The sequence below is a fragment of the Chinchilla lanigera genome, unplaced genomic scaffold (genome assembly GCF_000276665.1).
Source record: "Chinchilla lanigera isolate Chin_1 unplaced genomic scaffold, ChiLan1.0 scaffold00011, whole genome shotgun sequence".
Taxonomy (NCBI): Eukaryota; Metazoa; Chordata; class Mammalia; order Rodentia; family Chinchillidae; genus Chinchilla; species Chinchilla lanigera.
The window spans coordinates 29777052-29848825 of record NW_004955412.1 but is presented as its reverse complement, the minus strand read 5'-3'; the positions used below and the strand labels follow the sequence as shown (position 1 = coordinate 29848825).

The 71774-nt window shown below is 44.8% G+C and overlaps 1 protein-coding gene across 9 annotated transcripts; it reads left to right on the top strand.

Annotated features, from left to right (window-relative positions):
- The first annotated feature begins 16672 nt into the window (after window positions 1-16672).
- Kcnj1 (potassium channel, inwardly rectifying subfamily J, member 1) lies at window positions 16673-47804 on the top strand. 9 transcript variants are annotated; one of them, XM_013511264.1, is made up of 6 exons: window positions 19152-19324; window positions 23492-23557; window positions 26198-26340; window positions 29570-29678; window positions 32037-32186; window positions 45421-47804. In XM_013511264.1, the coding sequence occupies exon 6, from the start codon at window positions 45442-45444 to the stop codon at window positions 46558-46560; it is 1119 nt and encodes a 372-aa protein (XP_013366718.1). In that variant the 5' UTR covers window positions 19152-19324; window positions 23492-23557; window positions 26198-26340; window positions 29570-29678; window positions 32037-32186; window positions 45421-45441; the 3' UTR covers window positions 46561-47804. The 9 variants fall into 9 exon arrangements, with proteins under 9 accessions (XP_005378596.1, XP_013366718.1, XP_005378593.1 ...); XM_005378536.2 differs by lacking the exon at window positions 23492-23557; XM_005378539.2 differs by lacking the exons at window positions 19152-19324; window positions 23492-23557; window positions 26198-26340; window positions 29570-29678 and adding exons at window positions 16673-16766; window positions 17903-18219.
- The last annotated feature ends 23970 nt before the right edge of the window (window positions 47805-71774 follow it).

Genomic DNA, 71774 nt, shown 5'->3' with positions numbered 1-71774 from the left:
TGTTGGTTGATCTTATGTTTTAACATTCTGAGAAGGAAGCACTTGATTCTCTAATTTGCTGGTCCTGGAAGAGGCCTTTGTGGTGTAGTTCTGAGGTCCATGGGCTTTGGGTTAAGTGCAGTATCTGTGGTATTTCTTCTCCCCTAATGGGTTGATGTATCAGAGTTCATGAGAGTAACACACTTAACACACAGGCTCGTTTATATGTAGATTTACAAGTTAGGATTACAGTGGGCACCTGCAGTCAGGTGTGGAAGAGCTGGACAATCCAGTCAAAGGTGGAAGACCACTGCTCACTGCAGTCCTGTTGGAGTCTGTGCTGAGAAGCCGAAAGGTCTACACTGGAAGGCTGAGGAATCTGCACTGGAACGCTGAAGAGTGTCTCAGAAGCCCTGTGATGGATGTCCAAAGACGATGGTGAAGACTGGAGCTCCTCTGCAGAAGCAGAAATGAGACTTTCTTCTTCCTTCCCCTTTTATTCCATCCAGGCTGCAAGCCTATTGGTTGGTGCCACTCACACTCAGGGTGGGTCTTCCCTTTTCAGCAAGTCCATCATTCCGTCACACCCAGAACTGTGCTAAGCCAATCAGCTGGGCGTTCTTTCCCAAGTTGACACAACAGTTTCCTATCACGGCTGACTTTGCAACAGAACATAGAGTGGCCTGGGAAATACTGCTTTCAGTGATGGGCCAGGAGACAGAAAATCTGTGTCTAGGTCTCAGTCCACACCTGAAAACTAAGAAACAGGGGTATTCTAGTTCTGACTGATTGTTGGAAATTTAGGGTAATCTCTCTCATATGACCAAGTCTCCCAAAGAGCACAGATGATACTTGAGGTGAGGTGACACAGTTGTAAAGCTACTCAAGTAGCTCTGAAAGGTGCTAAATGTATCTTTTATTCTCTTAAAATTGATGAGGAAGACTAGAAAGCAACAGAGAATTTGTGTGCCTTATCATTGTTAATTAGCGTGCAGACCACCTCCTCTCTTCCCTTTAATCTGCTTCTCTTACCTTCTTTCCTGGAACACGAGATGAATCCACAATCAAAGTTTTCTCTTTAGAATATGATACAGGAAATTATTTTTTCTTCTATTTATAGCAGTTCTATTTGCATTTATGAAGCTGGTAATGTCTCATAAATATTTCCTGCCAGATAAAATATTAATTAAAAGTTTGTTGAACTGTGTCCTAAAACTCTAACTAAATCTCTTGTAAGACAAATATTTTAAGCACCTTTTTCTCATGTCAGAAGAAGAATTTCTCCTATACCACTTGTGTATGTTAGTAAGTTCATCCAGAAAAAGCAGCTATCAATTAATGAATTCTAATTTCTCAGTTTTACAAAAATGACACGGCTGCTATCCAGATAAAAAGCAAAACATTACCTACACTGCTGAATCCATTCTAGATTATATCATTACTCTTCAAAAAAGAGTCAGCAGCCTAAATTTAGTGTTTCTGTCTCCTGTGGTTTTTCTTATACCAAATCTACAAACACTCCTATTCAATCAGTGAATACTGGTTATTTGTACATAATTCCCCCTTAATATCAAATACAAAATTCCAGAAGTAAAGAGGTCAGAAGTTTTAAATTGCATGGCATTTTGAGGAGCCTGGTGAAGTCCCACACCTTCTACTTCCTCTGTCCAGGCATATGAATCACCCCTTTATCAGGTGTATCTACACTGCATATGCTGCCTACCTGCTGATCACTTGGAAGCCACCTAGGCTATCAGATTGGCTGGTGTGTCATGGTGCTAATGTTCAAATAATCCTTATTTTATTTAATAATGTGTCAAAAGCTCAAGAGTAGTGGTGTTGGCTATTCAGATGTGCCACAGAAAAGCTGTAAAGTACTTCTTTTAGGTAACGAGATGAAAGTTCTAAAATTAATTGAGAAATAAAACGTATTGCATACTGAGGTTTCTATGTTGTGCAGTAAAAATGAAACTTCTTCTGGGAATTTATGGAGAAAGAAAGAGTAATTTCTGCTAGTTTTGCTGTCACACCTCAGACTGCGTAAGTTACCCATTGCATGTGGTCAATGCTCAGATAGGATGGAAAAGACACTGAATCTATGTATGTGTGTACTGGGACACAGCAGCATATGTAGGGTTTGATGCTTTGCTGGTTTCCAGCAGCCACTGGGGGTCTTAGGACATACCCTTCATGGGTAACGGGGTACAGTTCAAATATCCTTACCTTCAGAAACTCTTGGTTGATTAAAGCCTGTTAGGTTTGGGACATTTGATAGGTGCTGTGACGGAAGCTAAAAAGCATAATGTTGGACTTTGATCAAAAAATCCTCCTATCTACTTGGGAAGGCCGTCATATGTGCAGGAAGAGTTAGCAGAATAATTAACAGCGTAGGGATTTAATTTGCGGGTGATAATTGAGTGGTGGTGTGGAATTGACAAGGAAGATAACAAAGCTCGGAGAAAGGAGCCGAGGGATGACCTCTGCCTGGCTGCTGGAAGCTGAGCCAGAGCTGGGGACAGGGTATGCATATGAAGAGGAACAGGCAGGGACAGGGCTCAGCAGCTCCCTGAGCTCAGGAACTGGAAGTAAAGGGGCGCTGCTGGGGGGCGTAGGGGAGGCTGAGTGGTGATGGCCGTCTCTATAATTACTTGAGTGCCTACTGTGTGTTGAGCACCGCTAGGTGCTCTCATAAGCTATGGTAATTTTCCCTTGTGCGAGAGAAGTCTCAGACAAGCATAGTGGCTTCTCACTGGTACACCTGTTACTAAGTGAATTTCAGAGTTTTTCTCAGAACCCAGTTTTGTTGTATTTTAAAATCATATTTCCAGTTGTTAGGGACTCAGCTGTGTCCCTCTCAAATTCATATGTGGAATCATAACCCCAGGACCTCCTATGGGGCTGTATTCAGAGACAGGGCTTCTAGAGAGGTGATTAATTCAAAGGAGGCCATGAAGGTGGACCCAAATCCAATTTGACTGAGGCTCTTGAAAGAAAGGACATTTGGACAGAGACACCAGGGATGCTGAGGCGCAAAGGAAGGCCATGCGAGGACACAGGAGAAGATGGTCACTTAGAAGCCGGAGAGAGAGGCCTCAGGAGAAGCCAGGCCCATCAACACCTTGATCTTGGGCTCACAGCCTCTAGGATGGTGAGAAAGGAATTTCTGCTGTTTAAATTCCCAGGCTGCAGCATTAGTCCCGGCCGTCCTAACAAGCAGAGAACTAACCTTGAAGCCTCTCCACCTCTCAGAAAGACCTTGAACCCCAGCTCCAGAGCGCAGTCTTTGTTCTGCAGGTGGAAAATAATGAAGTCACTGTGGAAACTTCCCTGGGGGAGGTTTGTGTACTTTTCATTCATTTCTTCAGTGCAGTGAGTAATTACAGACCCCCTATTTCGTGACCGCTGTGATTGCAGGAACCATAGTCTTCAGCCCTGAGCTTCACGCCGCTCCCCATGCTGCTCCGGGAATCGGGTACAGAGTAGATGATCAACAAATAATGTGGGCTAAGTTCTAGGGATGGGGAAAGTGACGAGACCACACAGAGGTCTCCTCCAGGGAGCTTACAGTCTGGTGAGCTTGGTGGTCAGTGTGCACCGAGTTCTACAAGGCGCTCCTGCCGTGAGCCAGAGATTAGCACACCGGGCTGTCTTGGGGAACTTTGATAAAGAAAGTTGTCTGTATCCATTCCGTATAATGTGGCACACTTGGCTCTGGACCATGGGAAAGGTGGCCACTTTAAAAAGCAGAATTTAAAATTTTAAAATGTTACCCTGATTTTCATTTGAATCTGAGCAGTGGATGGTGGCAACCACACTGCACAGGGTAGGGTTAGGGGCCAGGAGATTACTGGGGGCTGGGCCCTGGTGCCTGCCTGAGGGGACAGGGCTGCCGCAGAGCAGTGGAGGGAAGTCAAGCCCAGGGCTCCTCCCCGCCCCACGTCACACACACAGTGCTGCACAGTCTGGCAGCAACAGTGCTGCCCCTGGCAACACAGAAGAAAGGAAGCTCAAGGAGAATCTTCATTCAGAAAGATCCCCAGGGGATACATTTGCATGCTGGGGGTTGGGAGAGCAGGGAGTGCACCCTCTGAAGGCACAGCCAGGAAAGAACCTGCAGAAACGAGTGCCTGCGGCATCTGGCAGGAGTAAGGCCGGATGGCATGGAGCTGGCCTGGGCAGAGCTTCCTGAGTCTGCTGGAAACCAGGTTCCCTTGCAGACACCCTGACCCTGGCCCACATTACAGCTCTGATAGCATGAGCTGTGCCTCCCATGACCGGGGTCTCTCCTCTACCTGTCACTTGCCAGTTTCTTGATGAGGATCATGTTTTTTAACCAGAATTTCTAGTGTCCGGCATCCTGCCCTACGCTCTGGGAGTGTTTCCTGAGTGCATACCTTGCTGGCGAGAGCACGGGAATTGGGAGAAGGTGGCTGGAAAGGAGAGCTACAAGTTTGGTTTTGGATGCATTTCACGCTAGCTGAAGGCTGGGTGAGTCCCTAACTGGACTTGTCTGAAAAAAGACAGGGATAGATGTCTGGCCCGGGATGGTGGTACACTCCTATAATCCCAGTGCTTGGGAGGCTGAAGCAGGAGGATTGTTGCAAGTTCAAGGCTAGCCTGGGCTACAAAGTGAACTCAAGGCAAGCCTGACTGCATAGCCAGACCCTGTCTCAAAAAGGAATAGATGGCTGGGCTGAGGAGGGCTGTGGGGGTAGAGGTAGATTTTGGGTGTCATCTACAGAGGGAAGATTGAAATTCAGAAATAGATACTTGGAAAAAGTGGGCAGAATGGGGAAGAGCTGCAGCCGAGGACCTCGCTCACATCCAGGGCAAAGAGGGAGGAGGAGGATATGGAATGGGAGAGAGAGGACTGGCCAGGTCAGCAGGAAGGTCGCCCAGCCAGGGTGGCAGCTCTGTTAAGAAAGGATCAATGTCAGGGATCGCAGCAGTCAGGCTCCAGAGTCAGGAATCAGCGTAGCAGGAGTCCAGGACTATGTAAGCACAGCTCCAGGACAGCCAAGCAAAATAGCGGTTGGGTGGGAGGACTCCACCAGTGATTGGGCGAGCGAGATGTAATTCGTTGCTCTGCAGGCGTGTTAAGTGCATCTCATGTTCATCTCTGGAAAACAAGTATGCAGTCGGGGAAGACAGCTGATTATTTGGGTCTGAGATCCCCACCTGCCCCTTGAAGATCTCAAATTCGCTTGCCACGGCATTTCACCAAGTTCGCACCAAAACACCAACGTAGCTTCAGCTTCTCTACAAGCTTCTCTTCTTCCTGAGTGTCCTCCCCCGCGAGTGCAGGGATGTGTCAGAGGGACAGGCCACGAGTGTCACCACGGATGACAGGCCACTCGCAGCATTGGGGTTGGGGGGTGGGGTCACTGCGTGGACAGCGCCCTCTAGAGACGGAGCCCTGCGCAGTATCGGACTGGGGTTTGGTCCGCGCTGAATTTTATTACTGCCCTGCGGGGGCAAGTGACACTTTCCTCCCCGTTCTGTGAAGCGGATACTTGGAGAGAAAAGAAAATGGATAATCTTAATTCCTTCCTAACCTTATTAATAAAACTTTAATTCTGTTTTGTGGAAAACTGTTGAAATGCTCATGAACAAGCGTTGTTTCCACAAGGGGCCAATTGCTCCACCTAGTGGTTGAAGGAGATTCTACACCAAGTAGAAAGGTTCATTTTGATGGTTAGTTTTTGCTTTATTAAATTCATCTATGTACACATTAATTTGAAATATAAACATTACAGCATCTTCTTCCCTGTCCCTATCTCCAGAGGTCATCGCTTTCATTTCCTTTGGCTACTTGTTCCCCTTGGTTTTGCCGCACGTCTCTGTATGACAGGCTTATCATACTTGTAGTTGATTTATTTTAGAGATTACCTGTTCACTCTCCACCACTGAAGATGGAAACTTAGCTCTCCTGCTTCCTCCATCGTCCCAACCTCACCCTGGTGCCCTTCCCATTCCCATAGTGTTGGTTGTATATACTCAGTTTGAATATTATGTGTATAAAATCTATTCCTAGCAGATTTGTGCAGCAAATCTCCCACATCCTTATCTTTTATTTGTTATTTTAAAGTCTTTGTAGTTTTGCTCTTTGTCCCAATTCTTTCTTCCAACTCTTCTGGTGAGTGTTTTGTTTTTGCTCTCACATTTTAATTTTTGAGAACCTTTTGTCTTTTTTCTTTAAAGCCCATTTTGATAGCTTCCTTTCTATTAAAGTTTGTGTCTCCTGACAGAGCTTTCATTCACCCAAGATGCTGCTCCATGACGGTGTGTTCTGCTCCATTTTCCCTCTGGAAGCTGGAAGTCTGGGCTGCTGATGGAACTTGTCTCCCCCCGCCCCCTCCTCAAGGATGCTCTGGCCCAGCCATCTCACGGCAGGCCGCAATACTGCATTTTTCTTCTTAAATAGGATTCCTCAGGAAGGACTCTTTCAAACTCTTCCAGGGACGTTGGAGTTCTGACCACTACTAACATTCTGGAATCAAGTTAGAGAAACCTGGGCATCTTGAAGTCTGGCACGGATGTGTCTGCTTTGTCTTCCTTTTTTAAGGGTATGGTAAGCCCCTCTTTATTGGTGCTGTGTATTTCTCATGCCAAGGTCTTTTGCTTTCTTCTTTCCAGAGAACAAACTCCCTGCCTTCTGCCAGGAAGGGCTGGACAAAGCTTCCTGCCTGGGCTAAGTCAGGAAAGGGCTCTAGAGCCTTAATTAAGGTACTTCCTAAGTGGACTCTCAACCCACCTGCTTTGTTCATCCCCTCTACCCCATGTGGACAGGCTACTGACATCTGGCTCTCTGGGGATTTAGAAACATCAGTTGTGGTGACTTTTCCTAGCATGCTAAGTTTGGGTTTGGAATACCCCTCAGAGCCCTGTATTAAAGGCTGGATGTGCAGCTTGATGCTATGGGAGGTGAGGGAATCTTTGGGGTGGGGAGTGTTTAGGTCACTGGAGATATGCTCTCGATGAGAATTGTGGAGCCCAGCTCCTTCCTTGTCCTCTGTCCTTTGTGTCCCAGCTATGAAGTACATGGTTTTGCTTCGGCATATACTTCACCATGTTGTGCTGCCTCACCACAAGCCCTGAAGCCCAGACCTGAGCAAACATGGACTAGACCCACCGGAACCATGAGCCCCTTTCTCTTCGTGTTTGTCACCTCATGTAACTGTTGCAGTAGTGAGAAACTAACACACAGAACAGGTTTCGAAAATATTATTGTCTTCTCTCCAGATCTTCTTACCCTCTGCCTTTTCAAAAGTTGCCACTTGCTCCCATTTTCATTTTACACCAGGCCCCACAAAAATCCATGAATCCAGCCTCACTGCAAACCCTGGACTCTCCTATTTCCAGAGCTCTTGGTAATAGGCGAGGGTGTATCCAAGGCTGTTTTTATGAGTATTCAGTTTACTCGGAAGTCTTTTAATCATTTTAAAATCATCCATTCTGCAAACATTTTTTGACCCCTTACTGTACAGCAGGACCTACCGTGATGGATAAGGCCATGCTCCCTGCCTTCGTAAAGACGCTTGCCATGTGTGATAGCAGACAAATAAGTAGCTTTATAAGCTTCTGTAAAGCAGGGACACAGCTAAGAGTGGGGTGTCTCTGCAGGGGTCAAGTTGGCTGCTTTCCAAGAGATTCCAGCAGGTGACAGGCTTGTGTACTCAGGTAGCCTCGAAAGTTCAGGCACCTGATTTGTAGCACAACCACCCTGAGAACAGCAAACTCCAGTAATTATGGTCTAGCTTCCTGATGTCTGGATGAAAATGCTAATTCATGAATTAATACCCAGTGAGCTCTGTAACCATGCTGGAAACTGACACACACATGATGGCTCAATCAGCACATCTCTTCCTGCAGGGAGTGAGCTGGATGGAGCCAAATCACGATGGGGACATCGCTAGGTGAAGCTGGAATCCATCCGCCAAGGGTGTGAATTTCACATGACTGCCTGTTTATTGGTCTTGGCCATTGAGTTAGGTGGAAGGTGGTGCTCAGTGGGCCGGAATGGGGGTAGTGCTCAGTGGAGTCTGTGGAATGAGGCTTGCCCTGTCCTGGAAAGTACTTAGTTCTCAGGGTATCCAAGGCTGTTTTCTCTCTCTTTTTTTTCAGATATATCAGTTTACTGTTTGCATGAGGACACAAAGAGGGTGAGCTTATTCTAAAAAGGTTCACACTCCTCGCTGCTCAAGTCTCCAGACCCTTGGCAAAGAGAGATTTGACTGGCTGGCACTGTCACTGCCTAGAGTGAGGTGTCTCCCACCTGTCTGAAAGTAAACATAACTGCAGGAGGTGGAAGAATCACACCAGGGGTCGGGGGATCTCTAGAGGGTTGAAGAAAGACACCACTTTGCATCCCTCTTTAGTGACATCTCAAAACACCCACTGGGCCATTCTTCCTGAGAATCACCTTCCCTGGAGAGCCAGTGTCCTTTTAAAGGGAGAAACCAGGTCCCAAAGCTGTTGGTGAAAGAAGTTAAGAGGGGATTTTCCTCCTCTACTAGGGAGCGAGGGTCGGTGTTCATGCTTTCTGCTCAGCAAGCCAGGGAGATGGGGCGAGGGCAAGGTGTGGGATGTACACACGTGTGTAGGGGGGTCATAGAGACCGGACAAGCTCTCTACTACTTCTGTTTCAAGACACCAGAGTAGCAGAGGAAAAGGACAAGGTTATTAACCTGACAGAGAGCCACAGGGCCAAGGGCAACCCCCCAGCTGTTTTTCTTGATTGTCTGATCACATAATAACCTACACTGAGTAAAGGGCCAAAAGGAGGCTACCACAGTGATGGTCTTGGTAGCAATGTCAACTCTCCTTTAGTGAACAGAGTTCCTTGTTGGCGGGCCCTTGCCTATGGGTAGGAGTGATGGCCTTCATGCTGACTCTCAAACCCAATTCAGGCCTCACTCATCTTCTCTCATTTCCAGAGAGCACTCAGGTACCCACCATCTCCATTTCACAGCCCCATGTGGTTCCCAGGGCCCCTGGAGGCAAGGGTGTGCACCCCAGTGCTACAACTTGGGCTGATACCAGTGGCCTGTGCTGTCTGGATGGACCAGTCCCTGGAGATCTCTGACTGTAGTGTTATACAGAGTCATGGGGAAGGGATGTGCATATAGTATTTAGCAGTTGCAAGGCACTGTCACACGCTGCTGTGTAAAGTCTAGTTTACCAGGTTCTCAAACCTGGAAGTGGAAACCCAGGAAGGTTATGTAACAACCCAAGGTCATACTATTATGAAGTAGCCAAGTCAGACCTCCAGCCCAGGGTGTCTGACTCCGAGTTCAGTACTTTTCCTCCCACCCAAGCTCCCTGAGGCTTATTTGGACCTTTATTCTTCTACATGTTTTCTACCACTGACCAAACCTCTCAGGACCCAGTTCCCAGGGGCTACGGCTGGCAGAGATGGCAGGGGCCCTGGAGGAAGTCCACCGAGACCCACTGCTCTTGACTATTCCCTGATACTGGGGGAAGGGCCTCGTTTTTTGGTTTGTCCTAGATTTCAAAGACGTCCCCCCAACATTGGCATGAAGGGACCTTTGAGCAATGCGGCGAGGTGGGGGAAGGTCACCACAGTAGGGGCAGAATTTTCACTGCAGCCTATGTGGCTGGAAGGACATCAACTTCAAGGTCACTGGGCTGCTCAGAATGTTTGTTCTTTGTCATTGCAGATGTTGGCAATTTCCAGAGTCAGGGCTTGTGTGTTGGCATTAAGAAGGTGCCCGCATGAATATGTGTGCCTAAGCAGACCTAACTCTGCCTTTCTCTTGCCATCTGCCTGCCCATTCACTGGGCACTGGAGTGACCAGCTGGGCCTGTGTGAACTTGTTTGTCTTGACTTCTGACTTGTGGGGACATATGTGAAGCAACTGAGAATGTGGAACAAAGTGTCTTCCTTCCTTCTTTCTTTGCTTCTTTCCCTCCTTCCTTCCTTTGTAGCACTGGCATCACTCTTTGTAGCACTGAAGCTCCAGAAAGTTTGCAGGACGCAATCTTGGGGGAAGAACTCTTCTAGGACTAGCAAATAAGCCATGCAAATGCAGGCTGAGAGACAGATGGATTATTTCCAAAGTCACTTCTAACTTGAAATGAACACCCTGAGAGTTCTAAGGGCTGTCAGTAGGAACATGGTATCTAGAATGAAGTAGCGAGATCCCTAGGCTAGTGGGAGTAAAGCCCTGGGCTGGACCCTGAAGTCCAGGTTTTTAAGAAGGCTCTAGGCAGGCTACACTGCTTGAGTGGCTGTTGTGGAGCGTCAAGCACAGGGGTTGTGGACAGGCCAGAAGTAACTTCAAAATCCCCTAGCAATGCAGGGAGTTTGTGAAGCTGTGAACTTCTGTTTCCATTCTAAGAGGGCAGCTCCCCGGGGAGATGGTGGTGGAAGGTTTTGCAAATATCAGTCTGGCATCTAGCTATGAAAACTACTGGAACAGCCAAGGTCACAGAGGAATAGCAAGAGTGTGGCTGAATTTACAATGCTTCTGGAAGGGCACGCAAGGCTCCTCTAGGAGCTGATCTTGCTAAACCTGCTGGTTCAACCTAAAAGGGGAATTTAAAAAACAACTCTCTGTCTCCTTCCCAGGCAGAAGAGGCCCATGGAAAAGAGCAACATCAAGGTGCCTGTGCCCTGCAGGGTGGGAAAGAGTCCATCATGTCTACCTACGGATCTCACCGTCAGGTCCATGGCTGCACCTCTTATGAGAAAAGCTACAGCAGGGCAGCTCTTAGCAGGGAAGTTAGTGGAGAAACAAAACAAAGAGCCCAGAAATCCTGACTCTGTTCTCTTGTGAACTCCAGCCCTGTGAAAGTTTTCCTGCTATGGCAGAACTTTGAGGACCTGTGGGGCTAAAAGCTCACAGAGAAAGCAGAGGTTGGCCATTAGATGCAGTCTGCATAAAGAGAAGAACCTGCAGCGATGCTCTATTCATCTCCAAGGCTGGAAGCTGAAAAAATACTGTGGCTGGGTGGTATTGGTGGAGTGCTTGGTCCAGGGGAACTGAGCGAAGGCTTTATAATCTCTCCAGTATTTCTGAGAGGCCAGAAGACCTCAGGGCACAGTTGAGGGATGGCATCTCTTTCTAGAAAGCCTGATAGAGGGGACTGAGGCCAAGCATGCAGCCTCCTGGCACCTGGCCTCCCTTGTGTAACTCCACTTTCTGACTATCTTGAGTGGCCAGGCTCTATAATAACTTGTGTGTGTGAGGACTGGCTGTATAGGACGTGTTCCCACAATGTCCTAGAGGAGGTAAAATTTCCTATCTCTCAGAAATGTACTAGAGGTGTCAAAATAGGAAATATTCTCTGTAAATATGGAGCTCTAGATACACCATAGCAAAATATGTCAAGATAGAAAATCCAAGAAACAAAGAAAAACAATAAGCATCAGAATATGGAAAGACCCATTGCTCTTGCACCCCAAGGTGTTTGTCCTTTCCCAAGAGAACAATAATAGTACTGTGCTGAGGGAGCTCAAGGGTCAAATCCCTATGAGCACTGCATGTTTTCCCCATTCTGTCCTCTCCTGCTCTTTTCCTGCCTCATCTAGCAGCATGTGTTCTGTCAAACCAGCATTTCTTCACTTGTGCTTTCTAATTTTCCCCTCTGGCCTCTGATCTATTTCTTCATCTCTCCCCACCTTCCATGGCCATCTATTCTAATTCTCCCTTCCTGTAGTGCCTGATATAAACAGGGCCCTCTAAGAAGCTTCCCGAATTTTTCCAGGAAGAAGCTGCATCTTCTTCCAGGCATTGGTAACATTTCCTGTGTATTTATGCTTTATCATGTTTGTGGCTGTCTTCTCCTGCACAAAACACCAATCTCTTGAAGGGCAACGACCATGTTTCATTCGTTTTTGTAGCTTGTAAAGTTGTTAGGTTGATGCCTTTTACTTAGTAAGGCCCTCACAAGCTTTACATGGGAATCGTCACACTCTTTCCTTCATTCAAGTCTATCCTTTATTTTCTTTTTTGCAGTGCTGGGTATTGAACCTAGGGCCTTGCACGTGCTAGGCAAAATCTCTACCACTGAGCTACCACCACAGACTTCTATTCCTTTTGAAAAAAGTCTCTTGATCATTTCTCACCAAGTGGTACGCTTTCATTCCCAGCAGCAGTTACTGTTTTGGAGGGAAAACATTTCAATTCTTGCAAATGCTTTCTTAAGCCTTTTCCAGTGTACACTGCGCATAACAGCAGTGCCCTTTCCTTCTCATCATACCAGTGGATTGTGTAACTCAGACAGCGCACACATTCAGATTTTACTGTCACTACTTTACCAGGTCCTGGCTCTTAAGAAAATCGAACCTCAAAGAGGAAAGGATCGATTCCTGCAAAGCGTCCCTCTGCCCTGTCCCATTTAGGAGCTGGGAGGCCTGTGGGGTGACGTGCTTTGCTTGTGGTGCAGTCTTCATGGCTCCCGTCCTAAAACAGAGAAAGGGCCTTCATCATAGGCTCATTGTCTATAGAGGCCTGGGGTCACTTTTGTCCAGGTGGTTAGGGGAAGTAAAGATTTTAACTCAGTCTAACCGTGTCTGAATAGCTTGTTTTGCAAAATGCATGAGACTGTGGTGTTGAAAAGTCACCTATCAATAAGTCTAATGGCACAAACAAGTTGATTCTGTCTGTCTGACTGCCAGACACACACAGGCTCCCACGGAGGTTTCCTGCGTCACTCAATAGGACTCTTTCCCTCAGAGACAGTGGTACGGAGAGGGAAATATTCTCCACTAGAAAAAAATAAAATAAAATCACAGCCATGTGGTCCAATCCTGAGCACTGGCCCTGTCTCCAAGGATGGGCCCTACCTTCAGGCACATGTTTAGTTAGCAAGGCCGTGTAATAGGAAGTGGAGTAGGATGCCCAAAGATTGGGGACAATGACAGCAGCACTGGGAAACTTATCCACCTTTCCTTTCACCCAGTAGCGTGTGGTGGGTGAAAATACACCAAAGTTACTGAGGGTGATTTACGGCCACATTTCACATGGAGAAGGATGACCACCACTTCCAGGGCTCTGAGAGTTGTGGTTCAAGGGAGGTCAGATGCTCCTTCTATGACAGAGAGCCACCACCTTTGAACTTGCCCCATCTTGCCTGATTTCATTGTAAGTCCTTCATAAATGAAAAGGAACTGTGCCTTTAAAATATATTTTATTTTTATTTCAGTAATATACATATAAAATTTAAGGTGTTCTCATTTGCCCTACCCGTATGACACTTCCTTCTTTTCATCCTCCCATATAGCCATATAAATAAGTGTTAGATCAATACTTTATGTTTGTAGTATTGACTCACTCAGTATTATTCACAGCTGAACCAAGTTAGTGCATAATAAATGCATTTTCTTTCCTTATATGTGTTTGCATTTAGTGGAGTTAACAATTTTCTCATTTTCTTGTGTACTTAGGTCTCTATGCAGCTACCATTGTTTCATCCTGGAGCTCTTCAGAACCATGAAACACCTTTTAACATAATTATTGGCAACTCGTTTGTTCCCATTTTTCCTGAGCGCTGCCCACTCCTCTCACTGGCTGTTCTCAGGCTAGAGGGCAGTTATCCTTCTCCATCATGTAGGTTGGCCTTGTTGTTTCTACTTGTGCTGGGGCCTCTGTGCCTGGGATACCTTGTGTGCCTGTTTGTGGGTTTCTTCTCTCTTTTGGGCAGATACATCTTCTAGTAATACCCAAGGGAATAGCGTGGGAGAAGAAAACTTGTAGATCTAAAATTGCTTTAATCTACCTACCCATTTTACTGAGGGTTTAGACTATATTTAGAATCATTTTCCTCCAACATTTCAATTTAGCAACAATTCACTGTTTTTGGTAACAGACTGGGCATTCAAGTGGCCTTGAGGTTCATAACTGTTGCTGTTGTTTATGTGCAATATATATCTCTTGCTGCATCTCCAGTGCTTTGGAATTTCAAAAAGAATTGCCTGATGTGGGTATTTCACAGTATCTGTTGTTGTTGTTCTTCTGGATTCTTAGTAGATCCTTTCAATTTGGAACTCATGGACTTTAATTCTGAGAACTGCATGATCTCTCCCTTTTATTTTTTTCATGCTTTCATCATGGAACGTGCAAGTATTATCTGAGTCCTCCAAGAAGCACATGTCTGAACAGGATGAAAAGCAGGAAGTTTTTGTTAAGGTGTTGGCCACAGGAGACTATGGAGCAGGACTGGGAGGGTGGGGGTGAGGCACAAATTGGAGACATATGTGACACAGAGGGAAGGAAGGCCGGAGCGGACATCTCTTAAGTGGACTGCCATTTTGGACCCAAATTTCTCAGTCAGAGACCCATCCCTTCTAAGAACTGGCCAACTTTGCTGTTTCTGCCTCCTTCAGTGGTGGGAACAGTCCATGGGCATGTGGCCTTGGAACGGAGGTTATGGTGGGCTTCAGTGGTGCAGCTAGAAGTCCCCCGGGTACCATCTTGTGCCTGCCACATTTTATCATGTAGATGGTAGCACTCCTGCATTGATTCTATCCTTTCCTTTTCCTGTTAATGTTGCTCTTTAAAAAAGGATACTGGGAAGTTGTCTCAGCTTTGTTTTACAATTATTTTTTGCACTCTGATAATTTAAATTTCCAAGTGTTTTTTACTTTCATTCTTGGACTCTTTTTTTCTAACTTTCTGTTCTTGTTTTATGCCTGTGATATCATATCATTTCTTTGTAGCAGTCCAGATTTTATAAATTTATTTTGCTCCCTGCTTTATCTCTGTTTCATCCTACTTTACCTCTGTTTACTTATATATGCTTGACTAGAGTTTTCTCTTTCCTGTCAGAGTCTTTCTTCACAAGTTTAATGACCCTTAGCAAACTCACTGGAAGCGTTGAGGGAGAGGCTGTGTTTGATCCTGCCGGGTGTCAGAACCAGGAGGTCTTTCCTCTCCTCACTGAGTTTTACTAAAGAGGACTTTGTCCTTCTCCTGTGTGGCAGTTCTCAGGCACCAGGGAGCTGAGTGGAGGACGAGGGCTGCAGTCTCCCATTTAGGGATTATTTCTTCACTCGACCTCCTGTACTCTCCAATCCGTGCTGTACCTCTCAACTTAGCTGTGTTGAAAGAGCCGAAATTCATATCCTTGCTGGCAAACCTCAGAGCCTTTGCTGAGGAACCAATTCCTGTAAAGACTTTCAGCCAGTTTTGCTGTCTTCGTGGTGTGTTTTCCACACTTCAGCTTTGCTCTCCTCTCTTTTGAGAGCTTGACCCTTGCTCTTTGCCCGCATCTCCCTCCCGGGCCACGAGTTCAATTCTTACAGTTTTTCTCTCTTCATTTGCTTTCCAGCTTCCTAAATTTTAAAGAAATATCTTGATTGTTGTTATTTCCTTTCATCCTTTTGGCTTTTTACCTTGGAGTTTTGCTCCCATCTTTGTTGAAAAGCAAAAATAAGTGTTGGTTTATTTTACTATTTTATTATATCCTACATTATTATACTGTACTATATAATTGTTTTTGGCTACGCAGTTGAAGCTGGGTTTGAAGTCACTATGTAGCCCAGGTTGGCCTTGAACTCACAGCAATCCTCCTGCCTCAGCCTCCTGAATGCTAGCATTATAGGTATGCTCCTCCATGCCCATGCCTGGTGCCTCACTGTATTATTCTCTTAAGATTATTTCATATCTCTTCCCTTACCCCTAAAAGGATGAACTCAATGGTTTGCATAGACTGTGTCTGATATCACAAAGTCAACAGTTTAATCTGCTTTTAACTAACTAGAGCAGAGATAGGACAATGACTCAAACCCTCATCCTGGCACTTTCTGTCTACCTTGTAGATTACTGCCTTTCCAAAGCAATGCTTGATGCCTGCTCATCAGCTGTAAGCCTGAATTTGCACCCCAGCTTGACGACATACTGAAGGTGCCAGAAGCAGGGTTTTTTTCCACTGCTCTGCTTGGGGACTGGTTAAAATCATGCATCTCCCAGAGGTCCTAAGATGCACACGGAAGCTGAGGAAGCTCATTCCCTGTTTCTCCCTTTCCTCTTCTCACCAGGAAGAACTTGCCATAGTAGCTTTTCTGGGACTGTTTGCTCTTGCCTGGGTCATTCAAATACAACTCCCACTCCTCCTACCCAGAATTTGGTCTTACTTTGCAAAGTCCTGCCTGCTTTCCCTGCCGTCTGTCCCTGTACCTGCTCCAGGGCTCTCGACCCTCAGAACCTGTCCTGTTCCGTCCTTTGTTGTATGAATAGGAATGCCCTGCTTTCCTTTACATTGATTGGACAAGCATCTCTGGAGGCCTCTGGCTTATCCAAATGGTTCTTCTTGGAATGTAAGTCAGAGATCGGACAATAATTTCAAAATGTTCCAAACTTTTTAAAGAAAAAAATCCACTCTTTTGAGTGCTTTGGAGGCTCTATGGTGATTCACGTAAGTGCTGTTACTACAGGCAATACCAGTGTGGCTCGACAACACTGGGGGACCAGGGCAGAGCAGGAGGTGGAGGAAGGCCTCCCTCCTCACTCTGCCACCAACTGCTGCATGGATGAGGGCCCAGGCTTTCTCTCTGACCACGAGGGTAGTAAAATAGCAAATGTGTTCTCTGTAAAGACAGAGCATTGGAAAACAGACCAACAAATGATTATGCTGGTTTTATGGGAGCTACAGTGTTCCATCGGGTCAAATGTCTTAATTTTCTCATTATCACCAGATTTTGTGAAACTGAAGAATGCATCAGCCCTGCCCTCCCTGTTGCTTAGCAGCAGCCTATTTCTCCTTCCCAGCAGATGCAAAGGAGTCCAGTTTTAAAGGTGGAGAAAAAGAGATGGGGGACAATGGTGAGCCCTACCTGGTTGGCATAGTAACAAGACATGTAAGAGGTACCTGCCTTGAAAATGAATGAGACAGTGATGATGACATTTACTTTCTTCATTCGGAGTTTATTCTGTACTGTCTCTGAGAGGTAATGTTTACCTGTGACAGAGGCATGTGTATGTGTTTGCACTGCCATAGTCGTCTGCTGGATAACTTGGAGGATCAAAAGACACCTGCAGCTCACACTGGTGGGGAGACAGAGCAACCTCTTCCTGGGGCTGCTGCTCTGGACTTTAGATCATGAAGTTCCTTTCCCAAGATATCTTGTGGGACCCCCAGTGTCTCTTCTGTCAAACTCTGACAGTTCCATCTCTTGTATGCCAGTGTGCCAGTCCACATTTCCTAAGGTGCAGACACCAAGATGGGATCAAAGTGCAAAGATCCTATAAGGGGAAATGCCCAGGTGACAGGAAACTGGGAGGAAGCCAGGAGAAAGGCCCTGGGTGAAAGAGAGAAGGCGGGTACATTGGAGGGAGTGTCTTAGACTACCATGAAGTCCATGGACGCCTCTATGTGGCCATGCAGGAGTCCTCCAGCAAAGGTCACCCTCAGAGGAGCCCACTTCTCCCCGAGCAGGCTCCTTGGCTTCCTGTGCACTCATTCAGTTCAGAGTGCAGCAGCCAGTGCTTTCCTTGTATTTGGAGATCTGCAAGGTGCGTAGCTATGGCTCCACAGCCAGACCCTGCAGTGGACTGCTTGGAGTGAGAGCAGGCTGAATCTGGGTTTGTGAGCAAACACAGGGTGGTCCTGGGGCACCTGGAAAGGTGAGTAGAGAGCCTCCCAGCAGTGGGTTGAGAAAGGAGGAATTTCTTGAGAAAGGAATGGCCCTGGAGATGAGGAAACATGGGTGGTGTCCCCAAGGAGACCTTGTAGGGAAATGGAAGTTCATACTTAGCATGAGCTTTGGATCTCTCCTCCTGCTGCTCTCCTCCCCATGTGGCCTTGCAAGATAAAGGTCTCTTGCAACCTGACTTCACCTGGGAAATGCTATCATAAACTGTTTTACTTATATCTCTGACTCATTCTGTTTGTGCTGCTACGACAATATATGAGGATGGGTTATTTATAAATAACAGACATTTATTTCTCACAATTCCAGGGGCTGAAGAATCCAAGATCAAGGCAATGCAGAACTGGTGTGTGGTTTTCTGGTGACTGTCTGGTCTCTCCCTCAGTGACGGAGCCTCTATGCCCTGCCTTGACATGGAAGAAAGCCACAGTGCAAGAGGGCGGTGAAGCCTGTCCTAACAGAAGACGGCAACGAACCTCCTCCACCCAGCCTTTTCATGAGCGTCCTAACCTCATCCGTGCCAGCTCTGCTCTCAGGACTTCTAAAAGCCTCACCTGTTAAACTATCACAAGACTGTAGCAACCTACTATATTCGTCTTACTGTTCCACAACACTCGGCTCTACTTGTAAGTGTTTGAAATTAGAATTCCCTTCTCCCGTGTAATTTTACATCAGTGTCTGTGATACCCTGTCTGTGAACACTGTAGCATCAGAGTCCCTGGCTTGTGGTCTCCGTGTTACTGCCTGCTTGCGTGTCTTTCCTGTTCTTCCCTCCTGAGTGAAGACCGGCATCTCATTTCACTATGTGTTTGGCCTGCCCACATTCACCTGCACACGGGGATGGCTTACTAAAAAGACTGTTTCTTGCCACTTCTGTAAGGCACCAGGCATGAAGTGTGGTGGTTCGTGGAAGACGGGATGACTTGGAGGAACGCAGGGAAGAGGACAATCAGAGATGAGAAGTCCTCAATAGGAACCTCAGGCAGAAGACTGTAGGGGTTGGAATACACTGAAGATTTCAATAGTGTTTACTCGGCAGCAGGCACATTACCAGCCTTCTTTCCAGGGCAAGCTTCTGAGGGCAGGCCAGCAGCAAGGTCACTTGGCTCTTTTAACACAGTTGGTGGAGCAAGGTTTTAACTCTGGTCTGTCTATGACACAACCTGTGTTAGAAAGCTCTACACTGTCTTATCACCAGAGCAACAAATGAAGGGCCAAGGGAAGGGTAGATCAGTTTGACCTCCTGGGGCTACTGAGTGAGTGACCAAGCAGGTGAAGCTTTGAAGGGGCTCCTTGAGGACCCCAGCTCCTCACCTTGAAGCACCTAGCCTCCTGTGTACACACACTTAATATCAAGCATTTGACTCGGGCACCATCACACAAATGTACTGGCCTTCTGGTTCCAAGCCATGGCTCTCCATAAACAATCTTTCTTAATTAACCTTGGCAGCCCAACACCTTTGGTGTATCTAGCCCATTTAACGACCACGCCTACTCTTGTTGGATCCGGTTATAAAGTAAACTATGTTCTTTGAGAGCTGTTGCATACAGATGAGTCGGCAGCCAGTCTGAGCTGACCATAGACATAAAAACCAGCAAGGTCCCAAGTACACTTAGCGGGGTTACCCAAACTCCTGGATCAAGGGTGCAAGGACATCAAGGATCTGGCTGCTTCCTTGGAGACCAAGAAAATGAGTTTTTGTCTCCACATTTGCTCTGCCAATCCACGAGGTAAGGGGAGAAATGTCTCATTGTCTTTTTGCAGAAAAAAAAGTATTTAATTCTTGTGAAAACTTAGCCCTCTTTTCCCCATTTCAAATCTAGACAGACTTGTCCATCCACTCCCAGCGGACAAAAGTTGGTTTTAATTCACGCACAGGGTGCTTTTGATCTGCTGGTTACACACACGGATTACTAGCTGGGAGGTTTATCCTGCCTTCCTGGGTCAATTTCTCAGCCTTGCAGCTGGGAGGAGGTTGCTCTTCGTTTCAGAGTCTCCTCCTGGCTGGGGAGATGTGTGCAGAGCATCTATGGCTGATGGCATTCTTTCATTTGCTACAAGGCATTAGTCCACAGTGGAAACCTCCTCAGACTTTCCCCCTTGGTAACATAGAGGGTGAAGGTGTTGGTGAGGTCTGCATGGAAAGAGCTTATCTGCAGCAGGCAAGTTCGTAAGGCATTTTGCTCAACCCTCAGTGTTTTCACTTCATTTCCTGATGTGGCACTGCATGGAATTTTGCATCACTTTGAGTGAGTTCACTTGGATTTCTCAACATTTGTTGAGCTCCTGAAATATTGCTCTGATGAACGCTCTGCAGTAGTGATGCCAGCTATTTCCCTGTGCTCAGACACACATGTGTCTCCTTCTCCACGCAGCTCGATCTCACAGGTTCTGGAAGCGTTGGCCACAAGCAGTTGGTTGTTTGCAGTTGCCAACCTTAGGGAAGATGGGATTTCCCCCATTTTAGCTGGATATAGAAAAGGGAAGGAAGGATAGTCTTTGTGGTAAGGGGGCTGTGACAAGGGTTCCCCATCAGCTTTGTGTTGGAGGAGCTGCCCTTGCCTGTGAGTCCCTTCCTCCTTTCGCTTGGCTTGTCCTCTGGATGGATGTTTGTAAATGTACACTCTCTAAGTCTACTTCCGCTTCTAAAAGCAATGGGATAGTGGTATCTGGGTAATTACGGGCCATCAGCAAAGGTTCTCTTTTTCTTCTGCATAAGGAAGTGCATGAAATTAGTTTAGGTGCAAGACAGAACTTATAAGGAAGCTGAATATGCGGATTGCCTGTGAAGAATTTGTGCTGTTGGTAGCTTTTGGTGTGCTCTGATTTTAAACATTTTAATATACGATGCTTATAATGGCCAAACATGTTCTGCTCCAGAGGGGCGAGACTCAAAATCTCCCATGCATGTCTCTTTCCTTTTCTTAGTGAGGCATTTGTTGGTGCTTGGTTACAAATCTACCCTAGACCTTTTCACAGCTCAGTGATTTTACCAGGATTCAGCTGTGACTCACACGCTTGGCCTCTGCCTTGCCCTGTGGCTTCCATACATTGAAGACTTCCTAATTCCATCTCATAGCGCTCTCTCTGTAACTGCTTATATGTCCCAGCAGCTGATTCCACACTGAGTTCACATATAACTCCCCTTTGTTCTACAACTTAAGATGCTATTGATGGCTGTTGTTCTTCATTCTTAGCCTTCTCATTAATACTAATATTATACATACAGCTTTTTTCTTCATTTGCCATTCAAAAGGTTATATAAACAAAACTGTAATGTTCTGGACAATATGCCAGGCCCAGGGAAACTACTGAATAACCTGGCAGTTGTTCCCAATTGCCAGCTGTGCTTTGCAGGTGCCCTGGCATGGACAGTCTAGAGGGTATCGTGCAGGAGAGATGCCATGATGATTAGAGACTGGTGCACAGCAATGTAGCTGTGGCATGATCATGAACTGCACAGGGTCATACACTGTACAGAAGGCTTCATGGTAGCATAATGCTAAAATCCCTGAAAAGACAGGATGGCATCTGGTGAGGCAGGAGGAAGAAAATTCCAGAACAAGGAAATGTCATGACAAAAATGCATAGGCATGCAGGACAGCACAGCATATACAGGAAATGTCAGCCTGTGTGGCTGAGGCTGGCAAAGAGGATGAGGGGAGACGGTATATGAGATAAGAGTGGCCACAGACGGTGGCGATGAAGGTCCCCACCTGTGATGCTGTGAGCTGGGCAGTGGGAAGCTGTGCTGAGATCCTCGTTACACTGTGGAAAGATTTCGTTGTCTGCCAAGTGCAAGGGGGGTGGAGTGGGGTTAAGATCATTGCCATGGAACCAGGTGGGAGATCACCAAGAGGAAAAAGTCTCAAGATCCAGCAGCTGATCTGCTGTGGAAGGAGACAGGTAGGATAGCACGGAGCCTGAGATGTGACAATATCCCCAAAGTCTACATGATGGGTGCACTTTGTATGGCAAAGGGCATTTTTTTTTACCTTTAATCTAACCTCAAAGAGATGAAGTTCTGGGCCCTCGGAGTTACAGGAGTGAAGGCTGTGGAGAGGAGGGAAGCCCATCCTCCTTTCTGCACCACTGAAAAGCATATGTTTGGGGAGAAAGTGAGACTTCTGCACAGTGAGACTGTCAGAGACAGTGCCTCCTTCTCCCTGGCTGCTTGGGTGTCAGAGGAGACATTGTCTTAGATCTATAGCCAGCCTGATTTATGAGTCTCTGCTAAATCTCATGGGTACTTCATGGGAGAAAGGGCAAGAAGTATGTTGTTCCTTGTTGTGGTAGCCTAAGGTTAAGATGCTGTCAAGAATAGGAATAGTAATATGATTACTGAGAGCCAGTGGCCCTTTTAACTGTTACTGCGCTCACAGTTGTGCCTACTACCTTGATGACTCTGACAGTGGGCTGTGTCTTTTCAGGGGCTCGTTCCTATGAGTAGCTGCCCTTCTCAGTCCTTTTGGGCATGGAGGTAAGGAGAACCTGGGTTGACGTCTCCTGAGTTTCTTCATCTGGCCTCCTGAGCGTGATGGTGTTGATCAGGTGTGCGAGGCATGGGAATGAGGCTGATGTACCGGGGGCTGCTGTCTCAGGCCCCACATGACCTCAGGGGCTGAGGGGATCAGGGCCTTGAGACATAGGACACCCCTTCAGCATGCCTTATTTGAGAAGCGCTGGGCCAAGTCCAGACCCAGAAGAACATGCAGAGCTGGGATTGAGACTAAAATTCCATCTTCACTTTTGTAAAGCCCAAAGAAAAAGAATATGCATTGTGCTGCTAGAATATACCCCCTCTGAGTGAATTACTAGTGTAGAAATCAGTTTGCCCCACAGCCAACTGTAGGCAATTGGACAGAACAATCAGCTTTAACAGCTTTTGCCTTGGACACTTGTCTTCTCATTGTCCCACATCAGCTGGGCCTTTCAGAGGCAAGAATGATGGCCAGGCTGACTAAGAGTTGAGGGAAAGCACAGAGGGATGGTCTAGCTTCATTCTAGGCCCAGCTGTGCCTTTGCCCGTAAGAGCACTCCCACTCTACAGATTGAAAAAGCAAAGTGCAAGACTGTGATGAAGTAGAACAAAGCCAAGGAGAGAGAGTGGAGCCTCAGCATTCCCAGCCTGCTGTCTCCTAGAACAGATGTGACTCATGATAGTCTCAGCACTTCTCTGAGATGGCACATAAGTGGCTGACTTGACCATGTGTTTTAGAAACCTTCCTGAACAACACAGAACCAGAATAAACAAAGATTTTCATTAAAAAAAGGAATGAAGGAAAAATGAACGTGGAAACATATGTGACACAGAGAAAAGTGAACGGTAAAGAGAAAGGAACCTTAAGGACAAAGGGGTCCTAGGAGTGCTGGCCCTGCGCTCGCTCCAGCTGGGTGGCCCTAAGCCACCCTTGCTTAGGTTGCCGTGGAGGATCTTCAGAGAAACTGCTGTGCACCCTTGCCATTGCCTTGCTGGACTCTTCCAGCAAACAGGAAAAGGGACGATGTCCTGAAACTCCCTGATGCTTTCGGAAGAAGTAGCAGAAAGAATGCAAGGATCATACAGAGGACAGTCAACTTCAAAAGTACCGAGAATCGAAGATGTTCTTCCCCAAGCATTGCTTCTCAAAACCTTTCATAGGGGTTTCAGCTGTCAAATAGGAAACTCTACCCAGTATCATTCTATTAAAAAACAGAGCACCAAGACATTAATTTCAAGCAGGCAGTGAGTTCAGCTCACCCATTTTGTGAAGGGAGAAACCAAGAGCTCATAGGAGGGCAAAGAGATGCTCAAAGGCCCCAGGAAAAATGTTAATCCGAATTCTCCCAGCAGTGTGTTAGACCGATAATATTCTCACCCAAAGAATTTTGTTATTTTCCTGAATCTGTTTCCCCAGGATACCACAGAGCCATCTCAGCTGCACGTCTCTGCCCCATGCTATGTTCTGCAGGCATGGTGCTTGGTAAGTTTGCATTGTAGCCAGATGCACGGACCCACCTACCCTTCTAAGATAAGATTCTTCTGCGTACTCTGAAAAACAAGAGAAGTTTCCACTTAGTTAGAATTTTCCAATGTGCACGCCTCTCCCTCTCCTCCCTTTGCCCAAACAGCCACATTTCTGAGCTCAGGCTCAGGAGTTGTATTCACTGGGGTATAGCAACGTGCCACTTTATCCTCAGGGAATCACAGTTGAAACCAGCAGGTTAATATGGTCATTGCGGAGTTAGAACAACCACAGCTTTCTCAGGTGATTACCCCTAAGGGAAGTCCCATGGTTCACTGCCCTTGATTAAATTCTTGGGAACTTTCTGGATCTCTCCAGATCTGCCATTTGTCCTTGAAGAGCTGGAAAGAGTTTGTCAACTACAAATAACTGTTACCTTCTCACAGGAAAAGTCTGCATGAAATTTGGCCTCTAAGAGTTTGAGTCCATTGAGGAGATATGCACAGAAATGAGTCATTCTAGGCCCATGCTTGGAGGTACAACCATTTTGGGGATTAAGGTATTCTGATGCTATTGGGGGGTTGGACCACTGATGAATTATGCATACACTATAGAGAGCTTGAGTCAGTTTCAGAGATAAGGCACAGGCATGGTCATAGGACCACTTTTGAGGGCTGCTGGGAAGTCCATGTGGAGCTGGCTTGTGTAAAATGTGAAGACAGTCCCTGCCTCACAGAAGTTTTCCATCTCCTAGTGTTATGGCTTGTGCCTAGGTGCTCCCATGCCTCATGTGGTCATAGGGGGGACTTTTCAGAGGTGGCTGGATGTAGAGTGTGTGATGCTGGGATCAAAGTTGTGTGATTTCTAAATTAGTCCACTGATTGGTTTAGCATAGTTCTGGATAGGATTAAGGGTGCCCCACCCTGACTGTGAGTGCTACCTGCCCTAAAGGTGGGCAGCCTGGATAAGATATAAGAGATAGGAAGAGGGCTAGCGTCATCATTAGTCACTTGTGGTTTTCTGCTTGTTACCTTGCTGCCTTTTACCTTCTGCCCGCACTGCTTTGCCACGGACTGTTTATGCTCTGTGATGCCTCCTGTCTCTACAAACTGTGAGCTACAATAAACCTTTCTTCCTTTAACTTTGGATGTTGGGTATTTTATCTCAACATTGAGAAAAATAACTAAGACACAGAGAGAGGACAGGTGTGATGGTAGGCACCAGAGCTACCATGTTGCCCACCAGAAAACTGAGTATATTCTGATTGAGTTGGATTGAAAACCCAGTCTGTTTCTTGTGCAACTCCAGTGGGGTGGGGGGATTAAGGAGAGAAGGTTTATCTTCTCTCTTGACTATTCTATTCCCTCAGCAGGAGAAGAGAAGGGAATTTATGAGAAATCCTAACTCAAAATACCTACTCAGAGCAGGTCCAGAAATCTCTTTAGAGTTTGGGGCTGTCTGTACTCCTTACCTTGCCCAAATCCTTTGGGTGAGAGCATTAAGATTTTCCCACCCATCCAGTACAGGTGCACACAGCCGTTAAGAGACAGACAAGGTGAAATTCACTGGGGACAGAGGGTGCTGAGAAGTAGAGAAAGACATACACAGAAGTTAGATTTTATACACCTTCTTGCTAATGCATGCTTTCCTTTGGCTGAGTGTTTCACAGCTCTGGTGGTATTTGCAGATGTGAATTTCCTCAGGCAACTGGCATCTTAAGGACAGATGCTCCTCTACTTATGATGGGGTTATGTCCTGATCAACATGCCATAAGTTGAAAATGCACTTAATCCACTTAATATCTTAGCAACACTATGCACTGTAGCTTATGGGTTGTTCCCCTGTGACCTTCAGCTGGTTGTCATTGCCTGTGAGAGGTGCTGGGTTCCATTCCTACTACACACACACACACATGCACACACACACACATGCACACGCACACGCACAGATATATGCACACACAGAGAACATCCCCAGACTCCCCTGTAGCTTCCTCTTTGCCCAAGGCCCCAAGGTCACCCCATTGCTCAAAGCTCTTTCCTTCTCCCCACTGGCACATCCCTCTAGTACATGCTCCAGTGCATACTTCTGCATGGTACATGGAACCCCTCTGCGGGTCCCACCCTCCATCTCGCTGACCACAGGCACTGCGTGGGGAGCAGGCCTGCCAGCCCTCACAGCACTTCACTCCAGGAAAAGCTGTAGGCGAAGGTGGTGACTGGAGTTTCTGCTTTTGCTGCTTGCTCATGTGAGTGAGGAGGGCCCAAGGACCCACAGCTAGACCACAGGCAGGCACCTTTCCAAACACATACGTAGTAAGCACACTGTGTCAGGCATTGGTGACTAGAGACCATATGCGCTGTCTTGGTTACTTTTCTCTTGTTGGTGAGACAAAATACCCAATGCCCAAAATTAAGGAAGGAAAGTTTTATTTAGCTTACAGTTTGTGGAGGTTTCAGTCCATACTTGGCTGGCTCTGAGGCAGAGTGGCACATGGCAGAGGGTAAACGTTCATGGCAGCAGGACACAGCAAAAACAAGGGCAAAAGGGAGGAATGGTGGCAAGCAGCCTCTTTTCCTCCCTTACATTGTAAATAGGCTACCTCCACCCAGAGGGCGTGTAGCTCTCACATAATCTCCACGCCCTCCTCTTTTACAGGCTCAGGATGTATCCAAAATAAGCACGCTGGCCTGCTGCTGAGTCACTTAGCCAAACCTCTAGACTCTCCAAGTTGACACAATGTATCAGCCATAACATGTGCAGATCCTTCTCTGGATGAAGAGGAGGCGAAACACCTGAAAGTGAGATGCTAGCTCTGTCTCTGTGCAGATGACATGTCTTGCCCTTGCACTGTGCATAGCATGTTTTTCTTTTCATAGTATATAGGCAGACCCGAGCAACATGGTCCCCATATCTCAGGCAGAGAAATTACGGCACCGGAGCTGTGGCTACACCACAGTCACAGGACTGACTAGAGGACAGCCAGTCATGGCCCTTTCCTCTGTGGCGTGGCTGGGAATTGAAGCCACCCTAGCTCTCACTTTTCTAAGCAGCTCTGGATCGATTTTCCTTCTCTTTTCTCTCTTTGCATCCTGTAGACCCTTTGGGGTCACCCTGCCTCCAGGCCTCTTGATCCAGCTGCTTCAGGACACAAGGACCCTTGCAGTGGCAGAGAGCTAATTGTCCATTACCCTCTTAGTGAGTTTTTTCTTCTCAGGAATTCTTGGGAATCTCTAACTTAGTAATAGCAAAGAGACTTCCTGAGGGTCTTCTATCATCTGGTCACTCAGGTCATTCCTACAATTAAAAACTCACTCATTGCCACAGGCATCTATAGTGTCTCACCCCATGGAGCATACACAGTGGCAGAAACTTATATCAGATAGACAGATAGTTCCATTCTAAATGTTAACACAGATTGGATTGAAGAAAGCTGGAAACCTGCGTTAGTGCCCCAAGTCCTCTCAGTCAAGTTTTTTTCTTATGTTTATCCGAACTCCTTGTTGCAAATCCAGGTCATCTTTGTATAACATGTTACTCATCCACCTGAATTCTCCCGAACTTGTTACTCATCCACCTGAATTCTCTCCAACGCTCCCTCATCTAATCTGTACGATGGCCTGGAGTGGTAGATGCCATTATTAGATATTCAACAAAGATTTGCCCCATCCACCTGCAGTAATTTCATGTCAAGAAAGTATCAACTTTTCAAGCCTAATCCCGCAGAGAAAACTAAGCCCCCATTATGCCTCTGTCACATATGAGAGGTGGCCTAGTTAGAATGGGATATGTCTTTTTGGTACATGTCTGTCTGGCTACAATGAGTGAATCCAATAATGATCAGAAAACTGGGAGGGATCATACCTTTCACAGTGGTTTGAAGATGAGATGAAAAAAGGTGTAGTAAAGTAACTGGAAAATAATGACTGTTCCAGAAAGTTCTCTTGAATCTAGTTTAGTCTGCAGGTACTTTTCCTTATAACCTATGGATAGACCAATAATAAGTGACATTTATGGAACTTATTGTGTCCCAGGCTCTTTTCATAGGCAAACATGCGTTACAACTATTCCACTCAAAGCCGAGTGTGGTGGTGCATGCCTGTAATCCCGGCACTCAGGAGGCTGAGGTAGGAGGATCATTGCGAGTTTGAGACCAGCCTGGACTACAAAGTGAGCTCAAGACCAGCCTGAACTGCATAGCCAGACCCGGTCTCAAAAAAGGCCCCCCCCCCCAAAAAGAATCAAAAAAGGCCCCCCCCCCCAAAAAGAATCCCAAAAACCAAAAAAGCAACTACTACACTTACAAGTACTCCAAATACTACACAGACAACCATTATTACTATTACTCCCAGGGTATAGAGGAAGAAACTAAAGGCCAGAGAAGCTAAGTGACTGGTCCAAACTCATAGACTCACAGAGCAAGAAAGTCAGAATTCAGCCTATCTATGGCCTATTATGTGTCCACTTTGGGTTTACTTATTGGAGGATGCATCAAAATGCTTCCCTTCCCATGTGACTCTTGGGCACAGACCTGAAGTACATTATCTGCAAAACTCTCATGATGGCTAGGCTACCTCCCATGTGTGACTGAAGGCACAGTAGCAGCTGAGTTTACTGTGTAGGATTAGGTTTCAAAAGGTGACACCTTCTTGACATAAAGTTACTGCAGGGGAACGGTGCAAAATCTATCACGTACCAGAAACTAGTTGTCAGTGAAACATGGCAGTGCATAGGTGACTTGTTCAGCGGCTCTTCTCACTGTCTTTCACTTCAGGGGTTGCTGCTGGACCACACACCTTCCTGGGGAGCCAAGGTTTTCTATGGGCCTTTCCGCTTGGTTCACAGTGTATGCTTCATGTTTGTACTTCCAGCTGCTCTCTCTCAACCAAGTTTTCTGCCTCGTCACTGAGAAGCTGCTTGCAACCCATCTTCTCTACACTTCATCCACATTTTCTTCAATTTCTCTAAGCTTTTGCACTGGGTACAGCTGCTTTTGCATTCTTTAAAACTTCTAAATGCTTGATAAATTAACAAATGCTAAAAATATGTCATTTTTCTTGTGCAAACAAATGATCAGAAACACTTTTATTGCATAAGTTTTCAAAGATAATATGGTAAATAAAATGCATACAGTATATGTGCCACTACACACTGTGAAAATGTAAGTTGAGCTTCAAAAAAGGATAGGAAAAATTCCACAGGTGCATCTGACGCTTGAGATAAGCACCATCTCCCAGCTACACGTCAGCCTCAGCACTTTTTCTTTTAAAATTTATTTTATTTTATTTTTGTTTTATTTTATTTTATTTTGGTCTTTTTGAGACAGGGTTTTGCACGCAGCTCAGGCTGGCCATGAACTCACTTTGTAGCACATGCTGGCCTTGAACTCATGGCAATCCTCTTGCCTCAGCCTCCTGAGTGCTGGGATTGCAGGCGTGCGGCACCACACCTGGCTTTTTTTTGTTTTATTTTAAAAAGAGAGGAAAAAAACCCCAATAAAAACAACATGACATTTCAAAACAAGATGATAGGAATTTAACAGTGGTTATTATATTGCATATTGTTATCTTCAAAGTAGTTGCTCAGATTACCAGATACAGACATGTAAAATAGATCAAACAATATAAGCACTGATTGCTTCTTTCAGTGAACTAATAGAAATTAGTAGTACAATTATCTTAGCTATCGTGTGTGTGTGTGTGTGTGTATGTGTGTGTGTGTGTGTGTATGTATCTTTTCCCCCTTCTTTCTTTTTTCTTTTCCCTCATCCCAATGGTTCTTTCCTTTTGAGCAATTTCCTTCCCTTTCACTGTATCTATTGTACCTTTTGGATCTTCAGTTTCTTACACTAGGGATACAATGCGATGTTTATGCATTAAAGTCTAGTTTATTTCACTTATGAGTATGGTCTCTAGTTGCATCCTTTTACCTATAAAAGCCTTGAGTTCATTTTTCTTTATAGCTGAGCCTCAGCATTTTTAATCACTGTGGAGTTTTCACATCACCCTTGTATGTTTGTTTGTTTGTCAGTGGGATGAGCTAAGTAAAGCATGAGTTCAGCTGCAACCTGGAGGACAGCTTTTCTTTGTCACCCAGCCTTCTCTAGTTAGAGAGACCACAGAGGCCCAGTGGGCAGCAGGTGGGTAAAGCTGTGACAGGTCCCTGCACATGGGTACCCTCAGGCCACTGACCTTCACTGACCACCACTTGTTTAAGAAATGGTTGCAGATTTCTACTATGTTTCCAGGTGCTAATAACAAAATGGAGAACTTTCCTGGAGACAGCTTTCTAGTGGCGGAGGGACAGACAATAAGTGAACATATAAAGCAACAGGTGAACAAACAAGATGACATCTGGCAGTGAGAAGCAAGGGAAGATGCTAGGACAGAATAGAACGACCGCTGATACAGGAGGTGCAACCTTGGGTCAGATGCAGAAAAGCTGTCAGAGGAGGTGATGATGGAGCCTAGTCCTGGTCATACCATAGTGCTATGAGTCCCAAGAAGCCAGCTGTAGGAAGGTCCAGGGCAGAGCAGTGTTGAGGAAAAGACAAGACCAGGGCAGGACCAGCACGGCATGTTTGCAGAGCAGAGTCAGTGGAAATCCAATGAGCAAGGACAGGTGAACCCAGATTCCTTGGGGTCTAGAGGTCATGAGAACAAGGGTTAGCTGAGAGAGGCTTAAGCAAAACGGTAGCATGAGCTGATTGGTATGATTCATCCCTGCCGTGGTGGGGTACAAACCATGAAGGGCAGACAGGTAGCAGACAGATCAATCAGCAGGAGATTCTCTAGGCCAACCAAGAAATTATGGTGGGTTTGACAAAGGTGACAACAAAGGAGATGGACAGAAGAGGACAGATGGGAGAGCAGATAGGTCGTGCCTGTGGATAGGGTATAGGGGAAAGAAAAGAATGAAGGTGGAATCAAGGTTTCTCTTGAACGTGTGAGTAGTTGTGCCATTTACAGAGCTGAGAGATACTGAAATGAAAGAAAATACATAAAGTTAGTTGTACTGGGTGCTAAGAAGGAAAAAAGAGTGTACAAAGACAATTTCTTTAGAGTAGGAATTTCAACCTAATACATTTGTGCCCGGATGCGCTACTCCATGTATATCATACGCCCCTCCAACTCCCTTTCCCACTGTTCTTGCTCTGTCTAGCGACTTGAGCATGGAATTGCAACTCTCATCCTCAAGTTGGAGGCCACGGGGTCCACACCTGGCCCAGGCTGTTGGAGAAAGGCCCCTGTTGGTGGCAGGCCCTAGTCAGTAGGTCCTCTGGCTGCTCTGGTCTCGAAGGCAGTCATGCTAACGCCACAGGAAATTCGATCAGTCTGGCACAGTTATATCTTTCTGGCTTAATCTAATCTCTTCATTTTATAGGCAAGCTTTTTTCTCTGATCCTCAGCCTTTTCCTCTCCCTTGTTAATTTGTGCCCAGCAGCCAGACAATCAAAGTCGGTCTGGGCTTTATGTATCAGAAGATGCACATTATAGGTCCCTATAAAGTAGCCCAGAGCCTGCTGCCCTCTCCCAAATGTTTAAGGGAGAGAACCTTCTTGGGGAGCCAGGAAGAATGGAGTGACAGGGAAAAAGAAGACCTCCCAGGACCTGGCAAATCCTAGCAGGACTACACGCCCTTCCCTGCGATTTTTCCACAGCATACGTGACCACTCTGTTGTTTGTCCCTGGGTCTGGCAGGATGCCAGTTGCCTGCTCAAACCTAGCTGGTAGTTAAAATGTTCACCAAATGCCAACTCAACCTCTGGCTGTCCCCAGTCCTAATCTCTTCATTAGGGCTCCTCCACTTTGCTAAACAAGGAAGGAACATAATACTTCAGCTTTCCCTCTGCTAGATCCTCTGTTGGGCATTCCCACGCTAAGTCCTATCTCAGCATTGTGAAACAGATATCCTTATTTCCATTCTCCAGGAAGACAACAATAAGATTCAGAGAAGTAATTTAGCCTGTTAACAATTGGAAGTTTCAGGGTTTGCAATGCGATCTATACCACCTTATCCTAGTCACAACTGTGGGTTGGTGTTGGACCCCAAGTTTGCTTTTTTGCCCTTTGCAAGGATGTCTGTGGTCTCAATGCTGATCACAGCTTGGAACCTATGCCCACGAGGTGCCACGTTGTGTGCTAGCCCAGCTGCCAATCTCTTCACAATCTCTAGAGGCCATCCTTCCATTCTGTCTTCTCAGGGAGCCTTGGCAAGGTAGCACACACCAAAGCTCAAATGATCTTAAGAAACACCCAGCACTGAAAAGGAGTACAGTGACTGCAAGTGTGGAAGAGAGAAAAATCATTCAGGAAGCAGCAGTGTGTGCTGCAGGGTATCCAGTTCAGGTCTGGTGAGAGTAGCCAGGTAGACATGTCAAGCAAAGGAGGGAAGGGGAGGAAGGAAGGAACTTGAAAGGAGCTCCAAAGGGTCTTTATTTCTCCTTGGGTTTCTTAGTGACTTTTCTTTCTTTCTTTTTCTTTTTTTTGTCTTCCAGCCCTAATAGATTACATTGGGAAATTGCCTCTGTGAGTCCCAGGCGGGATGTTCTGTCATGCACCAGTGAGTAGCAGAGCAGGAATTCAAGCCTGACTCCAACTCGTGTTTCAAGGCAAAGACTGGGGAGGAGCCTACACGTGCTCTTCAGGTGACTGGTCTCATTCCTTTCCATAAGAATTAGGGTTTATGATGTGATGAGGTTGGCCTTGAGCACCCACTCCCCCACAAAAAACTCTTATCACCTATTCGTGATACTTAATGTGAGCCAAATGTGTCATCAGGCAGGTCACTATAAATCCAGGTGAGGATGCCTGTACTATATAAAGGCAGACAGCTGACACAGAGGAGTGGTGGTTGGGTATATCCTTGTTTGCCCTTGCTGATGGCTCATGTTCTGGATCTATTTAAGGACATCCAGCCCCACCTCTGAGAATGGAGCCATCCTCTGGGGCTGCAGTGGCTGGTTTTTGGTCACTCTCATGAGAATCCTTAAATTTGGGGTGAACACCAGCTTTCCACCCAGCTGTCACTCAACAAAGCAGCAAGGTCTTCCCTCCAGTCATTTCCTATTTGGTCCGTCCTCTCTTGGGGCTGTGTGGGGTGAGAGGCAGACAGAATAAGATGGGAGAAATATGGGGTAAGGGGTTGCTTTAAATGGCTTGTCTGGGAGGCAGCATGAGTCTCCAGAGAGGCCATTTTCAATGGGAATTTGAATATTCATGCTGCTGACTCTGGGAACTCAGGAGTTATGGACAAGGAAAAAAAAAAATAGAAATACAAGATGCACTGAGAAAAATGGGAGGAAAGAGCTGAATTGAGCTTCCAGGACAGTATAAGAGAGGACAAGCATGTGCATGGCTGGTTGTAGCAACTGCATGTGGGGGAGGTGAAGGCTATGTGAGCTCCTTCCCACTCACTGGCCTTGGGTCTTCTGTGCTGGGGAGAGCTGTAGATCAGTTGCCTTCCCAGGGAGGAGGAGGAGCTGCACCTCAGAAAGCCAATGCAGAACCCTAACTGCATGATTTGTGGTCCCGTGGAGAGCTGGCAGGGCAGAAGGGTAAGAGGGGCCCATGGTTGTGTCTCATGTGCTTGGCTAACTTCTAGCTGGACAGCAGTGAAGGACCAACATGGATCCTGGGAGAGCAGGGCTCCTCTGCAAGAGTGAAGTTGAGCAGAAGAATGCTTTGTGCACTGCAGAGCTCTCATGCAGGAGAAAATAACTTCTGTGCATGCAGTCCCTTGGTAGGGAAGGGAGATGTGGAGTTCAGCTGAAGGCTCAACAAGGTCTCGAGGGAATGGGAAGCTGGGCAGGAATGGGGAGGGTAGCTGTGGAGTCACTGCAATGTGGCAGGCACTTTATCTATGCATTTCTTCCATTACAGCCTTACTGGGATATGATTCCCATATCACAATCTTCCCACTGGGGGTGTACATCGGTGTTCTCTTATGTGTCTTCACGGAGGTATACAACCATCACCATGGTCAACGTTAGAACATTTTCACTACTCCCCAAAGACCCGGGCACCCATTACTAGCCATTACCCTTCTACCTCTTCCCCTAGCCCCTGGGAAGCCACCTAACTTTCTTTCTCTCTCTATTGATGTTTTAAATATCTCATGTAAGTTTTCTATGTTCTCCCACGCTGCAGCATGTCTCATCAGGCACTCGTTCCTTTTCAGGAACAAATACTATTTTATTGTACAGGTACGCCACTTCTTCCTTAGTGATTCATGGGTTGTATCTGCTTTTGGCTGATGATGAACAATGCTGCTAAAAACACTTGTGACAAGATTTTGTGTGGACATGTATATATTTAATTTCCTTAACAACAAAGCCAGGATAGCCACCAATTTATGAAAAATCACAGCTCAAAATGGTCAAGTCATGTTTTGAGACTGAATCTCTTGATTTGGTTGGACTATGATAGAAGGGCAAATAAAAGGGATGTAAAGTGGAATTTCACTTTCCCTTTGCCAGGTCATTATACACACGGCTGGGTAAAGAGAACGCAGGGAAAGCATGAGTGAATTTAGTCAGCGCTCGACCTGCTGTAGCCTCTACCTCTCTCTCTGGCAGTGGGTCTGGGGTCACAGGTCTGAGCTTGCCTGGCCCTGGCACAGCTCTGAGTCCTGGAAAGATGTCTCTTTCCTGTTCTTTGTCCTTGTTTCAGGCATGGACACAAAAATAGATCAAGAACTTCTCAAGTCTTTAGCTGGAGCAGCCATGGGAGGAGGCAGGTGGGAAGTCCCTGTAGCAGTGTCCTTCTGAGAGGGCTTTCTTGGCTGAACTCTGCCTGATGACAAGGCAGAGGTACCAACTGCCTGGAAGGAGGGCCTCAAAGAGAAGAATCCAGAGGGTGCCCAAGGACGGATCTGTGGCATGGAACAAGAGGGTCACCGAGGCTATTGGCTCTGCTTCCTTCTGGCCCCAGGGCTTTCCCAGAAAGCACTTGGACATGGGAGGGTGGATGACGTGCCACCCCATTAATGTAACTGATGGCTTGGCAGAACCCAAGCCAAAACTGGTAATCATTGACCCTCAAAGGCTCCCTGGGGCATTTCAATAGAATCTACAGGAAGGCTGAGTCTCCAGCAAACCTACTGGCCTGCTATTTATCCAAAAGCCTTGCCCTTCTCATCACCTTTCTGGGAAGCATGGTGCAAGTGCAGCCCTGATGCTGCTGTACAGAAGCCCAGTGTTGAAGTGAGCACAGGTTGTGATGGAAATGGATCTGTTCATTCAATGCAAGAGAAATTAGAGCCACAGGTAGTGTGGTGTTAACAGCTGGGTCGCTTCCTACTTCCCAGTGCTGTCTAAATTCTTTCTGTCTGTAAGATACACATGCATGCTGCCATTTTTCAGATGAGAAAACTGATACACTACTAGGTTATGTAGCACCCAGTGTCAGTGGGTGATTGACTTCAGATTCAAACCCTCTTCTAACATCCTGCCCAGTTGTTCACTTGATGGAGAGGTGACAGGGAAACGTCAAATGTAAGCTAGAATGTGGGACTAGAAGGCACTCAGAGCCCCCCTCCCAATCCAAGAAATGGTGTTCCATGCAGCTAGCCCTGCAGATCTCTGAAGCTGGGCTGTGCCAGCATTTATTGCCTATGTATACAGCGACATGGACGCTACTTTCCAACCGTGTATGCTCCAAGCATTAGCTGATTTTCCTCCGCTTTATAAGTTGTCAAGATCAGAACTTCTGTTTTCTTTAGCAAAGTGTGCTTTGCTTGTTGCAGGCTAACAAGCCCAGGCCTCTTGTCCACATGGAATTCATTCATTTCTGGGCTGGAAAGACTGAGCTGATGTAATACCAAACCAAACCACAGAGAACCAGAAAGGTCAGACTAATGACAGGATCCCTGCACACAGAATGCATACAACTTTTTATAAACATTAAAATTCTTTGACTAAACTGCAGTGTCATTTGAGGTGGGTTGCTCTGTGTGTGAAATTTAAGAATAGTGTTATTAGAGATGTGTCCAGTTTCCAGAACAACAATCTCTACCCAAACACAGTACTCTTACAAAGCAAATAAGTGGGAGGGTGATTATTTGATTTGCAAAAGTTATTCTTTGCTTTATAAAATAATCTGCTATAGGATTTCTTTAAATATATAATAGCCCACTTTGTGATGGAATACAACTTACTATTCAAAATTTCTGTTCACAAACCATCCTTAGAGAACAAATATTGATTTCAATATGAGATTATAAATCCAGACATGTACAATGATATTTTCAATGTAATATTGTTTTTTAAATACAGTGGTATTTTAAAACCAAATCAAATTTCTTCACAATGTCAATATTGAGTTTAACCTATTGAATTTGATTTGGTTCACAATCAACTTGGTTTACAGCCAGAATTGTGGAAAAAATTAAGTTTATGAACTGAGGTACCACTATAATGACAAGAATAGAAAGGCTGTGAAACTAGAAAAGCTTCTGGATTGCTGTGTTAATTTAATATTTAATCCTTAATTGATTGGAAGCTAGAATTTACCACTTAGGCTAATGGCCTTCCGCAAAGTTTGAACTGAGAGAAAGGTGGAGCTCTGAAGGTTTCTTTAAAGTCAAGTTTCCCAGAAGCAGAGTTGACCCTTCTTGCCCTTCCTATTTTGGGTAAAAGTTCAGGGCGGACCAGGTACAAAGAGCACTCCTATTGAACTTTTACCCAGGACTCTGTAGGAACCTGTCCTTTCCCTCCAGATGGTAAGCATGCCTGGTTTGTTTTACTAGGTTTCTTTCCTACTGGGCCTCCCTCCAGATCTTGGATCCTGACACACAGCCAGGCAAACTCCCCAACCAACAGCTGAACACCCAATCCAGAAGCTTTTGTTGGCTACATCAAGGTTCACTCATACATGAAGGTTAAAAAATCATCTCTTGTGCCTCTCTAGAGGCAAGTGACTCCATTTCCAAAAGTTCAGTCAGGGTTGTTTATTGACTTCTAAGTAAACAAGCCACGGGATACTTCAGGCTACAAGCAAGTTGGATAAGCATTTGCTTGGGAAGAGCCACTTAGGCAAAGCTCTGTGAGCCAATCTACCCTTTTCAGATTCCACAAACACCAAGTGCCACCTGAGAGAGTGGCATTGAGCTGATATTGTCCTCTCTGTGTCCCCTTTGCAAAATCAGCACTCTGAGTCCTTCCCATCTTTATATATCTAGTTATTTGTTTGACAAATCTTATTGCACCTCTGCTCTCTGCTTGGAGCTGGGCTAGGTGGCCAGAAGAGGAGACAGCTGGGGTCACTGCCTGTAGACCAGCATGAAAGTAACGGTACAATTTAAGATTACTCTTCATACTACCAATGAAAAGGATACGCTTGAATCTTGTAAGGAGCGCCAACCTGCTCTAAATGGGAAAAGGACTAGTCAAGAAATGACTCTTCTTTTGAGAAGGTGGCATTTGAGTTTCTTTTTCAGAAATGACATTTAAGTTGAGGTTAAGAAGTCCATTGGGGGGGGGAGATGGGGGAGAGTAGAGCTCCAGGTATCCCAGCAGAAGAAGCAGCAGGTGAGGCAGGCTCAGAGAGGCTAAGCAACCAGTGTGTGCAGTTGGAATGAGGCAGGGCTGGACCTCTAGTGTGTGTCTTGTCTTTCCTTCAGCATCTGATACCTAGGTGTGACCATGGCACTGGCCCCAAGGCCAGGGCTTAGCTCCCCATCACTGGCAGGTTCTCCTTATCCAGCTAGGTGGCTTGGGAGCATCTTCATCTTTCCACACTAGCCACTGTCATCCACCACCCCTGGGGCACAGTAAGCAGGTGCTGGATAAATGTTTGCCTCCTCTTCACACTCTGCCAACTATTTTGAGTACATCCTAGAGCTTAAGAGAAAAGGCTTCTCAATCAGGTGGATCTAGAGTCTGCTAATCTTTGCTTTTTTGGCTTCTATGGTATGGTCTTGGGCACACTGTTTAACTTCTCAGCTCCCGAACTCCTAGAATTATCATGAGATTCCAATGTGACAAAGCATGGCGGAGATGTCGCCTCTTTGTCTGAGCAGTATCACAAGCTTTGTAGCCCCATGTCACTGCTCCGCAGGGGCACCACTTGCACTATACTCCAGGGGGCGCTGTTTACACAGAATGCAGGATGTCTGAGCTCACATGGAGAGAGTGAGGCTTTATTTGCTATTATTATCTGCTCTCTGAGACTTTTCTCAGCCCTAGTCTTCCCTTTGATTCATTTTGGGCTGTAACTGTCCACTTTTACTTTGGATTACTCTGTCCACTCTGGCACAGTCTTCTCTCATCCAGTAACCATTGGTTTCCCTTGGTAAAATGCTGTTGTCTGTGAAGTGTAGGACAGAGGAACTGTTAAAGAATCTCTGGAGGAGTCGAGTAGCTCCATCTGTGTGGTTATGAGTTCCTGTTGTCCCTTGGAGCTCTCTTGACCCCCAGTCACCATCCTCACAGCTGCCAGAGATGTGCTACTCTTTCTTGAGATCTCTGAACAAGGCAGAAACAAAGTGCCCCTTTGGTACTTTGCATGGCTGTGACCGGCTAGCATTCCCAAAAGACCTTAAGAAACAGTTATGGAAAACAATAGAAAATGATATTGGAAGTATCACACAGAATAAGTGTCCAGCTTCCAAAGCATTGGTTTCAGAGTCCATAGCAAATGGTTGTGGGCACCAGAGTCTGATGGATCCTCACAGATACCTCCCTGGACCAGCTTTATGCCCCAGGCTGGCTTTACTGGTGGAGACATCACAGCTCTCACTCTTTCTTTTGGGATCTATGAAGAGTTAGTGGTCTTTGTGGTGGTAGTAAATAGTATCTGAGAAGGACCAGTGATCTTGGCAAACAAGTTAGATAGATAGAATAGAAAACCTGAGCTTAAAAATTTTAACTTCTTTGAATGGCTTTTGTATTTTCATTTGGCTCTTTCCTTGATTCCTCAAATCTTCATAAGAGGAGTAAACACACATACAAAGTAGATATATGCACATGTGATTTCTAGAAGCAGCGAGTAAAATTGGTTCTCACCTATTGGCTTATAAAACAATTTTTATTACCTCTTAGTTACACCTGTTATATCATATGTGCTATGGGCTTTTGTGGTGTCAGGGTCCTTCACCCAAAGAGCACCAAGAACACCCCATAGCTGAGTAACTTGGGCTTTTTCTAGCCAGCCCATGAGCTACATACACCATGAGCCACTGTGGGAACCTCACTAGAAGGGGTCAAAGGGGGCTTGAGTAGAATTTGAACTTGTTTTAGGTTCTGAAGTTTTATGGAAGCGATACTTTGCTCTGGAAGGAAGTATGGGTAGATCAATATGTTAATTAATATATCACATTAATAAATCTTATTATCCAGAAGGAAAGAGCTCTGGCATGAGGCTAAAGCTATTACTGGTACAGAAGCAGCAATCCCTGGTACTAGCCAGAATGGGAGGCCATTTGACTGTTTTGTGGTTTGCACAATGGTCATGTCATTGTCTGTGTTCAAACAAGATTACGGAGAGGTCTTGTTTTTCAACTGCTCTACAATGATCGCAGTGGGTTTGCCTGATGATGTGTTGTGAGATCATTAATCTTTAGTAATAGAGTAACAGAATCTTGCTGTGAGTGTCAGGCCAGCTCCTGCCTTCTCCTTTTTAGTGGGTATGTGTGTGTGTGTGAGGTCAGTGACTCAGACCAAGAGAAGAACAGTGTCACACCTGGGTACCACACCTCTGTCTGGCCTTGCCAAGAACAGTTCTCTCCCTCTATCCTGTCCCTACATCTCCTAGACAAGGGTTGCACTGTAATGATAGACAAATTTTTATTAAATTCTGTTTCCATTTCCCAGGTCATCTGTCCCATTTTGGGAGGAGGACTCTTCAACCAGCACAGCTCATAATGTGACTTGTGGTCAGAACTTTTGTGTCCCTCTCTTGAAAGCCTTTCTTACTTTGGCTGTAGTCTCCAGTACAGCCCATTTGACGCCGTATGACAATAAGACTGTTGTAGTCAGCAACCCTTGGTTAAATTGCTGTGCTAGTTTAAATGTGTAGACCAGTAATGACCATTGCTACTATTTATTGCAGGATCGGTCTGTTCTAGGAACTTTACTCATGCCGTTGCACTTAAATCATACTGTGACCTTTGGATGTATTTAATGTAGCCATTGCACAGGTGTCAAAACTGAGGCTCAGAGAGTTTAAGTGGCTTGCTTGGGCTACCTGGTCATTGATTAGCAGCAGAGCTGGGCTTCAAGTTCATGTCTGTGTTTACTCAAACCGGAGCCCCTTCCACTCTGCTAAACTGCCTCTGACGTCACCTCTTCTGGGAGCATTCCTGGCCCAAGTCTCCTATCTCCTCATTATTGCCCATGTATGATACACAGAGTTATTCAGATAATGCTACTATGACCAGCTGGCCTCCGAGATGCCTACAGAATAATGCACCTAGGAGGGTGGTAACATCAGAACTTGTGATTCCCTGGCTTTTGTTCTCTTCTCTAGAAGGACCTGGGAAGGCTCATATCTCATTTCTGCCCTGTCCACAATACACTGCTGGCCTTGCAACAGAGAGGATGTCAGAGCACATTCACCCTAGTGAAGGTGGGGTCTTTCACTAGAGCGGTTTTCAATCTAGCCTGGGTCTCAGATGCCCATGAGGCCAAAAAAGCCTGTTTCCACCATCCTTGTCAAATTTCACCGAGAAGGAGCCCACTGGACCCCAAGTGAGCTGCCTGTTAAAGACATTGTAGCTAAGTCTCTGGTATGCCACCCAAAAGGGCAATGCCACCCTCTGACTACTACACACTGGATATGGCCTGACTGAGGTAGTCCAGGGATCTGGGTGACTTGAGGCTCTTCAGGGCTCTAAACATTTTCAAATCCTGCTGAATGGCTGGTGTCTGATAGGTTGAGATGATTTTCATAGAAAACAGGAAGTCCCCTACAATAGCAATAGAGGCATTTGTTTTAGTTCCTCAGCAAGGGTGTGTAGAAGAGGGGAGTCTGACACACAGTCTGTTGGGTCACTGCCTTAACACCCTATCCTCAGTCCTCTTAGGCAGATCTGCTGCATTGCAAATGTTGATGACTTCTGTAGGAACAACTTGGCAGAAGGGATTGTCAGTTTGTTTCCTAGCATAGCACCTGGTACTTAGGAGATATTTCGTAACTGGAGCATTCATACAATTATGTTGATGAAGAGGGCGGAGAGCCAGCCCCATAATCCCATTGGATACTTTGCTATGGGAGGTCCTCAAAAAATGTTTGGTGATTAGCCTAAAACAAACTGGTAAATGTTCACAGAAACTTGAATTTCTTCTACATGACAGCTCCCAAGGAACTAGAGAGAATCATTTTGTGACATCCACTTTCAGGCTACTTAGCTTGTATTTCCTAGCTCTACCATAAAATTTTGACTCCTAGAAATGTCCTGAAGTTAACTATGGTTGTGAGCAGTTTATCTAAAAGGCAAATCACAGTGAATGTCTTTTTTATTTATATAGAGGAATGATAGCTTCAGTAATGTCATTCTAAATCAGCAATAATAGAAGCCACACCTTCTACCCTCTTTTCTGAGGTAGTGGCTGTAGTGTGGGTAGTGGGGGTCAGTGGAATAATGCTGCACAAACTCCCCAGGTCAGAATGGATTGTTCTGATATGGAAGCCTATAAAAAATTTAAAAATCAGCTATTTAGGTTTTTCAAGTTCTACCAGTGAGCAGGAACTTCAGTATCTCCCCTAAAATGCAGAGGGTTTGATTGAAGTACAAGTGCATGTGTGTATATCTACAGATGAAAGGAAACTCAGGAGGAAATTTTCTTTGTTCTTCCAGGATTTCAAGGGCGTTTCAATGAAAGAGACTTAAGACTTGTTAAAAATTATAGATTGTTCCTGGTTGTTCTATAGTTTCTCCTCCTACATGTCTGCAATAGAAACAGCCCAAGTTGTCACTAAAGTCCCTTAGCCACTATTATTTGTTTCCCTTGAACTTCTTTCAGCCCTTCTGTGCTTGCTTTCTTCTCTCACCACTGCGTGGGTTACACATACAATTAAATGCAGGCAGTCACTGCCACATGCACAAAAATGTCCCTCCTGAGATACCTCTATTACATGGGGAGCAACAGGCTGCCAAGCCACACAAGTGACAGCAGACACCTTACTTTATAAATACGTTGATTAATTTGTTCATCATCATTCACCAAACTTCCACAGAACTTCTACTATGTGTGATACTAACATAGCTTGAGGCCCTGGCCTCGGTATCCCTGTTCTGTTCCCCAACACAGGTGTTCCCGCTGTCTTACATTACAACAGCATTGTCCTGCATTTGTTGCTTATGGACTTATCGACACTGCTGGGCCCATCTGTACTGGGAGCTGTATGACAACAAGGACTATGACCCTTTGGTCCATGATTGCTTCCGGGATGGCTAGCACAGTGGCTAACATACATAGCAGTATTGATACATCATTATTAAATAATGATAGATCAATAAATTAATATATACATAAACATGTTAAGCTTGCTGCCCGCTGAGGTGTTTTCCTAGATGGTGGATCTGTCTGTTGCTAAACAGAGAATCTTGTAGAAAAGATGTTTTTTTTGGCAGTATACAAAACATATTACCTTGTAAATGGTGACGTATTTAGTTCAATTTCCCATTCAATTGTGAGCTCCCTGAGAACAGGAAGAGTTCTGTTTGTCATTGAAATCCTTCAGAATAAGCATACAATCAGTGTTTGGAGTATGTACAAAAAGAATTTTCTGAGAATGAGCTGTTTATAGAACAAGAAAGTAGAAGCTATAAAGAAAATATGGCAATAACGTGATCCACTTGTTTTGCCCGGCCACCAAGGATACCTTGGTAAATATTAGTTAATGTGTAGCCTTTTGTTTGCTATTAAGATTTACTGATTTCAATAGAATAGGACCTAAAAACTGAACATGTTATATAACAATCAGCCACCAGGGACAATCTTTAACCACACAATAGTTTATAAAATACACACTGGTTCTGTCCATGGTTAGATTAAGTGCCATTGTCTAAGCAAAGTAGGATATGTACAATAATAGGTCTCTGTGTGAATGATGGGTTTGGTTAGTGGATGAATCTATCCTGTATCCTTGCATTGTCTACATATAATTCTTCTCACTTTGTGAACGAATAAATCAATAGCATTGACTAATCTAGTGTGTGTGAAAAACACCTTCAGTAAATCCCAGGTTTTCCTGAATAAATCCAACAATAAAGCTTCCTTTAAATCTCTCTTTCTTACATAACAGTGACACTTATATAGAGAGATTAACACGATATCTTGTTTCTTTCTGGTGTGATCTTACTTTCCTCTTGCAAATATGTCCCCATCTATGTTTGTAGCGTTGCCTGTAGCGCTGTGAACATTTGGAAAATTCAGCATCTCAGTGTGTTTTGGAAAATAAGCTGGGAGATGGATGATAACCAATTAATTCTGGCCACAAGTTATGTGGCATGACTTAGGAGAACAGCAAGAGAGCTATAGAGCGTGGCAAAGGAAAGGAGGGCAATGCTGGAATCCAACCCACACCTGCTTCCCAGGGACCTGAGCTGGTGGTTTGTCATGTCTTAGCATGACGGTATTCAAGCCATGTGAGGTTTGGAAAATATATATACCTGACCCGGGGCTTGGTCTGAGAATAGCCACTTGCCTTGTTCTAAGCCACACAACTCCACTATGGAATTAAGTGTTTTCAAGCTAATACAAATTAGCATCAGTCTACTGGCTGAAACCTAAGATAAATTAGGCTGGGTCTCAAAGACACCAGCCTGCAGCTGGACCAGCGCCCAACACCACCGTTTTCTTGCTTAGCCCAGACATGGATGCATCTGGCCAGAATATTTTGAAGATGCTGGTAAGTACAGACAATCTGGGGAAAGCATTATAGGCTGCTGGTTGCTTTTGTTTCATCTCTGCATAAGGCCAACCAGATGTTTTATTATTAATGTAGTTATGGAAACCCAAACTTATCCAAGAAATACATCAGGGGGTACTTCCTCATTTTATGGAAATATTCTTAATCTTCAAAAGTGAACAAATCTCAGAGAAGCTGGAGAAGGGTCATGAGGGGAAAAACCCAGAACATGGTGTTTTAGAAGCCATCTCTGAATTAAAATGTGTGACAAAGAGAATGTGGATTCTGTTGATACATATGGTCTTAGAATCGGTTATTTAAAGTGAGATCCACTGTGTGCAAAGCTTGGTAAATACTATTACCTATACACATGGAAGAAGGAGTCAGTGCCCAGAGCAATGAGAAGTGCCAGATGTGCAAGGCAGAGGATGTGCCTGGGGAAAGGAGGCTATTACCCCCGTGTGCCTCGCCTGGGACATCCCCTAATCCTCTTTGAGGATCCGAGGTTCATGAGGGTTGGGCAGGGCCCCTGAGCGCATGCATGCCTGTTTGTTCTCTTGGTAGCACCTTTTTGTGTGTGTATCTTTAGAATCTGTCCTTTACATTTCAAATCACCACAGTTGTGGTTTTCTTTTCACCACTTCTACTCGAGTCGGCTTTTTGTGTTTTTACCTAGGTTAAGGACTTGAGCAAGACACTGGAATATCACTTTTGTTTAAACTGTATCGCTGAGTTGGTTTCACTTCCTAGTTTTTAATGAATAAACATATTTTGAGAGGGGGATTTTGAAATCTATTTTAAAAACATATTTGCCTTTAAAGAAAAATACCGTGAAGACATTGCTAACCAGAGTGGACACACCTTGATTTTCTTTGATGCAGGGGAAGAAGCAGTTTAGTGTTTGTAACCCCTGAGTTTCACCACTGCTCACTATTTAGGGGAAAGTCCCTTTCCTTTTTTTGCTGTAAAATGGAAGTCACAAAAAATGTCATTGGTAAGAAACTATTGAGCAGATTTTGAATAGTCAGTGAATTGTTTCACTTATATTTGTGGAATAAATAGTAAGTGCTAATAAATCATGCCAGCATTTGAGATCTAGGAATGAATGAAAATAAGGTCTGAACTTGATGGGGTAGGATTCAGGGGTCACTGGCTTTGTAGCTCTGGGCCAACAAAGGAAGGATGAGATAGGATAATGGCCCTCTTACTGTTCTTTTTGGAAACATTGGCACACCATGGAGAGACAATAGGAACAGGTTTGTAGCTACATGGAAAAGGCCTCTGACATTGTCTGGTATGTTCTGATCTCGGCTCCAAATAGTCATTTAAAAGAAAGAAATCTGACCAATTCTGTACTCATCATGTGTGTTAGGGAAATCTGACTCTAGAATGGAAAATGTGATAACTGAGACACAGCATGATACAGGTTTCCCTGGACTGGAGGAAGGAAGCCTTTTGCTCCAGTTCTATCCTGCTGCTGGTTAGGTATTTGACTTAGGATAAGTCATTTAAATTTTCTGGGTGCCTATTCCCTTTATCAACAAATGAGTATATATGATAATTTAGGTAGTATATTGATGAATGTTTCTTTTTTCCAGTTATTTATCTTTATAGATCATAAAAATATAAATATTGTTTTAGGCTTATGATTTCTTATTAGAAGGCTAACTTTATTAAAGAAAAAGGGGTAGCTTGAAGAATAATATTAAATAAAAGCATAGGCCGTACTTATTTTTTTAAAACTAATTATGGCCAAACATTTTTAAGGTGTGTCATTGACTGATGTCAGGAGATACCTGAATATATGATCACTTGGTGTGTGTCCATTTTTATCTGTGTTGTTAGTTTTATATTTAAGCTGTCCTGGAGAAAGTTTCTATTGGAAATAGCTTCCAAATGCTTGCCCAAGTATTCAGTGAGCCAGGTAGTTTGAATTCCAGTTTCAGGCATAGTAGGTCTGTATGCTAGTCACCAGGCTCACTGCTGCTATACACATCTTATTTTTGTTTTCCTCTGATGTGTTCGCAGATCAGGGTGTTGACAGAAAGGATGTTCAAACATCTCCGGAAATGGTTTGTCACTCACTGTTCTCGGCGTTCTCGGCAGAGAGCAAGGCTAGTCTCCAAAGACGGAAGATGCAACATAGAATTTGGCAATGTGGATGCACGGTCGAGGTTTATATTTTTTGTGGACATCTGGACCACCGTGCTTGACCTCAAATGGAGATACAAAATGACCATTTTCATCTCAGCCTTCTTGGGGAGTTGGTTCCTCTTTGGTCTCCTGTGGTATGTGGTGGCCTATGTTCACAAAGACCTCCCAGAGTTCCATCCTCCTGACAATCACACCCCCTGTGTGGAGAACATACATGGCATGACCTCAGCTTTTCTATTTTCTCTGGAAACTCAAGTGACCATTGGATACGGATATAGGTGTGTGACGGAACAATGTGCTAGTGCCATTTTTCTACTAATATTCCAGTCTATTCTTGGAGTTATCATCAATTCTTTCATGTGTGGTGCCATCTTAGCCAAAATCTCCAGATCTAAAAAACGTGCCAAGACCATTACATTCAGCAAGAATGCAGTGATCAGTAAGCGGGGTGGGAAACTCTGTCTCCTAATCCGAGTGGCTAATCTTAGGAAGAGCCTCCTTATTGGAGGTCACATATATGGAAAACTTCTGAAAACCACAGTCACTCCTGAAGGAGAAACCATTATTTTGGACCAGACCAATATCAACTTCGTAGTTGATGCTGGCAATGAAAATTTATTCTTCATCTCCCCACTGACAATTTACCATATTATTGATCACAATAGTCCTTTCTTCCACATGGCAGCAGAAACACTTTCCCAGCAAGACTTTGAGTTAGTGGTATTTTTAGATGGCACAGTGGAGTCAACCAGTGCTACCTGCCAAGTCCGCACATCTTATGTTCCAGAGGAGGTGCTCTGGGGCTACCGTTTTGTTCCCATAGTTTCCAAGACCAAGGAAGGGAAATACCGAGTAGATTTCCATAACTTTAGTAAGACAGTGGAAGTGGAGACCCCACACTGTGCCATGTGTCTTTATAATGAGAAAGATGCTAGAGCCAGGGTAAAGCTAGGCTACGACAACCCCAACTTTAGCTTGTCAGAAGTCAGTGAAACAGTTGACACCAAAATGTAGAAGTTGCTTTCACCATGAAGCCAAGTTTTTCTAGGTACCTACTAACTTCAGCATTATGAAGCAATCAACAGTTTGGGGTTATGAATACAAGACAAGAACCTTCAAAGTCTACCAGCACAATGACCCCTAAACCCTATAGCTGTGATTCTACGAGATATGTGACTCTGCAAGACTACTGTGTTAGCAGTCATGATGCAGTCATATGAAACTGCATATGAAAGCCACAGGAGTTCACTTGTGGCTTTGAATATAATTATTTTAGGTCATTCAGTGTTGATGGGAAGAGATGAAATCATGAAGAGCCTCATGGACAGGCCACAGAAGATAGGTATTTTTAAAAGTTTCTTTGAAAAAGTTAGATGCTTTAAATGGGGTCAGGGAACAACCATATTTTTGTTCTGATAGGAAAAATGCCATTTCCATTTTAATACTGACTTTTATCAATGGGAAAGTTGTCTCCTGAGTTGGGGGAGATAAACTAACAAGCCAATGACAATAAGAAGAGATTACGACACAGTGAATAACGTGAGGATCTAACACTCTCGAACTCTGGTCACTGGAGTCTTCATCTGAGTCTGGATCACATGTGTTTCACAAGAAGGAAGGGAAAGAACAGTCCAGGGACTCAGCAGGAACTAAACTTGCTTTACATTATGGCTTATGCAGATGCAGCAGCCCACCTTGGGCTTTGGCCCAAATAATCTGTGGTGCATTTAGACAGAGGCGAGATCTGTACTCCAGAATCTTGATGGAATCCTTGCAAAACAGAATGCTTGAGTTGAAAAGGGTGATAATATTTTTTTCAGTCTTCATTGGGTGGGTTAAGGATCTACAGATGTGTTAAGAGTATTTCCTGCTCATCAAGACAGTAGTAAGGATTTTGAGACTGTGGTCAGTCTAAAGGGCTATGGAATGCTGATGGTTAAAGTGTATTGTGTTTCTCTGCCTAGGCTTTGCACTGAAACACTATTTCTGAGGCAGGAAAGGGAAAGCAATAAGGTGTGGTCTCCCAGTCAGAACATCTTGAGGCCTTTGTGTCTCTAAAAGCCATCCCCATACCTTCCTAAAAGTGACCAACATAATGGAAAGATTGCCCCTTAGGGGAAGGTTTTAACGTGAATATATTGCATAATTTCCCACCTGAATTATTTTGAATGTATCCTGGGAAAAAATGGAAATCAAAGCTCCTTGGGAATCAAAATGATTCAGTGTGTTAATTAATATATTAAATTTCTGAAACTGTGCATGGTCTTTGTCATGTCCATTTTTATGCATTAAATGTGACAGGGTGACTGGGGAAAATACTTTTGCCTAGGGTGGACTTTCTCCTGCAAGGCACAGAGCTGGTGGAAAGGAAGCAGGCAGATAGAATGCATTGGTTGTCTTGATTCTCTGCAGGAAATGAGCTTGGCTACAGACACACCCCTTCTGGTACAGCTCCATCAATCTGTACCGCAGCAGCTGCTGGCAGGTGTTGGTATAGGCGCCTGTCTTTGCTTGGACTTAGCTTGTACAGATCCATACATACACTCTTGTCCTTCTGATCCAGACCAATGGGAACTCTAGTAGGTCTAGGGCTGTACACTTTGTCAGTGTCCAAAGCAGGGCACACAACTAGCTGCTGTGGGAGATTACCCTTGCCTGAAAGAATTTTGAGACCAGAACTTACTCTGCTGACAAAGCTAAAAAAATCAAAACCTTGAAGAAGCTGGAATTCTCTGCTGCCTCATTATCAAGAGGTTTTATGGCCTTATATCCATTTATAAAACGGAGGGGCAATATATTAACTTAGGTCCCTCACATCTGAGCTCATTCCTCTAGTCTTCGCTGCTCCCTCGCAGCAGGCTTAGGAATGGATGGAAGGACAATGCTTAGAAGCAAACCAGTATCTTTGATTGTTAAGGGAGATGGATGATTGGAGTCTTTCTGATTGGGTTTTGTTTTTGGATTATTTTGTGGAAAGCTTGTCTGCTTCCAAATATTCCTTTATTTGGATCAAAGTACTCTGTGATTGGATTGAAGTCTTCCTTTTAATACCCATTCTCATTGAGCCTCTCCTTGAGCAACCATTAAGTACAGCCACTAAAACTCTTTGGAAATTGACCTGGGGAAGGTAACTTTGGATAATTCTAAAGGAAACCCAAAAGCAGCACAAGGAACTCTAGGCATTTGTAGGGAAAGGATTACAAGGGCAAGGAAACCAGCAAGAGAAATAGATCGGCAATCATCACAAGGCCAACTGACCTCTAGGTTAAGGCCAAAGCTAACTGTTGCCTCTTTATTCCCATGCAGTAACATTTTCCCCAGTAAGACCTGACCACACCAGTACTCTTATTAGTTATAGGTATGTTATAGTGTTATATTTATTGATTTTCCATTTCAAAATCAATTATCTTTTTCTTATTCCCTTAAAAACCTGCATCCCTTCAAGGCACTATTATATGCAAATTTTTCCTCAGTATGGCTTCTCTATGAATTGCCCAATCTATCTCTGTTGTTATGGTGATTCTGACTTGGAGAGTCTGACACAGGTTAGCCTTCCTGGACCTTTGCTGGCTCAATGGCCAGTATGTAGAGTGGAGATTTGGGAGACTACCTTTAATAAAGGGCAGAAGGAAAAGAGTCTTTGAGCAGCCAAATGAAAGAAGTGAGGTGATCAGAGTGTCTGTTTCCATCTTGACAGCAGACCTCAAGGAAAATCTTCCCAAGTGAGTGGTAGGCACAGTGGAACATGCATGGTCCCTAGAGTTTCATAAAACAAGAGACGAGTCCTCAATAGGATCCTCTGTGAATGACCTGGGGAACCTTCCTCTGTCTAGCACAAACTTAGTTAAAGCTCTGGTGGAAAGAATGCAAATGAACCTTTGGCCCCGCCCCTGGGCCGTTGCTGTCTGCCATTACAGGAAGTGTGTGTCAATCAAAGCTTGACAGGGGAGATAGAGCATTTTATTTTGGAAGCCAGAAGTTTGAGAACAATGACTGGAATTTCCTCTTTCTGTCCAGCAAGGGCTGTTTGTCATTGGGGAGATAAAAGTCCAGGGGTAGGGAATAAAGGTTATCGGGATCTGCGCAAGGCAGAGCCATGTGGGGGGGCATGATGGGAGGAGGGGTTATGGAGGAAATCTATTTCAATGCCTGTCATTAAGTTTCCATTAAAAGAACATTCAGTTAGGAATTCAAAAATAATTTAATCTCCCCAGCCAGATGCGCCCAGCTGGACTCTCTGGAGCAAAGCCCTGTAGAGGGGGAGATCTTGCACCACAAGGGCTGGGGACTTTGTGTATCCCCACCCAGTGCATCCCTGACTGGGATGGGCATTCTGGAAGCCACCACATCTTTCTGGAGAGTGAGAAACCTCAAGACTTGTGCTATGGTAGGAGGAACTTTCAATGTTGGGGTATTTGCAAAGGCTTTATTATTTTTTAAGTTCTCTTTTAAGCATTTTATCTACATTTCCTCATTTAAGTTTTCCAACAATCCTATGAGATCAGAACAATCATCACACCTATTTTTTGTGTGAGCCAGCTGAAATAAGAAACTTGTCCAGAGTCCTCAGCTGGTAGGTGTCAGGGCTCAACCTCATGCCAGTCTTCCTTTAAACCTCTAGAGTTTAAAATCACTCACATCTACATCCTATGTGGGATCATACTGTTATACTGTGACAGGTCTTACCTGGCCCACCTGTCACCTGCACCCCAGGAATGCAACATGCTCCTGATCTGCTGTCACACTTTGGGAACATTGATTGAATGGCACAGGGGTTGGTGCTGGCCAGGCTTAATCAACACTCTGGAATTGCAGCGCAAGAAAAAAATCAGTGTTTTTCCAGGAGCTCTGGGTAACTTGCCCAGTGTGTCTCCAGAAGTATTGTGTGCATCCCGAGGACCTGACTAACCCATTGGTGAATATTTATAGTAAGAAATGTGATTGAAATACATAGTGAATGTTTAAATAAAAATATAGTAAAAGACACATTGTCATTAATAGGGGGATTAAGGAAGAGGAAGGGGATAGGGAGGAAGGGAAAGAAAAAATGAGAAAAGAAGGATAAAATGAAAACTGAGCTTTGTGAATGGGGAGGGGAAGGGGGTTTGAAAAGAGGGGATGGGAATGAGAGAGGGAAAAAAGAGGAATCAAGGTATATCATGTACAGATACAAATTCCCTGTAGTGAATATGGTCATTGTGTATACCTAAATTGATCCAATAAACTGAAATAAATAAATAAGTAGGGGGATTAATAGTGTGTGTTGAATACACATAACCCATCATTCTTGTCACTCTCTGAAGCAGTCCTCAGGTCCTCTTTTATGAGTGTATGTATGAAATGTGATTTAATAAAACACCACGAGTACTGCTGCAGAGTGTCATCCAGTGGAAATACAGGCTTGTAAAAACATTGCAGTATGTCCTCTTCCACTTTATTAATGAGATCTGGCACTGTGTGACTTTTGGCTCTTCACCAAAGTCAAAAGGACCATGAAAGGTAAACATGTTGAGTCAATCTAAGACATCTAGACAGCCACAATAGCACAAGTAAAGACATTCAGGAAAGAGGACTTCCAGAACTGCTTCAGAAGGTGGTCAGAATGACGGCGTAAGTGTGTGTGAAGTGAGGAGGAGTATTTTGAGGGAGATTAATGACAGCATGTCTTTACTCATAGTAAATTTTTGAAATTTCAAACATATTTTGCACACACACCAATATGTACATATATTTATGTGACACTAAATATACGCACACTAATATACCAATTGTACATAAATAAAACTATATAATATTTTGTTTCAGTCTCTAAGCTAGAGACATATAAGGTTTTATAAATGGAAAAGTGGAATCTCAGTTATCCTTGATTAACAGGATCTGCACTGTCTACTCACTTCTGTATTTATACGATCAGCAAACTTCTTCCTACAGTCAATAAATGGTTTCAGAGTGAATGCGTAAAAATGAAAGAATGGCTTTCTCAGAAGTGCATGGCTAACTGTAGATGTGAACTTTTATCTGTCCACTGAGGTTTGATCAAGTTATATCATTTACCAGTGGAGGGACCTTGACAGGCATCTTAACTTTGTTGAGTCTCAGTTTCCTTGTTTGTAAATTGGACTTTCAAAATATGGTTGAAGGGAGAACTGAGTGAATAATAGATGGGAAAGTCCCTTTGTAGAAAGTAAATGGCAACCGAGGAGGGCAGGAACAATTGGATTGAACTGCAAGGGCTGCAGGAGAAGGGGATGGTCCTCAGGGCAGTCCCCACATCGTATCTTGGCAGGTGAGGAAAGTAGAGCCTTGGGTGGTGCCCTGGCAGAGATCAGAGGAGGCCTCCAGGAAGAAATGAGAGCACCTCAGAGGCCCACTGAGGTGGGGTGAGCTATGAGGTGGGAATTTGAGGAGAATCGTGATCCTTACAGTTCATTTCAATCCCACAAGTGCTCCTCCAGGGCTTACTGTGAGCCAGGCACTGGGAATGTCCACATGAGGGGGCACAGGAATCCTATCTGCTGCAACAAAGGGTGCAGGGGCTCTAATCTTCGTAAGAAGCACCGGCACTAGCTTGTAAAACTGCTGCTTGTGCAGAAAGTCAATGTTTTTGCTTATGCAATGTATACATGTAATAATTTCAAAACCCAATTTTGACCTCATCATTGACCTTAAGACTACTGATTGTAATTTTTAAATAATTTGGGACTAAAAATTTGTTTGTGATAGATCCTACTAGAGACACACAGATGATGAATTATTTTTAAATCACTTGTAGTTGTTTTCTCAGTGTGATCGTGTACCAGCTTGACAGGTTCATTTCTTTCAATACCTTTCCCATTGTTAGAATGTTTATTGTTTTTCTGTTTACTCAACTTTTCTTTTCATGATTATAAAAATAATGTGTATGATTTCACAGTCATGACACAGAGTTTAGAAAATACTTCCTTTCTTCTGCCCAATACTCTGCTCCCTTCTCCTTCTGTAAAGCTACGCATTCTCATTACTTTTATCCTAGAGCTGTTTTTGAAAATTTTACTTTATTAAAATAATAAAATAATGATGGTACATGTTGCAAGGTACGATGTAAGGTTTTGATACATGTATATGTTGTGCAGTACTCAAACTAGGTTCTATATCATCACCTCCAAAATTTATCATTCCTTTGTGATGAGAACATTTAAAACTCCTTCAGCTATTTTGAAATACATATGTAACATATCATTCTTACTTATAATCACTGTGCTGTGCATGAGGTCACCAAGGGCTTCAACCAGTTTCTTTTGGGCAAAGATAAGCAATATATATGCATTTACATACCCCATTCTTTCATGTTGGGTATCTGCCGGGAAACATGGTCCTGCAGTAATTTTTTTTAACTTAGCAGTATATCCTGAAGATCAATGCGTAGCAATATTTGCTGATAATCAAATTGGTATCAACCTCTCAATTTCCTTTCTTGGTTGTTTTGTAGTAGCTGCTGGAGTCTTGCTCTAAAGGTGGCCCGTTGCTGCCTGGAGCTTGAGAGGTTGTGGCTGTGACCATCTAGCATTTCTGAAAACTTGCTTCCTTCTCCGAGTCCCTGCAGGGCTTTTTCTGCCTTTTTTCTGAGCCCACAAATGAGTCAGGTGCTCAGAAACAGTTTCCACTGTGAGACAGTGTGCTGGGGACTAGCGGCTCTCCAAGGTTCAAAGCTCCTTGGAATTCAGACTAGTTAGAGAGTCAGAATAGGTGTCTTCAGGAGAAATGTCCTCACATTTCTCACTCACTCACTTGGTCTGGGGGAAGGGAGTAGGCTAGGAGAAGGATATTCAATCCCCAGGGCATTTGATTAAAGTCCATGCACCTTTTAAGATTTGGGGGTAACGGAGTCCACACTGCATGTAAAATTTAATGCACAAGTACAATAAAATAGAAATTAATTATAATAGTAAAATAAATGAAAGCTACAAAAGAAGTATTTTAAAAAGTGCTGAGTGAGACAAGGAGAGGAAAACTTCTTGAGGAGGAGGCAGCAGATCTGGGCTTAAGGGATGGGTAAGATTTGAAAGGAAAAGGTGAGGGGCAGAGGGTGGCTGCCTGGGAGGGCGCACATCCCTGGTAACAGAACCACAGGGCTTCTGAGAAAGGAGCACAGGATTACGCGCCCACAGCACGGGTACGTCCAGGGAGGGAGAGCTGTGGGCCATGAGTTGGAGGTGGAGTCAGATAGACCAGAGGGCGTGGTGCCTCAGTCAGCCCACCACCGGAGTTCTTGATTAAACAAGTATGTTAGGAATTCATCTCTGGTGTTGACTTGAGGAACAGACTGGAGAAGAAACTAGAGGCGGAGTCTAGCTTTCTAGGGAGGTAGAGAAAGGATTATGACTCCTATACCTAGGCTCAGAGTATAAGTCTTGCCCAGCACAGATAGCTCTGGAGTTGGGGCCCCAGGTCTCTGCCATCTGGTCAGTTCAGCACTCTTTTCTGCACTTCTCCCTTTCCTAGGGCCACCCACACACTGTCATGCCTAAGGGCACCGATCCTGAAGTAAGGCACAGCTCGAAGTGGCAGCAAAACCAGGAAGGCAGCCATCTGGGGAATGGAGAAGGCACCATGCCCTTGAAGTGTTTCCTTAGGGACCCAGCCCTCGAGCATCCATCTTTGCACTTGGATCTGAGGAGCCTGGGAACTCCCTTTCTGTGCTCGAAGCATGGCCTCCACAAACTATGAAGTGACAGTTGGAGGCTCACTAGTTACTGAGCTGCAGAGCCACCAGCAAGGTGCTTTCAGTTGGATTGAAAGTACTGGTGAGAGACCACAAGTACTCCCATGGTGATCTCGGATCCCCACATCACTGGCCTGGTCAGGTGCAACCTGAACTAGTGAGAGCCCTGAAGGACACATTCAGATAAAAACACTGGAGGAAAAAAATGTAGGAAAGAAAGTAGGCGAGAGAAAGACAGGAAGCAGTGAGAAGTTCAGGGGCTCTGAGGAGAGACGCAGTTCAAATCCCACTTTCCCATGTGCTGACCACATTATCATGAACCAGTTCTTGGCTTTGCTAAACCACTTTTTTTCTAGTTGTGAGCAGCAATAGTACCTATCTTAAAGGGTACCTGGATGATAGGAGGAAATGATATGTAATAAAATATAATGTAAAGCCCCCCCAACTGTCTGATGCAGGCTCCCGATAAGTGACAGTTGAAGGGACAATGATGAAATTAAGATGAGGATTTCCATGACAACGGGCAAAGACAACACAAGTGTCCACGTGGTATATGTTCCACGCTGCGCCCTGGTTCCCCTTCCTTGAATCATTTCCTGCTTCTGGATTCTTCCTCTCGCTTTCTATTCCAAGGCTTGACCTTAACTGGAGAGACCACACACGCCACCTTGCTCCCATTGCTGTTTCCCTTTCTGCTGAGTCCCTGGAGCTCATCGGTGAACAAGCGCGAGCAGACTCTGATCCTATCCTGCTATTTTGCAAGTGGAGAAACCGCGGACTCATCCTGTGCTGCACACATTCCTCTGACCTTCTGCCGTTAGCGCAGAGTGGAGACAGGGGACATTATGGAGCTAACTGGAGGAGAAAGTAATGAAGCAGAGCAAGCCTTCATCAGCAAGCCTGCGCTTTGTCGGGCAGGTGATATTTGACCAGCAGATGGCGCTGCACACTTCCAGATCCCCAAAGTGAAACGAAGTCTCCCTCCAAAGACCAAGGAGCCAAGAGAACGGTCCCCTACACTCAGAAAGCTCTCTAGTGACCATGATGATGTTTAGAATATTTAACAGGAAGATCCTCTCATCATTGCTGGGCTGATAAAATGACTGAGAGGCTTCGAAAACTAAACTGTGATATAAACATAGAAGTTTAGAACTCCAGAGAGCACCAGTAGAAGAAAAAGTTGTTACTCTTGTATCAAGTCTATGTTATTCTATGAGATTTACAATTTTCCCTACCATAAAATTGGAATTATCCCCCCATCTTACAGATGAGAAAACTAAGGTGCAGAGAGGTTAAGATGCTAACCCACCATCCCACACGTGGCCAGTCAGGGCAGAGCAGGTATGTGTCTGTGCAGTAAACATCTATATAGAGTGCATTATGGGCAGGCACTGGTCTAAGTGCTTTATAAATATTTACCCATGTAACCCTTGTAATAGCTGTAGGAGGCAACACATCCCACTGGAATAAGCACAAGTCAGGCTCTGTTCAAACTCATGAGCTTTCCCTAATAACAGGCCAACTTTGGTCTCCTGGAGCCTTGAGTTCAGATCTGGACTCTTGAGTCACTTTGATATGAATCTGGTGAATCACCAAACCTCTCTGCACTGTAGCTTTCTCTCCTGTAACCTAATAATGAAACAACCACACATGACTGTTGAAAAGATCAATGAGAAACAGATTTGTGAAAACACACCGTGAATGATAAAGTGGGACTCTTTCTACAGTGAAGGGACTGTTTTCACTGTAGATGCCGAAGAACTCAATTCACATGGATGTGTACACCAAGGTGTTTGTTCCAGGGTTATTGGTGGTGATGGAAAACCCAAGTGCACAATGTTAGGAAATGACTTAATGCAGTGTGGACCACGATGCCGGCTGAAACGTTACGCTATTTTCAACAAACATTTAGACACCACAAAAAGTCCTGGGAGCACAGTAGAAACAAAATACCCTGCGAATTCATATTCCAGAGGCAGCTGACAGAAAACCCAGGTGCTGGGGGGCACAGGGCAGAGTTCCTGATTTAGTCTGGGTCACCACAGAGAGGGAGACCCTGAGAAAAAGGCGTAGGGGATGCTCAGTGGTGAGCACAGCTGGGAGAAAGGCAAGGATCAAGAGAACAGGGTGTTCCCAGGAGGGCAAAGGTCCATCCTCCCTGCCAGTGCTGGCCAGCTGCTAAACACTTACCAGGACACCACTGAGGGCAGCAGCCAGGCCCTGCTGTGTCCTCAGTCACCCGAGAGCCCTTGCTATAAATTCTGGGTCTTTGGGCCTCTGGAGACCTCTGGAATCAGCATTGTAGGTGTCCGGGAGGATTCCAAAGACCAGCACACTGGATACTGCTGCACCAATGATCAGTGAAGCCATTGGATCATATGTCCTTGAAACTTACTCTGGCTCTGAAAACAGCCACTTGCGCTTACCCCCTGATAAATTCTGAGGTTGGTGACAGTGATTGCCATAACCAAGGCCGCAAACAGCAGTCACCTACTGCTGAGCCATCCCTTCCGCGGAAGCCCGGGCACTGCCTCGCTCTCCGGCCAATCTACAGACATTTCCACCCTGCAGGGTGTTTCCCGCTTCCCTGAGCCTTAGGCCATCCTCATCCTAGAACAGGAGTGCCCCATAACTAGCTCTCTCTCTTTCTTCCTGTTGTTGTGTCTTGGGGTAGGTAGCAAGGCAGCCAGGGTGTCTTTTCTGAAGTGACCTCCTGGAGGACAGCAGGAGAAGAGCACACAGGGGTCTAGCAGTGTCCTTCTGTGCCTGGGTTCCCTTCTGGCTCCTGGAAATCGCCCTGGCATCCAGGGGCTCGCCTGGGGCATGGTCTTTATGTGCCATGTGGGTTTAATGTAAGATCTTCCTGCGACTCAGGGAGGACAGGAAATCATTGCCAAAGACCGGCAGAGGCACAGCTAGGTCTTAGTCGGCATTGCTGTCCTGAAGCTCCACCTGCCGATACTTCCCACCCTGCCATCAAATGGCTGCTGGCTCTGTGGCAGATGCCAGGATCATCTTCTTCAGGCTGGAGAGGATGCCTGCTGGGGGAAGGGTGTGTAATTTGCAGGAGAGCAGAGCAAGCCCTGGACCGGTAATGCAGGGTCTCAGAAGCCTGGAAAATGTCTGCATTCCTTTCCTGCCTGTAGGGGCTCTGCTGCCTCTTGATTTGACCATGACAGGACCAGATTACTCCCTGTTTCTTAGGGTGTTTCCTTGTCACTCTTCTTTTTGACTGAAGCTTTTCCTGTCTTCCACAATCCTAGAATTAGGCCTTTCTCGCTTCCTACATCCCATACCTTTTGCAGCCTTCAGCCCCTCCTCCTTGACACTGGCTGCGGGGTTCAGGTGTCCCCAAGGCCTCTTCAGTATGTTGGTTATGCCGTCCCATCTCGCTACCCTGGCCTCCTAAACTGACAAATAAGGTGGATTCCGCCTCTCCTCCTAGGTCTCCTCAGCCGCGCTCACCCTACAGGACTCTTGAGAGATGATCGTGGAGTCTAGGGAGGAAAAAGGACACTTTCCAGAGCCTTGAGGGGTGCGTGGAGGGAGAAGCGGGGTGGGAGCCCGGCTTCTGAGGGGGTGCGAGCAAGAAAAGAGGGGACTCGGGGAGGGTCAACGTTTCAGCTTCCTTCTGCACTGTCCCTCAGACCTCACCGCAAAATAACATCGTCCTTTCAAGCGCACATCACTCCCGCCAGATCCTGTGATTCCTGGACTGAGGACAGGTTCTCCGTCAGAGGACTAAGGCCGCCCCACCTTGGCCAGGTGGGCCCCGCCCGGTCCTGACCTCGCCCTCTCTGGCGCCCCCTGAGCCCAGCGCCCAGCCCTGACCCAGCGCCGCGCCCTCGCTGTGCTCCGCTGCTGGCGGCTGCCGGGCCGGCTCCGTCTGTCTGCGCCGCGCTCCAAGGCAGCGGGTGAATGGACGGCTTCCAGCCCGGCCGGCAACTTGAAAATACAAATAAAACAGAGGGAAAAGAAATAAATAAGGAGAGCGCCAGAAAGCCAAAGAAAATACAATTCCGAGCCCCGGGCAGGCTTCGAGCCTGCAGCCGGCGTGGGCTGCGAGGCTTTGGCGTGGGAGCCGGCGGGGCCTTTGTGCGCCTTGCGTCCCCGATTCTGTCCTAATTGAAGAAACACAATCCGGGGTTGCGCAGCGACGCGGGCCGCGGGGCGAGAGGGTCGCCGGCTGCTGGGCACCGGCCAGGACGCCCCCCGCCCGCAACAGGGACCGGCTTGTTCTTTGTGCTGGCAAATATTTATTTTGGTTCAAGTGGACCCCTTCCCACAAAGACCACCTGGTTGTAATCAATAACACCTATTTTCAGATAATCTGCCGCGCTTTAGGCAGAGCCGAAGAACTCAAACAGAGACCTTTTCAAAGGGAATCTTAAATGGGCTGGATTGAAGAAGGCTGGAAGGGGACCTGGGCGGGGTGGGGGCAAGACGAAGGCCTGGGTGGTCAGGCAGGAGCTGGGTCGAGGTCCTGCCAGGTGGGCATCTCAGCCCGGTGGGGGAGGGGAGCCCTTGACAGACGGTTGGGGGCTTCCAGGAACCTTCCACAACATAAAACAAACTGAAACCCTTTCTTTGGCGGGCTGAACATTGCTGCAGTAGTGACTCCAGGAAACTCCAAAGCGTCTTCCCCTTCCCTCCGAAAGAGAGGGTTCTGGCACGAGACAGAGCAGAGCGGTCCAGAACTGCAGAGGCCTTGGGAGGGACCACTGCACTCTCATCCCGCAGGAGACCATTCATTCACAGCGTGCCTGCGGGGTGTGGGCGCAGCTCCTCAGAGCGGCTTGCCTGGGGTACGGAAGCCCTGGGTTCCACCCGGAGGGGTGCATTCCTGTAGTTCCAGGATCCCAGTCGGAGACAAAACCCTGCCTTTGTGGAGAGAGAGAGAGAGAGAGAGAGAGAGAGAGAGAGAGAGAGAGAGAGAGAGAGAGAGAGAGAGAGAGAGAGAGAGAGAGAGAGAGAGAGTGTGTGTGTGTGTAGGGGGGCAGACAACCAACGCACAAATAACATACGTATTCGGTGCATGATACCAGGCAGTGTGTGCAGATGCTTTGGAAAGTACGGTGCCCCCTTTGGGGGCAGTTGGTCTTTTGTGGAGCAGTGTCAAGGAGATGAACAGGGACAGGTGAGAGTCCCAGAAGGGTCAACATGGAGGGCTAGGTCCAAACATGCCAGAAGTACATATGCAGATCCTCATACTAATGTCATCTCAGAGCCTTACAACCTTCAACTAGGAATTGGGTTCCATAATGCCCACCTCCTGGGTTGCTGTACGGGTGAAACAAAAGATAATAAATACTTCATGGCACTGCGTGATACCTCCTCAAGCCACATTTCATTCTAGGCCTAGTGGGGATATAGTATTCTTTTGGAAAATGGCATTTGTAGGCTTCCTATAACACAATATAAGATTTCTGGGTAAAGTACAGGACCAACCAAGTTTTGGAAGCTGAAGCTTGGGTGTCACTTTTAGGAGATGCTGCACTGGGTTGTTTGTGTACGGCATTGTCCTCACTTTGGCTGTAGGGGTGGCCTAGGCTGGCCAGGTGGCAGGGCTGTCATGTCCACAGCTCTGTTCAGGGAGAAGCCTGGGGTGTTCTGTGCTATAAGACCTCCTGGCCCCAGGTCCTGACCCAAGGGCATCCTTTGGGGCTCAGAGTGAAGTGACAGTAATGAGCTAGGCATACCAGACCTTGCCTCTTGAACATTTTAGCTAGAAAATATGGAGAGGATAAGACAAGCGGTAGCAGAATGGATGACTAGCAAAAAGATGTGAGGAGGGGATCTTCGTCATGAGAACATAGGAGAATCGTCCTTGGGATCCTCGGAACTCTAGGAACTCTCTTGTCCCAGGGTCCAGGAGGTTGACCCCCTAAGAATTCCTCTCTTCTCTGGGTTGCAGTCTTCCTCATTGCCGAGGAGCAGGTTCTCAGCCCTGCAGGAAGCCAGAGTGAACACCTGTCCTTTACAACCCAGAGAACCCACCTCCCGGATGTCTAATGGCCTAGAGATATTCTTTCCCCCTATGTGGTCAGTTGGGGTGGAGGGCAGACAAGTGATAGGTGTGTTGTTTGTACAATGGTGTTTTATACCTCAGCAAATAAAACTAATTCAGGAATTTCCCTGCTTAATCAGTTCAGTGAGGGCCCCCATGCTGTCAGACAAATAACTTCCCATAACCCAGCACTGTTTTCTTTGTCCCTGATGATGGCCACAAAGAAGGGATAGGACTGATTTACTCATTCTGTGGGTTAGGCAGCAGGGCTTGGCGGGGGGAGGAGCTGAATCTATTGTCACTGCTCTTCATCAAGAATGTGGCTTTCTCCCTCCTATGAGATGTCTTCAGCATCGCTTCTTGGCTCTGAGCATGCACAAAGATTAAATGTGGGCTCAGACACCCCAGTGGGGGTTGATGGCCCAGGAAAGATTATGATAAGAGAGGGGCTAGGGTCAGGAAGAAGGGTGATGTGTTGGAATCTGGGATAATTGAATTTGTTTTGCAGCCAGCAGTTATGACTTGGGTCATCTGCTGGATCTTTGGTTGTAAATCCACCAAGTTCAGGAAATTCCATGCTTAGCCCAGTCTTTCCATTTTTCTCAGCTATCGGGATGGTGGAGGACTTAGAGAAGGATGGATTTCACTTTTAGGGATGCTGTGATCCAGAGTGAAGCACTGCTTTGCACTGAGATCATTACACTTATGTCCTGGAAACTCGGGGCCAATTCTCTTGTCATTGTGCCATATTTTCTCCCAGGACAATCAGAAGGTCCTCATCCACAAAGGACATTTGTCCATCTGCTCAGTGTCCCCCAAGTGCTAGAGATGAAACAGGCTCCCTCCAGGCTCCCATTGCATGCAAGTTATGAGGTGGTTGCTTTTATTCCTGCTTTTCGTTCATGTGTCATTTGTTATCAAGTGTGGACCAAATGAATAACTGATCTAGAAGGAACCAAGTATTTCTTGCAAAGTAGGAGTTAACCTAAGTGCACATTACATGCAAATGTGATTTTTATGGCATTTAGAGTTTCTGGAACCTCTACTAATGTTCATGATATCCCTCTTGGGCTTAGCCAAAGATCTGGAGAGGTGAGGGACTTGGATCTTCTAAGACAGCAGGTCTTCTAAGCGGGCAGGACAGCTTGGAAGAGGACTATATGTTTGGCAATGTAGCTCAGCATTGTGGAGATGGAAGCCCTGGAATCCTCTCCCTGTCCTTCACTCCTGTGTACTTTGAGAGTTGGTTGTGAACACAAATGGCAACTCTAGATCTCGGTTATCCAATTGAAATCATTTGGATCCACGTGGAGTTTTGGGAGATGTATTCTGATCAGATAACCCCTGAAGTTTGTACAGGGTAAGTATGGGAGGAACAGGATGAGAATCCTGAGAAATAAAGTCAAGTTTAGGCTATGATCCAATTAACTTAACCATTCAGAAATTAGTGGCAAGCCCATATTTCTTCCCTATAGACTAAATCCTTATGGGTAGTTCGTATTCCCCACATTTTAAAGTTCTCAGGGAGATGTCTGATGCAAATAGGTCTCCTAGGGCTCACATATATTATTATGACTTTTTCCCAAATGTCAAATCTTTACATTATGCAGAAATTTGCTAGATAAGTTTATGTAGCAAAAAAAAAAAAAAGAGGGAGAGAGCAAAGGAAGGTGAAACTGTCAAGGGAAGCGGAGGTGTCTGGGAAGTATTGCTAGACTACATGTGGTGCTTGATTAAACATTTCTGAAAGTCGGGGCTCTGGGCAATATAATGATAGGTAGGGAAAGAAATCCTACATCTTTTGGGGAAATCAGTTAACACTAAAGCCCGGTTTCAGTAAAAATTGCTGGTAAATTAGTTACATGGGTCTGGCTTTATAATTTAATTGCATCTTGCATGGTTTTTATTTTCTCTGTGTATCTCTGGAGCTAACAGTATCTGAAGAGCACAGACACCTCACACTGCCTAGCAGAGATGCTGTGCAGTGGTGGACACTTTCTGTCCAGCAGGTGCGGTCTGATGAACAACAGGCGTGCACTGAATCCTTCTGTAAGACGGTGGGGTGGGGGAGGGCAGGAGCTAGAAACTGCGCCTGCCCTTTGTTCCTGTGTTGTTTAATGGAGGATGTAGACCTTCAGACACAAGTTGATCCTGGGGCCTCATATTGCTCTGGCCAACAACCAAAAGTAACTCAAAAGTCATGCATTCCTTGTCCCACCCTCTATCCTGAGTGCTAGTCAAGCCCAGAACTCTGCCTCTCTACACTTGCCAGGCCTATCTGCTTCTCTTTCCCTCTGCCACTCTCTACTGTGGACACCTAGCAGAGGATTTAAAAACTTTTGTTTTTCCTCTAGCTTCTTATTCTCAGCTGGCTCCTAGCTTGTTAGCCTTTCTAGTTGACTATTCCCATGCTCCCATCCCTTTTGATTCTTCTGATTCTGCACCTCAAAGAGGCACTTGCATATGTGTGTGTGTGTGTGTGTGTGTGTGTGTGTGTGTGTACAGATGCAGACAAATTTACTGCTGAATCTCATAGTTCCTGTCCCTTTTCCCCTATCCCTCTTCCATTTACCTGCCTTTCCTGAAGGACTGATTCCTGAAGCCATGGGTGCAGCAGGGTAAGGCAGGGCTGGGGAGCAGCAGTATCAGAGCTGAAAGGGTCCTAGTGTGAAGTGTCAGAGCCCAAGCTGGGTAAAGGGAATGTGGAGACGGTATGGACCATCATAGGGCTAGTACTATGCCCCTATAGATGGGGGACCTGGCTTGGAGTGTCAAGCTTGAGTAGTCTGAGAATGACATCCACACAGAGGCATAGCCTAGGGTGGAGCGAGGAAGGTTCCCATCCATAGGGATGCCAGAATAGCAAGTTAGGGTCCAAGCAAAGAGAGGAACGTGTTGCGTGGGGGTGGGGGTGATTCAAGATAAACTAGCCACATACAAGCAGTCTGAGAAGGAAGTGCACAGAGTACAGTACAGTACAGTACACTTAACAAAAACTGTTTTTCTTTGTCAAATAAGGAAATTAAAAATACGGAAAGGGAAAAATTACAGGGAATACTGTGTTGTTACATTGGAAATGAATGCATCTGAGTTCACTCAGAGTTTTCAATATAAATAGAGGTAAAGGCAAATATAGAGTATACACATATGTGTCCATAACCACGTGTATGTGTGTATATATGTGAATATATTAGACACAGATATACATGAATTAAGTACATGTATGTATATACACATATTACCTAGCTCTGTTCATATGTTAAAGGACATTGAAGCCAGCTTAAATAGCCAACTTTAGGGACAAAATAATGAGCAAAATAAACAATGATAGGAAATTAGTACATTTACTCTATAACACAGGAAAATATGAGTCTTTAGAAGCATCTGTGTTTAAAAGACTTTAGAGATAAATATCTGTAAAGATATTTACTTAAATATAAATGAAGGAAGCATTGAAATCTGATGATGAGTAGGATAGTTACATAATGTCATACAACATTCCACAAAATACTTACTAATCACAAAGAAGGATGAGTAACTTTTCAAAGAGTGGCAGACACCACTCTCAACAAATCATCAGAAAGAACTTCATCAATAATAAAGTAAATTGAGGTTCTGTACCACTTGAGGATCTGCAAGGATGAGAGCTCAGTATAACATTGATGGCTTTCCTTTCAGGGAACCCAGTGTAAATGTAAGCAGCATGATACATCAGACAGCTCTAAATTGAGGGACATGCTACAATAGCACAATACGGCATGCTTTTCAGTCAAAGTCTGAAAGTCAAGGAAAAACTGAATGTCCAAGCAAAGTGAATGTGATCTATCAGTCTAGATAGGATCCTCTGGCTACAAAAGGTAATAGTAAAGACAATTAACCAAAGGTGAATAGTGCCCAAAGATTACATGGCAGTAGTCTTTCCATATTAATTTTCTGACTCTCATAGGTATACTGGACTATGCGGGAGTGCAATATTTTATAGAAATACATACTTAAGTATTTGGGGGTAATAGAGCACAACAGTTCAATAAAACATTTTTTGTATTATGTTAACACTTTTTAAAGCCTGTGACTGTTTCAGGCACTTACAATTTTTTTAAATTTAAAAATCATATATTCAACATATGCAGTAGAGTTGAATAGTGTGGTTTAATTCTATCTTCTAACCCAAAAGAACAGAGCCTTGTACAGAACTTTGAATGATAAGTGAAGCTGCCTAGCATTCACAACAGTACTGTGATGCCATGCATTTCCATTGTTCTTTTCAACTTAGAGAACATTTTTATTCATGTGATCTTGCTTAGCTGCTGTGATAACCTTGCATGGTGTTACCATCATCCTATTTTCCAGATAAGGAAATCAAGCTCAGAGACAGTCAGTTATGCTTTAGGCAGTGGACATGCTGGGATTCATAAGTAGGTCTTTCTGACATGAACCTATTCTGTATGTATTCACTTATCATATACCTATTGACCACTGCTACCACTGCAGACAAGATAGATATAGTCCCTTCTCTTTTGGAGCACCAGGTGGCTTTCAGTCTGAAAAAATTGGATCCAAGCTTAGTAGGCACAAAATCTCAGTTCCCAACCTGTGTTCCTTAAGCAATTAAAAAATCCCATCCAACACTGCAATTTCACTTCATTTGCTGCATCCTGCAGCCCCATTGCATGCTCTACTGACTTCAGGAGGACACACAGAGCTAGTGGGGGGCACACACCCAAGTGGGGTGAGGTAGGGGCTATAGCTGGGGAAACGCAAATGCTCACTCTCTGGAAAACCCAATTTACTTCCACTTTTTACTCATTTGGAAAATGGCTTTCTGACCACAGAACAAAATCTACACTGTACTGAACTCATCAGAGACTTTGCTGGTTACCAGGACCTAATAAACATTATTGAGAATAATCTAGTAAATATTAGCACATAACTAATAACATATATACTTCCTGTGTGGCATTTCACAATTGGTTTTCCACATTGTCCTGTGTACCTCACAGGGACTCTGACAGGATATATTACTCAGCTCCCAGTTAATAGGGACAGAGATTTGCTCTGCAGGCACAAGAGCCAGACTTTGAACCCGGGGTCTCTGAAAATATACCATGCTCATTTATCTCCCCCAATTGCCTCTCAAAACAGCTAAGTTAGGTAGAAATATTCTAGGCAGTCAGACATGGGTAGGCCTCAAGGGAGTCAGTGCAGAGGATGAGAACACATTACAACTCTGGCTGGGGGTGCAACTGTTGAAGGCCAGGTCTCAAGATAAAGACAGGATGACCAGGCGTATAGGCTTCCCCAAGGGATAAGCAATATACTATAATTGGTATCATCTGGTCCAATAAAGTCTAGATAGACATCAGTCAGCCAGCTGGGTGATAAAGACTTCCTGATCCGTCCCTTCCTAAAAAAGTCCTTGTTCTCTCCATGTACACTTGCTACGTGTGACCTGCTTCCCCAATGGATCAACAGTACCTAAGTGTCTATACTTGCAATCTGATTGATTGATCATAGTTTTGACCGACATTGTACCCACCTCCTGATTTTTGTACCCACCTTCTGAATTTGTACCTACCTCGTGATTTTGCTCCTAAAACGTCCTCTGTGAAGTGGGGCCCATGGCAACCCATTTTCAGGTCCCCTTTTGTCTCTTAGGAGCTATCTTTCTCAATAAAATTTTCCTACTCTTAATCTCCATTGTTCCTTAGAATTCATTCTTTTATTCTGGGGACTATAAACTCGACCTATCTGACATCTAGCAGGTTATAAGTTACATTTACTTCCCCTATATCATTTAGAGGCTGCAGTGACATAATTGGAAGGAGGTAAAAGTTTATTTTTGCTTTATGGATTCTGGATTGTGACTTGTTTAGGTAATCAGAAATTGTCATCTTTGTTTATCAATTACTTACACTTTGAATTTTTATGCCTTGTCTTTTTTATGCATTGTTTTTTTTAAAATGATAATAAATTTAGGTTTAGAACATGAGAAGATTATGTTTCTTTGATGGGACCTTTTACTTTTACAGGCAAGATCTTGTATTTCTATTCTCTATATGCTGCACTTGGGCTTAGTTGCTGAGTTTATTGGCGCTCCTTGTATGACCTGTTTGACTTGTTTTGACTGTTGTGGTTTGTTGTTTTATCTTAAACAGTGCTAGGGAAAAGTAATATTCGAGCGTCCCCTAGTGGACTTGATACTCACCAAAAAGTGAATTTATGAAATGCTGTAAATGAGTCTTTTTATGAAATCTATATTTAGATTTAGTCTATATTAGTAAACATATATGCCTGTTAATAAATCATGGGACTCTAACTTCTAGTTAAAAGGCAATATGCTGGCAGCCATTCTTAAGACTTGGAGGATAGGTTTCACTAGGACAATCTAGCCTGATCTCCCCTCTACACTCTAGAGGAGATTGTTGGGCCTCTTCTGCCTCAGTTTCCTTCCAAGTCTGTTCTTCCACTGGTAAGGAGGCAATCTTAGCTCTTGATATTCTCCACTGTCATGTTTCTAGGCTGAGGGTGATGACTCATGGGCAAATTTTCTTAATAACTCATCACGAGCATGAGAAGAAAAGATTTCCCTTTTCTGATCTCATTTCTGATCTTTTCTTGTCATTTCATACTTTCTTTTCTTGGAGGCATGTTTCTGCTAAAGATTAGACAGGGAGAAACCCTGAAGTGTCCCTTTCCCTCCTACCCAGCAACTAAGAACTTTTAATTTGAACCCATAGACAATGAGTGTTTGCTAACACCAAAGACAGGGAAGTCATCTTAGATGAGGAACACAGACCTTGTCTCTGGGTCAAATGAGACATAAGAATTTGCCTTCAAGGAGAACACACACGAAAGTGATGTCCCTGTTTAAGTGTTGTGGGCAACAGTTTCCTGTGTACAGGAAACTGAACCTGAGATCCTGTGAAAAGAATGGACTTTTAGGTAAGAGCAAAAGGAGCTATTTTCTAAGCACAATATTTAAGGGACCAAAACTCATTCAGCGTAAGGGAAAATCCCCAACCTTTTGTCTCTCTCTCCCCACTTAGGCCTAGTTTTCATCATTAATGTGTGTAGGAGAGGCAAGTACTTTCATGTGTCAGTTGTTGTTGCTGGACCATGGGTACAGGTTTTAACCTGTGAGCGTCATAAGTATATTGCTAAGGAAGATTGTCCAGGTGATAAGGTAGACAGTACAAATGTCTTTGGGACTTCCTTGCCCTAGGGCCCAGGGCAAGATTTTTCTGAGCCATTACTTGCCTCTATATAACTGGAGGTGATTTCTTTTGCAGGGTGGCAAGTGCTCCAACCACTTCCAATTTGTCCTTTGATTTTTCTCCCCCTCACTCACTTTCAAAGAATTGGAAAGCAGTTGATGAAGTTCTTGATTATTGGTTGAATTTTGGTAGCAATGTTTCTTTCTTTAAACATGACTGTTATAGCTGAAATCAACTGTAGCTTGTGCTTTGGAAACACATGCTAGAGTGTGAGTTTCCAGAGAAGGTAGGGGTGAATATTGGTAAAGGTGGCTAGTCTGAGTTGATTTATCTTCTGCTCACTCTCAAGAAAGCAGCCATCTCTCAGGAGATGCCTGGAGAGGCTGTACATTCCAAATAGGGATTAAAAGGGATGCCTATTTTCCCCTTGTTTTGCAGATGGGAAACTCAATGTTGCATTCTCTTACTTTTTTGGAAAGTATTGTTAAATACTAGAAATTGTTTGACCCTTATATATTGAGCAGGAGCCTGAGGTTCCCCTCCTTTGTCCTTTGGATCCTAAAGATGAGTTTTACAAGACAACTTTAATCAAAGCCTCATCTACTATTACTGAGCCTGAGGTTCTCCTCACCTGCCTTCTGGACTAAGGGTGAGGCTTCCAAGCCAACCTTAACTGAAGCCTCTACTGGGCTCTATTCATACCTATCTGATTTTTTAAAAAAAATCTTCAAAGACAGTTCCCTTACAGGAAGTGAATAGGGAATTTGGCCTTACCCATGTCCATGTGCACTTTTCTCTCAGTGACCTCAAACAGACCAAATAAGACCTGAGAAAGTTTTCAGATGGCCCTGATAAATACATTGAGGTCTTTAGGGGACTTACTCAGACCTATGAACTAGACTGGAAAGATGTAATGTTCCTCTTAAATCAAACATTAATGTCTAATGAGAGACAAGCAGCATTACAGGCTGCTAGTACATTTGGAGATGAATATCATTGTTAATTTTAGAAGGCCAGAAGACAGCCAAGGGAACACTGATTCCTACTGGAATCCAAGTAATCCCTACACAAGATCCCTACTGCCCTACCAAGATGAGAGACTGGAATAGGAGACATCTTCAGAAGTGTATTCTTGAAGGTCTAAGAAAGACAAGAACTAAGCTCTTCAATTATTTTAAATTGTCAACTATTAATCAAGAGAAAGATGAGAACCCTATATCTTCTTGGATCATTTACAAAAGACATTGATGAAGCATACATCCCTAGCTCCTGATTTGGTAGAAGGATAGATTATTCTTTCTTTTTTTTTTGGTTTTTCTCCGGTACCGGGAACCGAACTCATGACCTTGCGCTTGCCAGGCAGGCGCTTTGCCGCTGAGCTAAATCCCCAGCCCTGGATAGATTATTCTTAAAGACACTTTATTACCCAACCAGGTTCAGATATTAGGGGAAAAAAACTACAAACGATGGCTTTTGCTATAGATAGCTCACTTGATACTTTAGCAAGAATGGCCTCCTCAGTATTTAATAATTGAGAGTAGAAGGAGGCCAAGGGTAGAAAACAAAGAGTTTAAGAGACAGTGCCTGCCTTGGTTGTGGCTTTAAATGGAATAGACTCTAAGTCTGTTTCTCAGGGCTCCAAGAAGAGCTGGATGACTAAACTTGCCTGCCACCACTGCAGAAAAGCAGGCCATTTTAAGAAGGGCTGTGATAAAAATCATCATGTCAAGAGGCCCTCTGAGTCATGTCCTGATTGCAAAGGTGACCACTGGAAGTCAGGCTGCCTCCTGAGACAGAGGTCCCAGGGATCATACCCATCTTACCAGCTGGCCTAGCAAGACTGAAGGGCCCTTCTCACTCTGGCCAGACTGTCATCTCCATGGAGGAGCCCTGAGAAATCATGACTATAGAGGGAATAGAAATCAGCCTATTTCTGGACACTGGTGCATGTCCCACAGTCATTCTTTTCAACCCTGACCTTCCTTCCAGCCACTACACTTCAGTGAAGGAAGACACTGAGGAGGAGGTAACTTGCTATTTCTCACAACCCTTAGGGTGTAACTGGGATAGTTTTCTCTTCTCCCATTCCTTTAAGTATGCCTGAAAGTCCAGTTCTGCTCCTGGACAGAGATACCTTATCTTCTTCAAATACTGTAATACACATACACCCAGGTCAGACACACTGCTTCCCTCTTGTGGATACAGAAATAAATCCTTAAGTAGAGCCAACTAAAGGTAAAATACAAAGAGCAATAAGAGCTACCTTGGTGCAAATATATCTCAAAGATCCTACTATTTTTCCTCACTGAAGACAATACTCTCTAAGGCCTGAAGTTAGAAAAAGACTATTGCCTATAATTAACAACTTAAGGGAACAAGGTTTACTTGTACCCTGTAACAGCCCTTCCAACACACCAATCTTAAGACTTCAAAAACCCAATCAGCAGAGAAGGTCAGTACAAGACCTTAGACTGGAAAATGAGGCAGTAGTGCCAATTAATCCAGTATATACTCACCTAACTTATGCCAATTCACCTAATTTGTGCCAATTCACCTAACTTGTACACTCTCATTTCTCATATCCTAGAAGATGCCAGTTGGTTTTCAGTGTTAGATTTAAAAGATGCCTTCTTCTGTATTCCTTTACATCTGGATTCCTAGATTCTTCTTGCCTCTGAAAATCCTCATGACCAGGCCTCTTTGTTGACTTGGTCTGTGCTTCTTCAAGGGTGCAGACTTCCTCATCTTTTTCAACAAGTGCTTTCCTACAACTTGGCATATTTTGTATTTTCCTAAGTCACAGTCCTGCAATACATAGATGATGTACTGATATGTAGCCACTCAGAAGAGTTCTCTAGCCAAAGTGTTCATACTCTATTGAATTTTCTAGCAGACAGAGGTTATAAGTTATCTAGGTCTAAGGCACAACTTTGCAACCTTGAGGTAAAATACTTGGGCCTTATCATATTGAAGGGAACTTGAAGGCTGGGGGAAGAGAGAATTAAACCAATATTTTCCTCCCAACAGTCCAAGACCCTAAAACAGTTAAGGGGATTCCTAGGAATTACAGGCTATTGTCTCCTTTGTATAGCAGGATACTGTGAGATCACATGATCCCTCTATCAACTTATAAAGGAAGCCCAAAAGGTAGATACCCATATTTTAACCTGGGAACCTGATTCTCTCTTGCATTCAGAAATTTAAATAAGCTCTTCTAGATGGCCCAGCACTGAGCCTACTGACAGGGTACTGCTTCAGATTGTATGTTGATGAAAGGCAGGACATGGCTTTGGGAGTGCTTGCACAGGATCACGGACCTACTCAACCGCCCATAGGATATCTAAGTCATAAATTATACATTGCATCAAAGGGATGTCCTGTATGTCTTAGAGCTGTGGCTTCCATGACTTTCCTGGTACCAGAGACACCCAAGACTTTAGACAAAAAAAAAAATCAGTCTTATTCTCATGGGCCTAACTTTACTAGATACTTGGGATGGACACCCCCACTCTAGAGCAATGTATACAACCATAATTTTATAGGTCTAAGACTGGTTTGCAGCAGGTTGATTTAATCACCCTGGAATTAGGTGGGAAACCCCCAATGGCACTCATTGGTCCTATGGAGCCAATTTGTGGTCCTGGCTATCCCCTAGATGAATAGGGAGATGCATGCTAGGATTTCCATGGTTACAAAGCAAGAGTGTAAAAAATATCAACAAACCTGCAGATTTATACCATCTATGACATCAGTGGTCTAGGAGTGTGTTTCACTGGTATGATCATTTGGCTTCTATCTTTGTCCCTTCTCTAGTATTAGAGGATGTCATGCAACACATCTAGGCCTTAGCTAACTATACTCAATGGGCCTTAAGTGACACTTCAACTAGTCTCTCTCTCCTAAATAAAGAAGTAAAAATTAACGAGGCAAGCTATCCTCCCAAATTGGATGACATTAGACATCTTAATAGCAGCACAAAGAGGCAGTTGTGCAATTGCAAAAGCTGAGTTTTATGTGTACATTCCTTCCGCTAATATTTTGATGGCTGTTCAAGAAATTAAATGACAGGTGAATGCCATGTCAGCTTCTGTAATTCCCTGGACCTTTTCCTTACCCTATTGTGAGAGGCTTTTAATGGTGGAAACATTTGTTAGTTGTATTCATAATAGTCCTGTTGATTTTATTATTTGCCCCATGCATACTTAGCTGTTTCTTGGCCTTGTCTCCTCCAGACTTAAAGCTATACACTTACCCAAGAAGAGAGTGCCTGGTGTCTATGGAGGACCTTTATATAGTCCCTCTGGAT

Coding starts and splice junctions, on each gene's coding strand:
- Kcnj1 (XM_005378539.2), top strand. CDS start 45,442: ATGTTCAAACATCTCCGGAAATGGTTTGTCACTCACTGTTCTCGGCGT.